The sequence below is a fragment of the Microtus oregoni genome, unplaced genomic scaffold, assembly GCF_018167655.1.
Source record: "Microtus oregoni isolate MIOR12 unplaced genomic scaffold, Mior012 000056F_ref0000123, whole genome shotgun sequence".
Taxonomy (NCBI): domain Eukaryota; kingdom Metazoa; phylum Chordata; class Mammalia; order Rodentia; family Cricetidae; genus Microtus; species Microtus oregoni.
Genome location: NW_024543832.1, coordinates 2,462,019 through 2,534,107, shown reverse-complemented (window position 1 = coordinate 2,534,107; position 72,089 = coordinate 2,462,019). Strand labels below are relative to the sequence as shown.

Genomic DNA, 72,089 nt, shown 5'->3' with positions numbered 1-72,089 from the left:
GGATATGTAGTTGATAACAAGTGTCCTTCTCCTCAACAGGCTGAAATTCACACCCTGAGAATCATATTGTAAAAGTGTCTGAAGAGTAAACAGCTAATATCACAGATGTACCATTGTCTCTGTTGAACAGTGATCTGAGTCCAACCACATTCTCCAATGTTCTCTACTGTTGTCTCATGGGGTCAGAGTGGGCTCAATGAACTTTCTCAAAACCACAGATGATTTTTCCTTCACATAATATATGCAGAGGTAACAATCTGGAAAAGGGCATGAAACAGTCTGAATAAGAAAAGTCAAGGGGAGGGGTGTTACGAGTGACACTGTCATCCTGGGAGACCTGTGAAGGTATATGTGTAAGACATGTAGAGTTCAAATGCTAAGTTGTATACTGAAGTTCAGCTTATCAGTCACTCCCTGTTTCTAGTGAACAGATAGGTATTTATTCAGAAAAAAAAGCACAAAATAAAAAATAACACAAGTTTTTCATACTCCCCAGTGCAAATGAAAATGGAAAAAAGTCTCTGCAGGTTCCTTGCTGAACAATTTAATTCAGTCATGTCACATGATCTCAACACAAAAATAGAGTTTCCAAACTCCAGAGGCAACTACACTTACAACTTAGTGCTGTAGCTGACTTGGGTGGTGCCTAGTGCATCAGTGTTGAAGTCAACACAGCATAAGAAAAGGTCTGCAGAGCATGTAGCAAAGCAATGCCTACTGCCATCTATAATATAGGAAATGAATAATTGGACAGAAATTATTCCTAAAATGCATATTTTGTTAGTGATTATTAAATGACATAGATGATACTTAAAGTGTGTGAAAAATAGCTTAGTACTATACAAATATTTTTATAACATTATCTTTATTGCTAGCCTTTCCCACAACATTTACAATCATATTAGAACACACTATCTCTTAAATCCAACAACAGAACTTATATAGCAGGAAGGCATGCAAATAACTCCCATTTCTTCTCATGAAAACTAGATAAATATTGGCTCTGAGTCTCAGACAAAGGAATCAGTGTTGGATGCCCAGGTCTTTCCATTTAGTAATCAGCACGGAAAATAAAACACACAATGGCTCTGGTGATGATTTGGGTTTTCCTTGTTGCTTTTTTAAAAGGTAATTTATGAAGAAGAGATACTGAGTGTGTTAGTGAACATGAACAAGATATATAAAAAATAGAGCTTCTGTAGCAATTTACTAACAACCTTCTCTGTGTTTACAGGTGTCCAGTCTGAGGTGAAACTTGTGGAGTCTGGAGGAGGCTTGGTGAAGCCTGGAGGATCCCTGAGACTATCCTGTGTAGCCACTTTCAGGGACTACTGGATACATTGGGTTCGCCAAGCTCCAGGGAAGGGGCTGGAGGGGGTTGGAGGTATTAATACAGACAGCAGTACTATAAGAAAAGCACCATCTGTGAAGGATCGATACACCATCTCCACAGACAATGCCAAGATCACTCTGTACCTGCAAATGAACAGTCTGAGATCTGAGGACACAGCCATTTATTACTGTGCTAATGACACAGTGATGGAAATTCGGTGTTTATTCAGACATAAACCTCACTGTTAGGCCACTCAGGGCCACCAGGGGGTGCAAAAGACACAGAATACAGGTTCATCCCAGGCATTCATGCAGACATGATTAGATTAAGCACTCCTCTCAGGTGATTGACCTGCATTTCTTTTACACTTTCTCTGGAATTTTCTCCACATGTATGTTGTGAAGGGATCCAATGTCCTCAGCACATTATATATTCTTTTTGTGCTATTTTATCATAGGAGGCATGGTCTCCCATGAAGAAAGTGTAAACTGACAAAAATGGGGACACAAAGTACCCTACATTAGTCTTTGAAATTTCATGAGAAGAAAGTACATGGACATTTCTGAGTATTTTCATATTCTAGGCAGATTTCAGGTTATACTTTTTGATTAGATCAGCATGAATGTTTAAGGGAAAACCAAGCAAAAGATGACACAATGATAATTCATAAAAACATTCTAGCATATTTGCAATCATCTCTTCTCCTTGAGGATAGTGCACTCAGGTTCAAATAAGACACAGGTGTGCTTTTAGTTAATTTGGAAGGGAAGGGATATAGTTATATTTTAATAAAATATTAATTAAGAACATTTCCCAAAGTTTTGTATTCTTAACTTTGCTAATGATTTTTTTTTCCTGTTCAGAAACTTGTGTGCAGAAATTATCTCAGTTATGAATACTGATTTTTGTTTCTATACCTTTGTCTCTCAATAAAATGATTTCCCAAAGCAACATCCATAATTCTGCCATCTATTCATGTCTACAAATATTATAATCCTCTTTGATATGTCTCCGTCATTCATAAGATTTGAGTTTGTGTTCATTAATGTTAAATTATTTTACATGATTTTTTCTGTAGATAAACAGATTCACAACTATGCCTAATGATCAAATTAGCTTTTTTTTATTTTAACGTTTTCTGTGACTTTGTACAAATCAGTTTTCCATCCTTTTCTTCACAACTGAATGTGTTAGATGATATTGTAACACAGCTGAAGTTATGAGGTTTAATATTCCTAGTTAGCTTGACTTAATTTGAGATTGCATATGTCTCTTATTCAACAGATGTAAGAATGTTTTCACAGAAGTGTAATAGAGAAGGGAAGATTCACATTTAACATAGATGGCAAGTGGTAGTGGGCTGCATGTCAGCAATCAGTAGAAGAATAAAAATGGGAAATATTGCCTATCCCAAAATAATTAATCTGTATATTCCCTAATCTATGCACAGGAAAAAAAAGAACATAAATGATAAGAGAATACCATTAAAGATTGCATGTGACATGATGATTACCTAAGGCACATAGGTACTGATGTAGAACAAATATTACTTGTTATAAATTGTGTTGACCATTTTGAAGGGAGTGTTTACTGTGTGGCAATGTATCCTTTTTTTGTTTATTTAATTATTTATTTAAATTGAATTCAAATTTGCTGATTACTCTTAACATTTCATCTTTGGTATTCACAAAAATATTAATGCAGTTAATATTTGGAGTATTCCAGATGCTACAGACAATGATCAATTGGTAAAAGCAATTATTTGAAGAAGATCTGATTTGTTTACAAGCACCCAAGATAACAGTTCATAAGTATATATAACTACTGTTCCATGTGATCCAACAGCCTCTTCTGTCCTACACAACCACCTGTACTCATGTGCACATACACAAAGAAATGCACATGCACACATATGAAAATAACTGTTAAAATTTTGAGGTATCTAAGTAATGAAATAAGAGAATTTTAAATTGCAAGATGTAAGATCCTTTAAAGAACATGTGTGAACTATATAAAGATGAAACCAAGGAGTTTGTTGTCAAGTTGACAAGAAGTAAACATGAAATGACTCAACTTCATGATAAACTAGGCTGTAATTGTGATCAACCTGGAGAGTCTTCTGTACAGCTGTGATCATTATTTCTGATAATTATATTTTCTATTTGGAATGAATATGCATGTGGAATAATGACTTTTGAGCGAGAAACAGAGATGACACACAGAGAGAAACATCATACAATAGGAATGTAACATGAAAAGTGAAAATCCAGAGGCAGATATTGGGGTTCAAGCCGAATCATAAAAGTAAAGCTGTGAACCAGTGGAAAGACCTTTTACCTCCACCAAATCTTCTGACTGAAAAAGTGAGCTCCTGTTTTCATAAATACTCATACTCCACACTCCAGTGAGTTCCTGTCTCTTTACCTTTATATTCTTTTCCCTGCTCAACCATATCACTCCTGTCTCCACGTCCCTACTGCTGAGATTAAATGTGTATGACTTCTAAACACTGAGATTAAAGGCACGAGCCACCACCACCTGGATCTGTTTTGGGATCAATCTTGTGTAGTCCTGGGTAGGCTTGACCTCAAAGAGAATTATTTGTCTGTCTGTCTCTTGAGTCCTGGGGTTAAAGTTGTGATCCTATCCTTGCCCTTTGATGTTTTAGCATTGTACTCCTATCTTAGGTTAAGCTTTATTTTTTTTAATTACAAATAAAATGTCACTATATTTTTCATTTTTGTTTAAAATAGAAAGAAGGCTACACATAAAACAAGAAAATTATATGCAATAATTACAATCACTGTATAAAATATATGCAGGAAACAAATACATCAACAACTTCTGATCCATTTGCATTTGAAAAATTCAGAGACAATATTCCATTTCTATCCTATGTTGGTGAGCCCAAAGATGTATAAATAATTTGTTTTAGATCATAATATGCCTTACCATCTAAAACTATCTTTGAATATCCTTCAACCTTATGCACTTTACATTTATTTGTTGAATTTTTTCTGAGTCTCATAAATAAGTAAAACTATAAATATAACTATCTAATCTTAAAACACTTCAGAAACACAAGAAGAAATAATATTAACTAAGTAAGTTAAAATTTTGAACAAACAACTTCCAAGAATATGTTAGAAATGACAAAAAAAGCTGGCTGTCTGACTAAGTCACTCAAGATATCCCTGCATCATTGGGTCATCCTGCTTCAACCCAAAGTCCTAACATATCCAAAAGACTTTTCTGTGAAGCAAGATATTCTCAAGGTCTGTCCCTCATCTTGGCAGTCTTTGACACATATTTTGTGTCTTACAAGTCTGATTAGAACATCATACTGTCAACAGTCAAGGAAAGAGCAATTTCTTGCACAGTGACTTATATTTGTCATAAATCAAATAATATCTGTGTGGAGCTGATTCAATGTCAGTCATCTTCTTGGATGTAGATTTGTGATCCCAGGAACAGATATGTCTCACTGTCATAACCAAAAACCTATGTTATTAAAACATCCTTAATGCTATATTCTCTAAGTTCTGAATTATAGGAACATGACCAGTCTATCTAAAATTTACCTATGTTTGACCTCCAAACCATACCTATTTTGACTACAAATTCTATTATAATAGGTGATTAACTACTAACCAATATTTTCTTATTATCTCAAACTGTTGCTATGCATTCTTAAATGAGTTGTATAGGTATAGCAGTATAGATATACCTTGAAAAATAGTAGAAATGTATGTACAGCATTTTCTAACAATTTTTTTAAATTTATTTATTTATTAAGGATTTCTGCCTCATCCCCACAACCGCTTCCCATTTCCCTCCCCCTCCCCCGATCAAGTCCCCCTCCCTCATCTGCTCAAAGAGCAATCAGGGTTCCCTGACCTGTGGGAAGCACAAGGACCGCCCACCTCTATCCAGGTCTCCTAAGGTGAGCATTCAAACTGCCTAGGCTCCCACAAAGCCAGTACGTGCAGTAGGATCAATAACCCACTGCAATTGTTCTTGAATTCTCAGTATTCCTCATTGTCCGCTATGTTCAGCTAGTCCGGATTTATCCCATGCTTTTTCAGACCTAGGCCAGCTGGCCTTGGTGAGATCCCAATAGAACATCCCCATTGTCTTAGTGTGTGGGTGCACCCCTCGTGTTCCTGAGTTCCTTGCTCGTGCTCCGTCTCCTTCTGCTCCTGATTTGGACCTTGAGATTTCTGTCCGGTGCTCCCATGTGGGTCTCTGTCTCTGTCTCCTTTCATCGCCTGATGAAAGTTAATATTCATGAGGATGCCTATGTGTTTGTCTTTGGATTCACCTTCTTATTTAGCTTCTCTAGGAACATGAATTATAAGCTCAAAGTCCTTTATTTATGGTTAGAAACCAAATATGAGTGAGTACATCCCATGTTCCTCTTTTTGGTCTGGCTTACCTCACTCAGGATAGTGTTTTCTATTTCCATCCATTTGTTTGCAAAATTCAAGAAGTCCTTGTTTTTTACTGCTGAGTAATACTCTAATATGTATATATTCCATACTTTCTTCATCCATTATTCCGTTGAAGGGCATCTAGGTTGTTTCCAGGTTCTGGCTATTACAAACAATGCTGCCATCAACATAGTTGAGCATATACTTTTGTTGTATGATAGGGCCTCTCTTGGGTATATTCCCAAGAGTGGTATTGCTGGATCCAGGGGTAGGTTGATCCCGAATTTCCTGAGAAACCGAAACACTGCTTTCCAGAGTGGTTGCACAAGTTTGCATTCCCAACAGCAATGGGTGAGTGTACCCCTTTCTCCACAACCTCTCCAGCAAAGGCTATCATTGGTGTTTTTTATTTTAGCCATTCTGAAAGGTGTAAGGTGGTATATTAAAGTTGACTTGATTTGCTTTTCCCTGATCGCTAAGGAAGTTGAGCATGACCTTAAGTGTCTTTTGGCCATTTGAAGTTCTTCTGTTGAGAATTCTCTGTTCAGATCAGTGCCCCATTTTATAATTGGGTTGATTAGCCTTTTACGGTCTAGTTTCTTGAGTTCTTTATATATTTTGGAGATCAAACCTTTGTCAGTTGCAGGGTTGGTGAAGATCTTCTCCCAGTCAGTGGGTTGTCATTTTGTCTTAGTGACAGTGTCCTTTGCTTTACAGAAGCTTCTCAGCCTCAGGAAGTCCCATTTATTCAATGATGCCCTTAGTGTCTGTGCTGCTGGGGTTATACGTAGGAAGTGGTCTCCTATGCCCATGTGCTGTAGAGTACTTCCCACTTTCTCTTCTATCAGGTTCAGGGTGTTCGGACTGATATTGAGGTCTTTAATCCATTTGGATTTGAGTTTTGTGCATGGTGATAGATATGGATCTATTTTCATTCTTCTACAGATTGACATCCAGTTTTGCCAGCACCATTTGTTGAAGATGCTCTCTTTTTTCCATTGTATACTTTTAGCTCCTTTATCGAAGATCAGGTGTTCATAGGTTTGTGGGTTAATGTCAGGGTCTTCTATTCGATTTCATTGGTCGACTTCTCTGTTTTTATTCTAATACCAAGCTGTTTTCAATACTGTAGCTCTGTAATAGTGTTTGAAGTCAGGGATGGTAATGCCTCCAGACAATCCTTTATTGTATAAGATTGTTTTGGCTATCCTGGGTTTTTTGTTTTTCCATATAAAGTTGATTATTTTCTTCTCCAGATCTGTGAAGAATTTTGATGGGATTTTGATGGGGATTGCATTGAATCTATAGATTGCTTTTGGTAGAATTGCCATTTTTACTATGTTGATCCTCCCAATCCAAGAGCAAGGGAGGTCTTTCCATTTTCTGGTGTCTTCTTCAATTTCTTTCTTCAAAGACTTATAGTTCTTGTCAAGTAGATCTTTCACTTCCTTGGTCAGGGTTACCCCAAGATATTTTATGCTATTTGTGGCTATCGTGAAAGGTGATGCTTCTCTGATTTCCCTCTCTGCTTCCTTATCCTTAGTGTATAGGAAGGCAACTGATTTTTTGGAGTTGATCTTGTATCCTGCCACATTACTAAAGGTGTTTATCAGCTGTAGGAATTCTTTGGTAGAATTTTTGGGGTCGCTTATGTACACTATCATATCATCTGCAAATAACGAAAGCTTAACTACTTCCTTTCCAATAAGAATCCCCTTGATCTCCTTATGTTGTCTTATTGCTATTGCTAGAATTTCAAGCACTATATTGAAGAGGTATGGAGAGACTGGACATCCTTGTCGTGTTCCTGATTTTAGTGGGATGGCTTTGAGTTTTTCTCCGTTTAATTTAATGTTAGCTGTTGGCTTGCTGTAAATAGCTTTTATTATATTTAGGTAGGACCCTTGTATCCCTATTCTCTCCAAGACCTTTATCATAAAGGGGTGTTGAATTTTGTCGAATGCTTTTTCAGCATCTAGTGAAATGATCATATGGTTTTTTTCTTTCAGTTTATTTATATGGTGGATTACATTGATAGATTTGCGTATGTTGAACCAGCCCTGCATCTCTGGGATGAAGCCTACTTGATCATAATGGATAATTTTTCTTATGTGTTCTTGGATTCGGTTTGCCAGTATTTTATTGAAAATTTTTGAGTTGATGTTCATGAGTGAGATCGGTCTGTAATTCTCTTTCTTGGTTGGGTCTTTTTGTGGTTTTGGTATCAGGGTAACTGTAGCTTCATAAAAGGAATTTGGCAATGACTCTTCTGTTTCTATATTGTGAAATACATTAAGGAGTATAGGTATTAGTTCTTCTTGGAAGTTCTGGTAGAATTCTGCATTGAAACCATCTGGTCCTGGGCTTTTTTTCGAAGGGAGATTTTTGGTAACCATTTCTAATTCTTCGCAAGAAACCGGTCTATTTAGATCATTCACCTGGTCTTGGTTTAGCTTTGGTATATGGTACTTATTTAAAAACATGTCCATTTCTTTTGTATTTTCCAGTTTTGTGGTATACAGGCTTTTGTAGTAAGATCTAATGATTCTCTGAATTTCCTCTGTGTCTGTGGTTATGTCCCCCTTTTCATTTCTGATCTTATTAATTTGCGTGTTCTCTCTTTGTCATTTAATTAGTTTGGATAGGGGTTTGTCGATCTTGTTGATTTTCTCCAAGAACCAGCTTTTTGTTTCATTGATTCTTTGGACTGTTTTCTGTGTTTCTATTTTGTTGATTTCAGCCCTCAGTTTTATTATTTCCAGTCTTCTACTTCTCCTGGGCGCATCTGCTTCTTCTTTTTTTTTTCTAGAGCTTTCAGGTGTGTTGTTAAGTCCCCAACGTATGCATTCTCCGTTTTCTTTAAGTGGGCACTATGAACGTTCCTCTTAGCACTGCTTTCATTGTGTCCCATAGGTTTGAGTATGTTGTCCCTTTATTTTCATTAAATTCAAGGAAGACTTTAATTTCTTTCTTGATTTCTTCCTTGACCCAGGCGTGGTTCAGTAGTTGACTGTTCAGTTTCCATGAGTTTGTCGGTTTTTTGGGGGCAGTGTGGTTGTTGCCTTCTAACTTTAATCCGTGATGATCTGATAAGACACAGGTGGACACTGATTTTTTTTGTATCTGTGGAGGTTTCCTTTGTTTCCGAGTATGTGGTCAATTTTTGAGAAGGTTCCCTGAGCTGCAGAGAAGAAGGTATATTCTCTCCTATTTGGGTGGAATGTTCTATAGATGTCTGTAAAGTCCATTTGCTTCATTACCTCCAATAATTCTCTTAATTCTCTATTAGGTTTCTGTCTGATTGACCTGTCCCTTGGAGAGAGAGGTGTGTTGAAGTCTCCTACTACTAGTGTGTGTGGTTTGATGTCTGCCTTGAGTTCTAGTAATATTTCTTTTACATGAGTAGGTGCTTTTATATTGGGGGCATATATATTCAGGATTGAGACGTCCTCCTGATTAATTGTTCCTGTTATGAGTATAAAGTGACCGTCTCGGTCTCTTCTGATTGATTTTAGTTTGAAGTCAGTTTTGTTAGAAATTAGTATGGCCACACCTGCTTTTTTCTTAGGATCATTTGCTTGAAACACCTTTTCCCAACCCTTTACTCTGAGTAGGTGCCTGTCTTTGTGGTTGAGATGTGTTTCTTGCAAACAGCAGAATGTTGGATCCTGTTTTCGTATCCAATCTTTTAGCATGTGCCTTTTTATAGGTGAATTGAGCCCATTAATATTAAGTGATATTAATGACCAGTGGTTGTTTACTCCGGTTATTCTTTTTGCTTTTGGTAGTAGAGATTGTGTGTCTCCCTTCTTTGAGGTGTGCTCGTGAAGGGTCATTAGATGCCTGGGTTATTGTAGGCAGTGTTGGCAGTGTTGGATTCCTTGGGTTGCGATTTTCCTTCTATTACTTTCTGTAGGGCTGGATTTGTGGCTACGTATTGTTTAAATTTGTTCTTATCCTGGAATGTCTTGTTTTCTCCATTGATAATGAACGATAGCTTGGCTGGGTATAGTAGTTTGGGTTTGCATCCATGGTCTCTTAGCTTCAGCAGAACCTCTATCCAGGACCTTCTGGCTTTCATAGTTTCCATCGAGAAGTCAGGTGTAAGTCTGATCGGTTTACCTTTATAAGTTACTTGGCCTTTTTCTTTGGCAGCTCTTAATATTCTTTCTTTAACCTGTATATTTTGTGTTTTGATTATTATATGGCGAGGAGATGTTTTTCTTTGATCCAGTCTGTTTGGTGTTCTGTATGCTTCTTGAATATTTAAATGAATATCTTACTTTAAGTTGGGAAAGTTTTCTTCTATAATTTTCTTGAAAATATTTTCTGGGCCTTTGAGCTGTGACTCTTCTCCTTCTTCTATTCCTATTATTCTTAGGTTTGGTTTTTTATTGTGTCCCATAGTTCATGAATGTTTTGTGTTGAGAATTTGTTGGCTTTGCTGTTTTCTTTGATCTGTTCGTTTATTTTCTCTATGGTGTCCTCAGCATCTGAGATTCTTTCTTCTAGCTCTTGTATTCTATTGATTATGCTTGTTTCTGTAGACTCTGCTCGTTGGCCTAGATTTTCCATATCCAGCTGGTCCTCAGTTTGTATTTTCTTCTTTGCCTTCATTTCAGTTTTCAATTCTTGAACTGTTTCCATTACCTGTTTGATGGTTTTTTCTTGGTTTCCCAGTGTATCATGTACGTATTTACTCATTTCTTCAAACTTTTTGTTATACTTCTCATCCATTTCTATAAGGGCATTTTTACATGTTGTTTAAGGGACTCTATTATCTTCATAAAGTCAATTTTTTCCACTTCTTCTGTGTTAGGTTGTTCAAATACTTCTGTTGTAAGATCATTGGGTTCTGGTGTTTTCATGTTGTTTTTCGGATTATTGGGTGAATTCTTGACTTGGCACCTGCCCATCTCCTCCTATTGATCCTATCCAATGGGTCCTTTAAAAACCGGATCAGGTTTCCCTGCTGGCCAAGGGCTCCGCTTACAAAATGCCCTCACTCTCTTTCGTGGTTCCTGCTGCAGGCCAAGAACCCTCTCACCCCTCCGAAGGATCTTCAGGACAGGACCAGGCTCCCCTTGTGCCAGTGACCTGGCCAACCAAAGGCCTACCTCTTTGATTCAATTGTAGTAGGGCGATCTGCTCTCCTTATTGCATGCCTGTCCCCGCTGCTTGTGTCTGCCGCTGTGCTGGTCCCCGAAAGCCTCTTCCTGTATGCGGTGTTGCTCCGCCACGTCTGGCCGCCGCTCCGCCTCTGTGCGTCTGGCCGTGCCACCGCTCCCTGTTCTAACAAAATTAATCTCAAACTTACATCAATATCAAAATTTATAGATAACATACAGAAATCAAATCCAATGTTAAACAATTAAACTAGTAGTTACTTTTTAAAAGTAGATTCAATAATCTACTCATTTATCTTACCATAACTAATCCTTCCTTTTTACTTTTAAGAGTATATTCAATAATTTACACTTCTACTCTGTCATGTCAGTATCCTTTTTGAAAAAAAAAAAAACAAGAATTCTAAATCTCATCTCCATCTTTCTGAGTGTTAACAATAACAACTATAACCAACCCCATTAAAGATGACAAATATCCATAACCCATTAAACTGCCCTAAAGCAGCCACTTCAACTTTTGAGAATATGGGTGTCATTATTTAATAAAATAATGATCATATTTCATTTTACACAATAATCCTAGTTCCTACTCCATCCCCTCTTTTCAATCCCTCCACTTATCCTACACGCTGCCCCCTTTCATTACTGAGAGAAGGTAAGACACGTTGCTTTGGAGAAGATCCAAGACCCTTCATAGTATATCAAGGCTGAGTTAGGTATCCTTCCAAAAAGAATAGGTTCTCAAAGAGCCAGTAAAAGAAGTAGGGATAAATTTTGGTGCCGCTTCCAGTGGCCCCACAATCTGCCCCAGCCATGCAACTGTTACTCACATCCAGATGGTTCAGTTTGGTCCTATGCTGGTTCGTTTCCTGTCTGACTAGAGTTAGTGAGCATCAATAAGCTCAGCTAAACTGTTGCAGTGATGTCCCCATTGTGGTCTTAACCTCTTTTCTCCCTGGACTTTGGGAGCTCAGCCATCACTCTGCTGTAGGTCTCTGACTTGTTTCCATCAGTTGCTGGATGAAGCTTTTATGGTGACATTTATTATATTCATCAATATGAATATAGGGCAAGACCAATTCTGGTAGTGTTTCCTCTATTGCTTAGGGTCTTAGCTGAAGTCATCATTGTGGATTCTTTGGAATTTCTGTAGTTCCGGATGTCTATGCTCAATGGTATCTTTAGGGGAAGCTGAAAAGAAAAACTTTAAATATCAAGCCCTGATAAAGGTGGCTATATCATATTTAGTCTAATTTTAGTAATTGGAAGTATAGTGCTTATCTGAAGTCCTGGCTAGAGTAGTTTATTAGGGTGAATCATCACACCTAGTCACCTCAGAATTGTTCAAAGCAAGTTTGAAATTCATAACTGATCTTGAAGTGGTGTTTTTCACCTTAGTGGTGTTGTGGGACTATGTCTTCTTTTTGTTTACTTTAAAGGTTGCTGTCAGACCTGCTTATGGTTCTTGGCTGAAAATCAATAGAGACTCAAACCCCAAATCATGTACAAGAAGCTAAATAAAGCCTTTTTCTAGAAATAGTTATTTCTCTATATTTACTATTAATATCATGATAAAAAGCTTAATATGTTTTAATATTATAAAATGCATAACTTAAAAAAGCAGTTAAGGTTCAATATAAAAGCAAAGTGTTATGAGCCTAGTTGCAAGAAAGTAGTACTTAAATATCTGATTTTCTTCTGTCCCAAGTCAGATGGCTCCCTGACATAGACAGAGACTTTCAATTTTCCTTTAATAATCATGTTTGTGTTTAGGGAAGGAGAGAACCACATTCCAACTCCAAAGCTCTCTTAATTTTTAACAGGTTGGAACAACATAAATACCATTCAAATTATGTGTCTGTAGAAAATAATAAAAAATGTTATTTGGGAAATTTTATGAAATTTTGTCCTCTTGAAAATGTGATATACCAATAAGATGATTTACTTTTTCTTGAGACATTTTTTTCTAGATGATTTTTTATTTTTTTTCAATTATCTGGTAAGAGCATAACCTTTAAAGTGGGTCAATAATTTTGATTCATAGTGTTTTAATTTGTTAATGTTCTATATTCTAAATATAGCCGGCATTTTTTTTTCTTTCTTCATGGGCTTTCTTTTTATTCAATTGATTATGTCATCTTTTGGATGGAGCAATTTAGATTTATTATGTCTCATAAATTTGTCCATTATTTGTCCTTAACTTTTTGTGTAGTTGTGTCCGTAAGATTTTTTCCTACAATTACAACTTGTTGAGTAATGCCTGTGTTTCTTCCAACAGTTCAATATTTCAGGTATAATATTCATTTCTCTTATCAATTTTCTATGATGGATAATAAACACAAGTGCAATTTCATTCGTCTCTATTTGTACTAAGTATTTCAAGTACCATTTATTGAAGATGATATCTTTTTATAATGTGTAAACTTAGAGTCTTTGTCAAGTATCAGGTGGCTATAGTTAACAGACATTCATGTTTGTATTTTCCAGTTTGTTTGGTTTTTTTATCTACATCAGTTTTTGTGCCAGTACCAGTTTACTTTTATTAGCATAAGAATTTATTATGTTGTGAAATATGATACAGTAATCCCTCCTACATTCTTTTTATTCCAGATTGCTTTTGCTATCTTGGTTCCTTTGTGATTCCAAACTAACTGTAGCACGATGAAGAGTTAGAATTAAATGATAAACAACGATTTGAATTAAAATTAATACACCTATGAATGGTACAGTGAATATATTTTTATGCTCCCATAGGGAAATATGTAGAAGGAGTTGTGGGCAGCTTCCCAACATCCAGCTCCCAGCCCTCTGGCTAGCTTATGCCCTGAAATAACAACACACAAATTGTATTCATTTAAACACTGCTTGGCCCATTAGCTCTAGCTTCTTACTGGCTATCTCTCACATATTGCTTTAACCAATACCTAATAATCTGTAGCACCACAAGGTGGTGGCTTACCGAGAAGATTCTAACATATGTCCATCTTGGGCCTGAGCTTCATCATGTCTGACCCAGAGAGGAGAGGCATGGCAATTGCCTCACTTCCTCCCAGCATTCTGTTCTGTCTATTCCACCCAACTAAGGGCTGGCATATCAAATGGGCAAAGGCAGTTTCTTTATTAACCAATGACTTTCCTCCATCAGAAATATGCATGTAGTTCTGAACAAGGCTACAGTGAGATAGTTTGAAGGAAGAGGATATCAGAATAGAAATATCCTGTCTCTCGTTCTGGGTGAGATATGAAGAGACACACCTAACACAAAGATTCTAAGCTATCTCACTGATTGTGCAACATCTGTGTCCACTCAGTCCATAAAACAATTAACATCACATAGAATTTAAGTCATCTATCACAAGAGAGCTCAATATCTGGTAAGGGCTACATCTAAATGCTTTTGGTAGACCAACTGTTTCACTTGTCAGAAGTCATCCATTCTTATATAATCCACATGTCAATAACAGAAGAAAACATGACTTCAAAGCTTAATCATAAATTATTGGAAAATTATGTAATTCTGACATCATATATTCTCCAAGTACAAGTCATTGAGTGCCTATTAGACTTGACTTTATCCCTGACACAGTGTATATGGAGCCATTATGACGCTCTGACCACCAGAGTGAGAACATCATATTGCAAAGAGACAGAGTATAACATCAGGCTATGCTAAAATTCTCTGGTTCCAAGTGTGTCCTTTGAGTCAAGTGCATAAAAGCACAAAAAGGACTTCCAGTAAGCCCAGGACTTTTATTCCTGCCCAATGTGCTGAATAAACTGCAGTACCTTGAAACCGACATTTATTGACTTCCTTTGACAGATAGTATTTGTGCTACAAGAATATTGATAGTTCAAAGTCCACTCTGTGTTCACAGCAATATTTTATTCATTTTTTATACTCTGTCACTGACCCACAGTTTTTGCTTTGTAGCCTGTGGTAATTGCTTTTCCTCATTCCTCATTCTTAGCATAGATTTGTATCCAAATCCAAAATAAATGAAATAATTTTAAACAACTTTAAGTCAGATGAAAGACATCTCTCATATTTGTCCCCCATGCCTGTTTTTCATAACTCTATTTCTGATGATTCTCTAAGCTGTGTTTGCATCTCTCAATGTATTGCTGTCCTTTTAATATCTTTAAAAGCATCAAATGTGGAAGTAGGTAGAATCAGATTCCTGTAATGATGTTCAGTCTTGTTAAGTTTGAATAATAAAATAACAGAAATCAGATTCATAAAAGCAAAGGTTTTTATGATATTTCAAATTATCCAAAATGAATGGTATATGCTGGAATTTCTTCACATTTGAACACAGATATATTATATTGTATTATATTATATTATATATATTATAATTAAAATATTCTTTGTTTTCAAACTTATATTCTTCTAATTGTGTGTTTTTTTCTTTGTGAGGGTATGAGAACATGATTGTAAGTACCCAAGGTGGTCAAAGGCTTTGCCACTCATTGGAGCCAGAATTATAAGTGGTGGTATATACATGACATTTGTGAAAAAAATCAAAGCTTGGTCTTCTGGATTTAAAGAAATATGTATAACCACTGATCCATCTCACCAGATATATAACCACTGTTTATTAAAAACTTTCCTTCAACATTTTATTATAATATATCTTTAAATTATATATTAATGTAAGTATATAATTTATTTCAAACCTCACCATTAACCACTTGCTCTTTTACAAATTTATAACTTTAAATACATGATTTATATAAAGGGAGAACACATATTTTATCATTTTAAGTTAAAATGTATTTTATTTCTGTTTCATCAAGAATGCTAGACACTGAATGGGAATGCAAATGATCCTAAGAGTTCAAGAATAGCACTTATTTAGGAGCATTATGCAGGGAAGGACTGATGACCAAATACCAGTGTGCAGAGGTACTAACCACTGGAAAGAAAAGGTCACTGATTCTGAGCACACAATATGACAGACATGTGAGGAATGGAAGTCTTAGATCACATTTGCTCTGTTACGTAGGATAAAACAGTGGGACTATGAGATGCATAAGAGAGGAGACCGTGTGCAGACCCAGCTCAAGCTGTGTCTTTGAGGGAAAAAACAAGCAGCATGAAGCCATGGAAAACAGCCCAGCAAAGTGACTTGTTGACCCACCTGAAGTCATCATGGATCTTTGTATAATACATCGCATATCCAGGTTTGTTCACTACCTGGTCATATGCAATTTTGACATATACAAAGTTTTCAGAATAGAAATCTGAGGCTCATCTCCCTCAACCAGCATGAGAGTGCCTAATTAGAATGAAGGAACTAGAGTGCCCAGTCTCATTCCACATGGAGTGGTTGTAGAGGGCCCTTTTCCAGAGGCCAGAGCTTCACAGTAAACTGCAACACAGATACAATTATCTTGTACACACACGTGTGTGTGTGTGTGTGTGTGTGTGTGTGTGTGTGAGTCTAGTTGTGTCTAGATTCTTTGTATGAGGTGAAATTGGGTTATGTTATGTGTGTGTGAAAGTGTGTTTGAGTCTGGCTGTGTCTAGATTCTTTATGTGAGGTGAATTGCGTTATCATCCGATTTTTGTGACTTCAGTTACTCTTTAATATCTTTTGCTTTTTTGTTTGTTATATTTTATGTTTTAAATACAAATTCCTGCTCTCTCTTCATACTCACCTACCACTCCCTAATATTTTACACTCTATATCCATCCATTTCCTACAAATGTTTAATTCCATTATTCACTGGATGTGAACAATAGTTTCCTATTTTATGTACCACATATACAATATTTTCTGGTATGTTTATGAATAACTTGATTAATTTTAATATTTCTCTGAAGTAAAAAAACAGCAACAAACATAGGGCTGTAAATATAAATACATAAGATATGGGATACTCTGAGTATTTTTCCAATACAGAGACACGAGGATCATATGTTAGTTCTAGTTTTAGTTTTAATGAGAAATCTCCTATCAGATTTCTACAATGGTTGAACTAATTTTTGTCACCACCACTGTATATGAGGACTGCTTTCTCTCAGGATCTCAAAAATTTTTCAGACTTTTGAGAGCAGCCACTTCTACTTGGGAAAGCTTGTATTTCATAATGGTTTTAATTTGAATTAGCATGATGTCTGTGAATATTGAACACTATTAAAAATATTTATTGATGATTGTATGTCTTTTTTATGTCATCTCTCTGTGTGCCTCTTGACACATATTTCTCTGACATTTAATTTATGCAATGCCATGTTATTGGATCTTATGCCTTGTGTGATGTGTAGCTGTTAAAACCCTGCTCCCATTCTGCTTTCCATCCATTTCATTAGTTGCTTAATACTATTGATATTTTTTAGCAATCCTTGTTTTCCTGGTGTTCTCTTTCGTTTGAGACATGGTTTCTCAGTGTAACCTTGGCTGTCCTGGAACACTCCTGCAACATGCTCTATAGATCAGCTTGATATAGATCTCACAAAGACCTGCCTACTTTGGGTTCCCAAGTGCTTGGGTTAAAGGCAATTAGTGCCCAGATTCCCTAGTGTTCCTTTACTCCTCTTTAGACTCTTACATTCTTTCTGTCACCTGTTCTATAGAGTTCCCATTTAGAATTGACTATTGTATTGTGTCTCACTCCTTGCACATTGTCTGGCAATGGATTTCTATACTTATAACTATCTTATGAAGCAGAAAATATGTCTGATTATATCTAAGGTAGCCACTGATCTATGAATATTGTAGAATGTCATCAGGAATAAATTGTTGCTATGTTTTTTTTTAGAATAATACTAGTATTTGACTTTGCCATAGGTCCCTGATCTATCTCTTCTCTTATTCTTAGATATAAGGGCAGTGTCATAGATGTTCTTTATCTCATAGGGTGATCCTTAAATGAAGTCAGACATTTGTTGATTATTCCCCAGAGTTTTGTGCCAGTATTATGCTAACACCTACTTCATTCAGGTGTATGCTACAGCAATAGCTTGATTGGAAATTATCTTTCTACTCTGGTAGCATCCATAATACCTTCCAGTTCATGTGAATACTAATCACTAGGGGTGAAGACTCTAGGTAGGCAATGGCTCAAGTTATCTATTTTCAATGATTTTTATAAGTATTGTCTTTGTCAATATTACCTTACCTATGTAGACACCAAGTAATATATTTATCAGTAGACTGGGCTGCTTGGTTATTTCATGGGAATTGCTTGGCCAATAATCCAATTAGATAAAACCTATTCCTAGACTTGGAGGACTCATTTGATTATGAGAAATAACTGTCTACATCTTTAACTTCCCTGTTATATGGAATTTTATTTAGAATGCCTTCATATATGTATGCAATTTAAGCACCTTCTATTTCAATGTTTTCCTTATGAACCTCAATTGGCCTTTAGTTTTACTTTTCCCTCTCAATAAAACCTCTATTCTTCCCTCTTCTAACTCCCTTACACTTTGATCCTACTCCATTGCACAACATCCCAGTCTATAACTCTGCATTCCATTTCAACTTCCTCAATAGATTTAACCTGACTGCCTAGTTCCATAATTTAAACCTAACATATGTGGTTATGTGGCGTAAAGCATACTTACATAAACCTCAAGAGCAAACATCTTCATGTAAGTGCATGTATACCAAGTTTGTATTTTATGGTCTGGGTTACCTCACTCATTATGCCTTTTCCCCTAGATCCAGTCCTCTGTCTTCAAATTTCATGACTTTGAAATTTAAACATTTGAATAATATTCCATATTGTTAATGAACCATATTTTCTTTATCCATCCATCCACTGAAGGACATCTAGGCAGAAATAAATAAGTTTGAGAAAGTGTCGTCATCTTAGGCTGCAAAATCCTATAGATATATGAATAAGCTAAATGTTGTGGTAGATCTCCTTGCACTCCTGAGGAACCTCTACTATGATTTCTATAATGGCTGTACAAATTTTTATTCTCACCATCGATGAGTTCTCCTTACTCTACTTGACCAAATAATGAGCTGTCATTTGTTTTATTGACCTACGACACTCTGAATTATTGTATATTTAGGTCTCAGAGCACTTTTGACTTGCTTTTCCTTTATGGTGGTGAATTTTGAATATTTCTTTTCATCCTTCTCAACCTTTATGAGACTTCTCACTTTAAATCTATCCCATTTTAATTGGTTTGCTTGTGTTCTTGTTACCCTGTTTTTGTGGGTTCTTTAGATATTCAAGAAATTATCCTCAGAATAGATGAGAAGTTGGGAAAAAATATTTTTCATTTTGTAGTCTGATCTATGTGTGTCTGGGGGAGAGTGTAATATATTTTTTTTTACATTCTTCTACATGAATCCAAACAATTTTGCCTGCTTTATTTGTTGAGGATGATTCCCTTTTATTTCTAGTCGGACTTTTGGCTTTTTTCGGAAAAAAAAAAAAAGCCAAGTGTCCGTAGGTGTTTGGAGTTATGTAAGTGATTCCATTTTTTTCCATTGGTCAACATGCCAGGTTTATGCCAAGACCATGCTATTTTTATTACTCCCGCTCTATAGTATGATGTGATGTCAGAGATGGTAATACCTTCAACAGTTCTTGTATTAATTAGGATTATTTTAACTTCCTGAATTCCTGTTGTTGTTGTTTTCAGATGAATCTAAACATTGTCCTTCCAATTATGAATATTTGTGGTTCAATTTTGCTGAAGCTTGTACTTAATCTGTAGATTGCTATTTATAAAATGAGAATTTTAGCTGTATTAATCCTACTAATTCATTTCTGAGGGAGATCTTCCCATCTATATTAGCTTTTTCAATTTTTCTTCAATATTTTAAAGTTTTTATCATACAAATATTTTACTTGATTAAAGTTACCACAAGATATTTTGAGGCTCTTGTGAATGTACTGTTTCCTTGTCAAGTTCTATCTCAATTTCATTATCATGTGTATATAGAAAAGTCACTGATCTTTGTGCATTTATATCATGTCCTGATATTTAATAATCACATTTCTTAGTTGTAGGAGTTTTCAGAGGGCATATTAGGGTTAGTTGTATATTCAATCATATCATCTACAAAGATACATACTTTGAGTTCCTCCCTTCCTAATTTTGTCCACTTTATCTCCTTAGTTATATTAATGTTCTAGATAAGACTTCAAGTACTATTTTGAATTGGTATATAGAGAGTGGATAACCTTGTTCCTCATTTTGGTGGAAATGCTTATAAACTCTTTTAATTTCAGTTGATGTTTGTTGAGAGATTCCAGTGTATTGCATTTATTTTGGTGAAGTATATTCCTTTTGTCCCTAGAATCTCATGTCAAGAGTCCCTAGAATCTCACAGCATTTATCATGAAGAGATATAAGATTTTGTTAAACTAATTTTTCAGTCCTATGATGTGATCATATGGATTTTGTCTTTTAGTCTGATTGTGTTATGGATTACATTTGTAACTTTACATATGAAAAACTTTACTTCATCACTGGAATGAGTCTTACTTGCTCATGGTAGATGATATTTTTCATTTATTATTATATTAAATTTACATATTTTATTATAAATTTACACACAGAAATCCCCTTTTGTTATCAGAATCCTAGAGTCTTTAATGCTAGACTTCCCCAGAACATTTACAAGCTTATTAGAGCATGCTATCTCTTAGCTCCAACAACAGAACTTATATAGCAGGAAGATATGCAAATGAGGCCCATCTGTTCTCATGAAAAGCAGATAAACCCTGACTCCGAAGCTCAGACATAAGAATCTTTCCTGAATGCCCAGGTCTTCACATTCAGTGATCAGCACAGAAAACAAAACACACAATGAATTTGGTGCTTATTTGGGTTTTCCTTGTTGCTTTTTTAAAAGGTAATTTATGAAGAAGAGGTACTGAGTGTTAGTGAACATGAACAAGATATATAAAAGATAAATCTTCTGTGGTAATTTACTAACAACATTCTCTGTGTTTACAGGTGTCCAGTCTGAGGTGAAGCTTGTGGAGTCTGGGGGAGGCCTCGTGAAGCCTGGAGGATCCCTGAGACTATCCTGTGTAGCCTCTGGATTCACTTTCAGTGATTACTGGATGCACTGGTTTCGCCAAGCTCCAGAGAAGGGGCTGGAGTGGGTTGGAAATATTAATAAAGACAGCAGTACTATAAGATATGCACCATCTGTGAAGGATCGATTCACCATCTCTAGAGACAATGCCAAGAACACTCTGTACCTGCAAATGAAAAGTGTGAGATCAGAGGACACAGCCACTTATTACTGTTCTGGAGACACAGTGATGGGACTTCACTGTTAACTCAGACATAAACCTAACTGTTAAGCCACTCAGGGCCACCAGGGGGTGCAAACGACACAGAATACAAGTTCATCCCAGGAGTTTATGCAGACATAATTAGATTAAGCTCTCCTCTCAGGTGTTTGACCTGCATTTCTTTTACACTTTCTCTGGAATTTTCTCCACATGTATGTTCTGAAGGGATCCAATGTCTTCAACACATTATATGTTCTTCTTGTGCTATTTTATCATATGAGGCACAGTCTTCAATGAACAAAGTGAAAACTGACAACTACAAAGTATCCTACTTTAGTCATTGAAATTTCATGAGAAGAAAATACATGGACATTTTAAGTATTTTTCATATTTTAGGCAGAGGTCATGTCATTTTTTGTTATTATAGCAGCATTAATATTTGAAGGAAAACCAAAAGGAAAATGGCACCATGATAATTACATTAAAAATTCCTAGCACTTTTGGATGTCCTCTCTTCTCCTTGAGGATTGTGCACTCAGGTTAAAATAAGAACCAGGGGCCGGGCGGTGGTGGCGCACGCCTTTAATCCCAGCACTCGGGAGGCAGAGGCAGGCGGATCTCTGTGAGTTCGAGGCCAGCCTGGTCTACAAGAGCTAGTTCCAGGACAGGAACCAAAAGCTACAGAGAAACCCTGTCTCGAAAAATCAAAAAAAAAATGAGAACCAGGTGTGTTTCTAGTTCATTCGGTTATTCCATGACTTTCATCTTGGTTCATAATAGAAATTTGTATAAATAGATCCTGTCAAGAAAACTTTATGAGAAGTGAGATCTCCCTACTTAGACAATCAAAAACACAATTTGCCTTTGTTATGTGAATCTATCATAGGTCACATTAGGTCTTTGAGGTAAAATCTGATCACTGGCAGAACAAGTTCATTTCTCTTAGATTCCCAGAATTCTTGACCATAGTGCAACACAATATGAATATTTGCCTTTGTTATTTTTCTACTGCTATGAAAATATACTAAGATAAAGGCAACATAAAATGAACACATTTATTATGTTTAAAATTTCAGAATATTCGAGTGGACTATGACTGAGTCAAGGCTTGGTGGCTGGATCAGCAGCTGAGTGTCTCAGTTCAATCTGAAACAAGAAGCAGACATCTCTGAAATAGCATGAGTCTTTAATATAATCTAACTTTTCAAAATGACACACCTCCTACAAGATAAAATCTCTTAATATTTACCAAACATTTTCTCAAATGAGACTTCAGTATTTAAAAGTATGAGTCTATGTGAGGCTTTCTTAATCAAACTTACATATCCAATGAAGGGATGACAGTTTGGGCCTCATGTATGAGAAATATAGAGGTTGGAAAAGAAGGGGATTGTTCTCAGGATCAACGTTCTCAACCTTCCTAAATTCAGTTAGCATTATTTTTCATGTCTTGCTGTCCCTGAGAAGAACAGTCTCCTTCTTTTCCAGTCTCTATATAAACAATTTTCATAGCATACAGAAAGACATTCCACATGATTTCCTTTTCTATCTAATCAAAAAGGAAGGCTTTAACTTCATTATTGTAAAATTACATACACTAAACAGTAATTAAGCAAGGATTTCACTTCCGAGATTTAGTGTATTTGTAATTGACAAAATTAAATAAAATATTCTACCATCCATTTTATTTTTAAGAGTCTGAAGTTTCATATCTAATTTATTATTTTTCCTAAATAAGGAAAACAATAATTACAACTATCTACTCTTCAACTACATCAAAAATCCCAGAAATATACAGCGTTATGTAATTAAAAAGGAAATTTATTGTAAATAAATGACTAACCTCTAGAACTGAGAGAGACATTAGGCTGCCTGGATAGTCACCCAAAGCTCTTAAGTAATGTTGGGGCATCCATTTTCAACTTATAGACTGACATTATCTGGTAGGTTTCTCAGTGATGCAGAGAATCTGAAGTACTATCTTTCCTATTTTGGTAACATTAGTCTGTCAATTTCTCTGGTTTATTGAAGAATGTCTGACAGATTCTTCCTTGAAGCAGGATCTTTAACGTACTATCTCACCTTTTTTGGCAAGTCCCAATTATCATTTAATGGGTCCTGCATTCAAGATTATACAAAATTTTGTAAAACTGTCCAGGAAACAAAACATTCTCGACAAAATGGCTAGCCTTGCCATTTTGAAGGCTTCTTTAATGCCCATTATGCTCTTGAATTAACTGTTGCTGCCAGAAGCAGACATTTCATGTCCAAAGAATTCTCTGTTATTAAAACATTTTTAAAGTCATATTCTAGAGACCCCTGATGTGTTTGAAGATTACCTGTTCTTATGAAATGTACTTTTGTATAGTTAGACAAATTAATAAGTCTATATGTTTCACTATTATAGATGACTATTGATTTGGGTTCTACACTATATCGCATTTTAATGAGCTGCATAAATATAATGCTTTAAACAAGAATAGAAATATACATATAATATAAAATTTGTCCATAAATTTGTATCAAACAAACAAAATCTATACCCATGTAATGTATTTTGAGATTAATAGTTGGTTTTGGATTAAAATCGATTTAATAATCTACATTTTTATTGTTTTACATCACAGTCACCTTTTCTCTTTAGAAAGAGATTGACTATGACCACTCACCATTTATAACCGACCTCCTTTAAATAAAAATAAACCTTTATTTATTTAAAATTTGTATATTGGAAATTTAGGTGTAGTTTTATTTTGGGGGAATGTAGTTTTCTATACTACTTCCTGTTGATTGAAGGTACTGGTAGTCTTACACTGATTCTGAGAAAATATAGAATTATGGCTAAATATTTGCAGTAGTATTCTGTGTGGATCGAATGTCTAAGTCAGTTGCCTTTAAGCTGTTTTGGATGTTAAATCACCTGGGCTATTGCTCCCATGGAGATATCTCAGGTGTCTTAACGTGATCAAACCATATTAACCTAGAGGAACCCACAGTTCCTCATTTTAGCAACATATCCTTAGACACAAATTATGAAGTCAAGATACCTTTATGTTGGTGTATCTAGGCAGCCCTCACAATCAAATGTCTCTCTGTAGCTCGCTCATTAATAGTCAAAAATTTAAAGAAAACACAATAGTATATGTAATTCAGACTCTCTGGGTATTCTTCATCTTTATGTGGCTCATTATAATATTTTGCTCTATTTTATTTTATGAAACTCATTTTTGTTTTAATTATATTTTATTAATATCATCTTTATTGAGCTCTGCATATTTCTCTGCTATCCTCCTTATCTTTCCTTTCCTGTCTTCCACCTCCCAAGATCCCCATGCTCCCAATTTATTCAGGAGATCATGTCTTTTTCTACTTCTTAGGTAGCTTATATCTATTTATGTCTTTCTTGGGGTCCTCATTATTGTCTAGGTTCTCTGGGATTGTGACTTGTGGGCTGGTTTTCTTTGATTTATGTTTAAAAACCACTTATGAGTGAGTACATATGCTAATTGTCTTTCTGTCTCTGGGTTACCTCACTCAAAATGATGTTTCCTAGCTCCATCCATTTTTCCTGCAAAATTCAAGATGTCATTTTTTTCTGCTGTGTAGTACTCCATTGTGTAATTATTTCACTCTGAGATTCCATCTTACACTTGTAAGAATGGCCAAAATCAAAAACACTGATGACAACTTATGCTGGAGTGTTTATGGGGTAAAGGGAACACTCCTTCATTTCTGGTGGGAATGCAAGCTGGTACAGCCTTTTGGATATCAGTTCAGTGTGGCTGTGGCTATTTCTCAGAAAATTAGTAAATAACCTTCCTCAAAACCCAGAAATACCACTTTTGGATATATATTCAAATGATGCTCAATCATACTATAAGACATTTACTCAACTATGTTCATAAGAGCATTGTTTGTTATAGCCAGAAACTGGAAATAACCTAAATGTACTTTTAATCTATGACTCTATCTTGCATCCCCTATCTCCCAAGACTGCATATTTATCAAACACATTCTGACCGTTTTAGATGCTATTTTATGAATCTCTCTTACTGCATATCTGTAATCTTTTCTTATTTTACCTGAAAAGTTTTTAGAACATTAAGATGCTGTGGCTAGGAAAAAAGTTGAGACTTTGGCTGTTGACTTTGACCCATTTGGCTTTCTAACGTGGTGGAGCTATGTTCACCACAAGCTTCTGGATCCATGTTTACTGCCCCAACTCTAGGAAGCAGTAGTAAACATATTGTAGCTATGCTATGCTTTTCACCCTTCAACTGTGCTCTCAAGCCCACAGGCAGCTGATGGGATCCTCTTTACTGTATCACATCTAAGAGACTGAAGGAATCTACCATGTGTTCCAGCCCATGACAATAGGATGCCAGTACATCTCTCAGGCAGTTGTCTGGACATGTGTCTATGTGAAATGGCCAGCATTGAGAGATTAGGGTGCCCAATGTGACTCCTTTTATTTTTGCACTTAGAATCTTTAGAAAGCTTTTAAAAGTCTTATGTGGATCCATTAACGAGGTTGGGTGCCATTTGTAGCTGGGGGTTTCTCATCCCTTCTGGTCCTGTGCCTGCTTTTAAAATAACCACTCGCATGTTTAATATTAATTATAATTGTTTGACCCATGACTTGGGTATAGCTATGCCCAGGTTTTATGTTTAAATTAGCACATTTCTATTAGTTTATGTTTAACCATGAGGTTCATGACTTGTTACCACACTTCTTGCATATCTGGTGGCTATTGGCATCTCCCTAACGCTGGTCTTTTTCTCCCAGTAAGCCTGCCTGGATTTCCCACCTGGCTTCTTTATTCTGCCTGCCTGTGGGCCAAATCAGTTTGTTTATTAACCAATGGTAATAAAATATATTCACAGTATACAGAGAGAATCCCATATTACATGTCAGGAATTATGTTCATGTATCGTATTCAAGTATAATCCTGAGAAAATACAGTAGAAATCAACAATGACTTTCCACACTATCACCTGTGTAGATGGAACCAATATCTGAGAATAGGTACTATAGGAAACTACAGTAAAGATAAATAACACTCTTTTAAAAAATAAGATTATATTAAAATGACTCCCTATAACCCTTTGCTACATGTAAAGATCAGTGCCTTGCTCAGCCATAAGCTGGGAAACTTCCTGCTGTAACAGACTGGAATAAATAGAGAGAACTAAAGGCTGATAATATTCTGAGAGTGAGAGACCTTGCGACATTCAGTACAATACAAGATGTCTTCATCAAATCCATAGTGTGAAGAGTTCTCAGCTGCTTCTCTCAGAATGTGCTTACATTCCACAAAATGAATAGATTAAGAATTAGGTGTGGTCCCTATAAAACAACTATATGTGAATAGTCAAATTTTAAAAGAAAGTTGGAAACTTTTGGGCAGACTTTTCTTTCTCCAGTCTGCTTGTAAACAAAGAACATATACTGAGAATTAATAAAAAAAATTAAATTTTGGGGCAATTTCACTGGATTGTTACTTTTATTTACATTAAAACATTTCTAGGATTCTATATGTTTCCACATAGCTCTTGTCTTTACCTCTCCTCCTTCCTGTACCTTCTGCATCTTCTGGTGACCTCTTCTAACTCTGCCTTACATCTACTCAGAATTCTCCTAGTCTTATTCTCCTGTACTATCTTTCCTATCCAGGTGTATACTATCAGTGTTTTAGTAACCAGTGAGAATAATGCATATTTAAAGTGTGCAAAAAATGTTACACGTCAGAATCCCATCTCATGGTTGAGAAAAGAGAATGACATTAGTAGCAGTGTGGGCAAACTAATCAAAAATCAAGAACTCAGGAAATGTAGTGTGAACAGATGGTTGGCACTGAGTTGTGACCTAGAAATACAGAAACAGTAGAATTTGATGGAGAGGTTGGGCTTGGAAATGGATGCAGGTTCATGCCAAGATGTGTTTACTATGAAGAGTGTAGTACCCAAGCTCTCTTATTCCAGACTCTATCTGTATGAAGTCAGAGACACTGTTGACCAAATTGTAATAACCCAGTAGGGTAGTCTCCATCTCCAGTTTATAAAGTCTAGCTTGACATCCCTCATGCAAATGTATCTTCTAGCTCTGTGTTAAATCCCCTCCTGTACTGAGGGAGCTCACATCTCTCACAGGAGGCCGACCTCTGAAGAAAAGGAGGTGTATCCTAGAAGATGAAACTGTTTGATCTTCTTTACCTGGTGACAGCCCTTCCTGGTGAGTGTTCCCACTTCACACATGTGTCCATGTGAGGTTCTGACAACATGTGATTGACAGAATTCTTTTTTTTTTGTCTGAAGGAATTCTGTCCCAGATTCAACTTCAGGAGTCAGGACCTGGCCTGGTGAAGCCATCACAATCACTGTCCCTCACCTGCTCTGTCACCGGTTACTCCATTACCAATAATTACTACTGGAGCTGGATCAGGCAGTCCCCAGAGAAGAAGTTGGAATGGATAGGGTACATAAGATATACTGGTAGTACTAATTACAACCCGTCATTGAAGAGCCGCATCTCCATCACTAGAGACACATCCAAGAACCAGTTCTTCTTGCAGTTGAACTCTCTGACCACTGAGGACACAGCCACATATTACTGTGCAAGGGACACAGTGAGGGAACTTCAGCATTAGCCCAGACACAAACCTCCCTGTACAGGACCTCTGGACCAGCAGGGGGAGCTCAGCCCTGACTGATCTCAGGAACTTTAAAACTTCTGGCAGAAAAAGAAAAACACTTGGTTTTCGCTGGCTTTTCTTCTAACTGCCTAAGAACAGAGAAGATAGAGCTTCATTCCTCTATCTGATCATGAAATATTTTGTTTGCTTGAAGCCACATTTTTTATTATAACTGTGTCACTGAAGACAGGGTACAAGGCAGTATTTCATGTCATTTTGAATGCAGATGAAGCCTTTACCAACAGAGTCATATTTCTGGTTGTAGGAATATGTTTTAATGATAGTAATTCTTTGAAACTCATCAGGTTTCACATGACAGTAATTTTCCTGTAACAATTGTGATGCCACTTTTGATTGTTTATACACTCCTGTATGTTGGAGTACATCCTATTCTGTTCACACAAAATAGTTGCTGGAATGCCTATAGAATGATACATATTTTGTTTGGGCTCCACATATCACCACTGCTGTATTACCAACTGTGTAATGCATAGCAGGGTATGCACTGTTGTCAAGTGTGTAGCAGGGAATGTATATAACTCTGTTGTCAATATTAACTCTCTTGCAAAGATAAAATATTTTGTATAAGAAAATATATCAATTGGTAGTAGAATTTAAAACATCATATCAAATAAATAATCATGGTTACACTGATTATTAATATATTTAAATATGTCAGAGAAGGATCCACCTCTGACATAGAAGAGAATTGAAAAGTTTGTGTTTAGATACACTTGGAACTTTACCTTGAAAGATTGTTCATTGATTTGTGATTTTATTCCAATATTACTAGAGAAATGTAATTCTAAACCAATTATAGACCCTGAAACCCAATGCCTCACTTATGTAACTAAAACAAAATCAACAGTGTAAATGGAATCTTATCATACTCCTACTTAAGTGAATAACCACTCCATTCGGTTAACAAGACTTATATTAAATTCTGGGATATTTCTTGTCCAACTTTCTCTGAACATTAGAAAAATTTGAACAAACCAAGTATGGTAAATATTATCTGAAATTAGTATTCCCAAAACTATCATAATTTTACCAACAAGGTGGGACAGCATGCAGAGTTGTTGTAGTCCCTCAGAACCTGCTCTGAACATCTGCCTCTCCTTTGAATATATCTGTCACCATCATGGAAAACACAGCCTAAAGATCATCCAGAAAGAATTAATGAGTCAAATATAATATTTCTAGGAATGAAGAACTGGATGGACATCCAGTCAGGCCAACCAAGTCCTACAGACTATCCTCAGTTTTAAGGATGGCCTTGTGAAAAAAGTAGTGGGATTCCAAGCTGAGATTGAATGTAAGAGGAGGGGTTCTGTTCTCAGCACAGAGAACAGAATGGGTTGTGTTTATTCTCCACATTTCGGAAGCTGGATTGTGTCTTTCACTACTTTCACATGGACATCAACAAGAACAGTGAAAATCAGTTTTATATTTTGGAGGTGTTTTAGAGGGCGGTTTTCTTCTTTTTACTTTGATTTTAAGTAGCAAGTTTTGTTTGCAAAGATTGTAGAAATGGGCATTTTTCTCCAATACAAACACACACTTTTGAAACACATAGGGAAACACAAGGATACTGACATAATCTGAGTCTTATGTTCCTCTGTGCCAATATTTTGCCATTCTTTTATCAAATCAGTAATACTATGAGAAGTATTAGAACCTACAGTATGGAGCTTCTTATAATTAAAAGAAACAAGAAGGAACCACCTTCTTTACTTTCCTTCTTCCTGAATAACACTTGTTGTATAAAATCAAGAGAGTCTCAGGGAACCCTGATTGCTCTTCGAGCAGATGAGGGGGGGGGAATTGATCGGGGGAGGGGGAGGGAAATGGGAAGCGGTTGTGGGGACGAGGCAGAAATCCTTAATAAATAAATAAACTAAAAAAAAAATCAAGAGAGTCATTAAGGGCCCTAAAGTTTCTGTCTATAATCAGAACATTGCCAGTTGAAGTATTATTATTATTAGAAACTTTATTCCAAGCTTTTAATATCAGTTTGGGTTCTTTGGCCATTAACAGTATTTTGACTGGCAAACTATTGGGGAACTGTTTAGAAGTCTCCTGACCCTAGAATTTGATAATAAGTAGTTCCTAGAGGAATCCTTGCATTTGGTTAGAAGCTGCATTGGATGGGAATTTGTTGATGTTGTACTTAAGTCACAGATTAAACTGATGGTTGGTGAGATTTTTCGTAGAGTTTGCCACTAAAGGGGATCCATTCATGCATACTTCTTTTTTCTAATTGCCATGTAGATTAGATCTATGTATGTCACTCTTAGTGTATTCATTTTTGTCTAAGTTCTCTGGGATTGTGATTTGTAAGGCGTTTTTTGCTTTATGTTTATAAATCACTTAGGAGAGAGTGCAGCTGTGTCTGGGTTACCTCACTCAAAACAATGTTTTCTAGCTCCATCCATTTTCCTGAAAAATTCAAGATGTCATTATTTTTTTCTGCCATGTAGTACTCCATTGTGTAAATGTATCACATTTTTCTCATCCATTCTTTAGTGAAGAGACATTCAGGTGGTTTCCAGGATTTGGCCATAACAAACAATGCAGCTACAAACATAGTTGAGCACATGTCCTTGTGGCATGATTGAGCATCCTTTGGCTATTTACCCAAAAGTGGTATTACTTGGTCTTGAAGAAGGATATTTCCTAATTTTCTGAGAAATCTCCACACTGACATCCAAAGGGGCTGTACCAGCTTGCATTCCTACCAGCAATGAAGAAGTGTTTCTTTACCCCACAACCTCTCCAGCATAAGTTGTCTTCAGTGTTTTTGATCTTGGCCATTCTTATAGGTGTAAGATGGAATCTCACAGGCATTTTGATTTGCATTTCTCTGATGACTAAGGATGTTGGACATTTATTTAAGCATCTTTTAGCCATTTTGAATTACTCTGTTGAGATTTCTCTATTTATGTCTGTACTCCATTTATTATTGTGCTATTTGTTCTTTTGATGATCAATTGTTTTGATTTCTTTGTATATTTTGAAGATTAGCCCTTTATCTGATATTGTGTTGTTGAAGATTTTTCCCATTCTGTAGGATGTTGTTCTGTCTTGTTGACCATGTTCTTTGAATTACAGAAAAAATTGCAGTTTCGGGAGGTCCCATTTATTAATTGTTTCTCTCAGTGTCTGAGATGTTGGGGTTTTATTTAGGAAGTGGTAACCTGTGCCAATATGTTCAAGTGTATTTCCCACTTTCTCTTCTGTATGGTTTAGTGTGCCTGTCTTAATGTGGAGGTCTATGATCCATTTGAACTTGAGTTTTGAGCATGGTGTCAAAAATCAGGTGTTCAAAGGTGTGTGAATTAATATCTTTGTTTTCTATTCAGTTCCATTAGTTCTCTATTCTGTTCTTATGCCAATGCCAGGCTGTTTTCAGTGCTGTAACACTGTAATGCAGTTTGAAGTCAGGGATTGTGATGTTGAAAATTTCTTTAATGGAAAAAATATTTCTTCCTTTGGAGCTTTTTAAAATTTTCATTGACTACGGATTTCTTAATTTATTACTATTTGGCAGGAAATTATGCAGAAATTATATAAGAAATGCAATAGGAAAACATTTCTGATATTTCTTCTTCCTTTTTTGAGACTGTTTGAAAGTCCCAAGCTGCTTCTTCATTTCCCATCTGCACAAACTCCAAAAATAATCATACAGAATGTATATTATTTAAATCACTGCTTGGCCAATCACTCAAGTATATTTATAGCTAGCGCTTACATCTAGAATTATCCAATTTCCATTATTTTATATTTTACTATGGAGTTTTTGGTCTACCGGCAAGAAGTACCTGACAGCTCATGTCTTTCCTTTCTGGCAGCTACATGGCGTCTCATGACTCTGCCTTGTTTGTTCCAGGATTCCGTTTTGTTTTCCCCTGCCTACCTCTATTGTTCCCTGCACAGGCCCAAGACAGTTTCTTTTTTTAACCAATGGTATTCAGAGCATGAATATTAGAATACAACATCCCCTCCCCTTTTCAGTTTAAATAAAATGGAAAGTTTTAGCTTTAACAAAGTAAAATGGCTAAAGTCAAAAACACCAAGGATAACCTTTGCCGGAGAGGCTGTGGAAGAACGGGTACCCTCATCCATTGCTGGTGGGGAATGCAATCTTGTGCAACCACTGTGGAAGTCAGTGTTTCGGTTTCTCAGGAAATTCGGGATCAACTTACCCCTGGACCCAGCAATACCACTCTTGGGAATATACCCAAGAGATGCTCTATCAAATGACAAAAGCATTTGTTCAACTATGTTCATAGCAGTATTATTTGTAATAGCCAGAACCTGGAAACAACCGAGATGCCCTTCAATGGAAGAATGGATGAAGAAAGTATGGAATATATACACGCTAGAGTACTATGCTGCGGTAAAAAACAATGACTTCTCGAATTTTGCATGCAAATGGATGGAAATAGAACACACTATCCTGAGTGAGGTGTCCCAGACCCAAAAAGATGAATATGGGATGCACTCACTCATAATTGGTTTCTAGCCATAAATAAGGACCACGGAGTCTACAATAGGTGAACCTAAAGAAGCTAAGGAAGAAGGTGAACCCAAGGAAAAACATATAGTTGTCCTCTTGGCTAAGGGAAGTAGACAAAATTTCTGTGGAGAAAATGGGATCTTGGGGGTGGGGTGGGATGGGGGTAAGGGGAGATGAGGAGAGAAAAGGTAGAAGGGAAGGAGGGGGACCTGGGGAAACAGGAGAATTGGGATAAAGGAAAGGTGGATAGGGGATCACGGAACCACAATTCTTAGTTAAGGGAGCCACTTTAGGGTGGGCATGAGACTTGACCCTAGAGGGGCTCCCAAGTGCCCAAGCTGAGGTTCCCAATTAGTTCCTTGGGCAGCTGAGGATTGGGAACCTGAAATGACCCTATCCTAGAGCAACACTGACGAATATCTTGCATATCATCATAGAATCTTCATCTGGTGATGGATAGAGATAGAGACAGAGACCCACACAGGAGCACTGGACTGAGCTCCCAAGTTCCCAATGAGGAGCAGAAGGAGGGAGAACATGAGCAAAGAATTCGGGACCACGAGGCGTGCATCCACCCACTGAGACAGTGGAGCTGATCTACGGGGAGCTCTCCAAGGCCAGCTGGACTTTGACCGAAAAAGCATGGGATAAAACCGGACTCTCTGAACATGGCGAACAATGAGGGCTGATGAGACACCAAGGACAATGGCAGGGGGTTTTGATCCTACTTAATGTTCTGGCTTTGTGGGAGTCTAGCCAGTTTGGATGTTCACCTTCCTACATATGGACGGAGGGGGGAGGACCTAGGACTTACCACAGGGCAGGGAACCCGGACTGCTCTGTGGACTGGAGAGGGAGGGGGAGAGGAGTGGGGGGAGGGGGAGAAGGGTGGGAGGAGGGGGAGAAGGGTGGGAGGAGGGGGAGAAGGGTGGGAGGAGGGGAAGGGAAATGGGAGGCTGGGAGGAGGTGGAAACTTGTTTTTTGTTTATGTTTTTTTTTCTTTTCGCAATAAAAAAAACAAAGTAAAATTACATATAACAAAATAGTTATCAAGCAAGAATTAGAATTACAATATATATATATATTATCTATTTTTTTACAATTTAAGAAAACTATTATTATAATTATCTATTTCTCAACTCCTTAAAAGACTTCAGAAGGATCTAATATTATCTAATTAAACAGCAAGTGCATTGTGAGCAACTTCCAAAACTAGAATTGACAGAGACATCTCACTGCCTGGATAGCTACACAAAGATTTTCAATACTGTTGGGGCATCCATCTTCTTCCTACAGACCCATAGGATCCAGAAGACTTTTCCATGAAGCAGCAAGTTTCAACGACCGTTCTGACAATATTAGCAGTTTGTTATTCACTTTAATGTGTTCTGCAGCATGTCTGGCAGGCTCTTCTATGATGCAGCAATGCCAAAGGACTGCCTCACGTTTCTTTTAATACTTCATCAGTCATGTCTCTGTGGGTCCTTTATGTCTATTTTTTTGCAGCATAGCATCAAGCAGCGTAGGCAAGAGCAGTTTCTTAATCATATGGCTAGCAAACTCCATAAGGATCCTTACAGTGCACATCTTGCTCTTGAAGTTATTGGTGGTGCCAGGAGCAGATGTGTCATACTGACATAAAAAGTCCTGAGTTCTTAAAATATTTTAACACGATATTCTGAAGATCTCTGAAGATTTGAAGAATACCCATCTAACTGAACTATGTCTCTATATATCTTGAAAACCTAACTAACATGACTACAAGTTTGACTATTATAGATGGTTATCTATTAACCTATATTCTTAATTATGCATTACTTTTATAAATTAGCTGGACAAACACAGTACCTTAATCAAGACCAGAAATACATATACACCGTATAACAAAATTCACCTTAAATTTGTATCAATAAACTAAGATGCATACCAATGTAATTCTCTATAGGATATCCCCCTTTAAATAAAAACAAACATTTATAAACAATATTTGGGAATTTTGGCATAGTTCTCTCTAAACTACTTTCTGCTTTCTGTTGGGTGAAGTAATTTTGGGGGGGTTTATGGTGAACTTTTGAGGGTTGTCCATCAACCCATATTAGTATGGAAGTAATCCACATGATCTCATTCTCTGTGGAAACAAAAGAAAATCTGCTTTTCCAAAGTAACATATCATTAGACTCAAACTTTGAAATCAAGATAACTTTAAAGTATATATGTTTGCTTAGCTTACTAGTTTTCAAAACTGTTTTTTTCCAGTCAAGATATTAAAAGAATTCTCAATAGTATACATAATCCAGACTCTCTATGTATATTCCATCTTTTTTTTGACCATGTTCATTTTATTTTTTTTTTAATTTATTTATTTATTAAGGATTTCTGCCTCGTCCCCACAACCGCTTCCCATTTCCCTCCCCCGATCAAGTCCCCTCCCTCATCTGCTCAAAGAGCAATCAGGGTTCCCTGACCTGTGGGAAGCCCAAGGACCGCCCACCTCTATCCAGGTCTCCTAAGGTGAGCATTCAAACTGCCTAGGCTCCCACAAAGCCAGTACGTGCAGTAGGATCAAAAACCCACTGCAATTGTTCTTGAATTCTCAGTATTCCTCATTGTCCGCTATGTTCAGCTAGTCCGGATTTATCCCATGCTTTTTCAGACCTAGGCCAGCTGGCCTTGGTGAGATCCCAATAGAACATCCCCATTGTCTTAGTGTGTGGGTGCACCCCTCGTGGTCCTGAGTTCCTTGCCCGTGCTCCGTCTCCTTCTGCTCCTGATTTGGACCTTGAGATTTCTGTCCGGTGCTCCCATGTGGGTCTCTGTCTCTGTCTCCTTTCATCGCCTGATGAAGGTTAATATTCATGAGGATGCCTATGTGTTTGTCTTTGGATTCACCTTCTTATTTAGCTTCTCCAGGAACATGAATTATAAGCTCAATGTCCTTTATTTATGGCTAGAAACCAAATATGAATGAGTACATCCCATGTTCCTCCTTTTGGGTCTGGCTTACCTCACTCAGGATAGTGTTTTCTATTTCCATCCATTTGTATGCAAAATTCAAGAAGTCCTTGTTTTTTACTGCTGAGTAATACTCTAATATGTATATATTCCATACTTTCTTCATCCATTCTTCCGTTGAAGGGCATCTAGGTTGTTTCCAGGTTCTGGCTATTACAAACAATGCTGCCATCAACATAGTTGAGCATATACTTTTGTTGTATGATAGGGCCTCTCTTGGGTATATTCCCAAGAGTGGTATTGCTGGATCCAGGGGTAGGTTGATCCCGAATTTCCTGAGAAACCGAAACACTGCTTTCCAGAGTGGTTGCACAAGTTTGCATTCCCACCAGCAATGGGTGAGTGTACCCCTTTCTCCACAACCTCTCCAGCAAAGGCTATCATTGGTGTTTTTTATTTTAGCCATTCTGACAGGTGTAAGGTGGTATCTTAAAGTTGTCTTGATTTGCATTTCCCTGATCGCTAAGGAAGTTGAGCATGACCTTAAGTGTCTTTTGGCCATTTGAAGTTCTTCTGTTGAGAATTCTCTGTTCAGATCAGTGCCCCATTTTATAATTGGGTTGATTAGCCTTTTACAGTCTAGTTTCTTGAGTTCTTTATATATTTTGGAGATCAAACCTTTATCAGTTGCAGGGTTGGTGAAGATCTTCTCCCAGTCAGTGGGTTGTCTTTTTGTCTTAGTGACAGTGTCCTTTGCTTTACAGAAGCTTCTCAGCCTCAGGAAGTCCCATTTATTCAATGATGCCCTTAGTGTCTGTGCTGCAGGATGTCCACTCTCTCCATACCTCTTCAATATAGTGCTTGAAATTCTAGCAATAGCAATAAGACAATATAAGGAGATCAAGGGGATTCGTATTTGAAAGGAAGAAGTTAAGCTTTCGTTATTTGCAGATGATATGATAGTGTACATAAGCGACCCCAAAAATTCTACCAAAGAACTCCTACAGCTGATAAACACCTTTAGTAATGTGGCAGGATACAAGATCAACTCCAAAAAATCAGTTGCCTTCCTATACACTAAGGATAAGTAAGCATAGAGGGAAATCAGAGAAGCATCACCTTTCACGATAGCCACAAATAGCATAAAATATCTTGGGGTAACCCTGACCAAGGAAGTGAAAGATCTACTTGACAAGAACTATAAGTCTTTGAAGAAAGAAATTGAAGAAGACACCAGAAAATGGAAAGACCTCCCTTGCTCTTGGATTGGGAGGATCAACATAGTAAAAATGGCAATTCTACCAAAAGCAATCTATAGATTCAATGCAATCCCCATCAAAATCCCATCAAAATTCTTCACAGATCTGGAGAAGACAATAATCAACTTTTTATGGAAAAACAAAAAACCAGGATAGCCAAAACAATCTTATACAATAAAGGATTGTCTGGAGGCATTACCATCCCTGACTTCAAACACTATTACAGAGCTACAGTATTGAAAACAGCTTGGTATTGGCATAAACACAGAGAAGTCGACAATGGAATCGAATAGAAGACCCTGACATTAACCCACAAACCTATGAACACCTGATCTTCGATAAAGGAGCTAAAAGTATACAATGGAAAAAAGAGAGCATCTTCAACAAATGGTGCTGGCAAAACTGGATGTCAATCTGCAGAAGAATGAAAATAGATCCATATCTATCACCATGCACAAAGCTCAAATCCAAATGGATTAAAGACCTCAATATCAGTCCGAACACACTGAACCTGATAGAAGAGAAAGTGGGAAGTACTCTACAGCACATGTATATTCCATCTTTATGGGGCTTATTTTTCTTTAATCTATTCCTGTCTATACTCTTTCGCTTTAAAAACTTTACCTTTAAAAAAACATTTACTTTATTTTATAACTGTCTATATTCTTTTTCTTTTCTCTCCCACGCCTATGTGCATTTATCCAGCACTGTGGCCAATTTAGAGGTCGTTATAAAACTAGGTATGTCTTTATTGTGTAATTTTAATCATTTTCTGTTCAGGAATCCTTCTTAAACTGCTTAGTGCTTCTTAAAATCCTAAGCGGTGCCATTGCTAAGGTAAACAAGGCCCTGCCTGCTTGCTCCACCCAGTCCAACATGATGGAAGTCTGTTCACTGCCTCTAAGACTGCTAGGTTGGAGATGTCCTCACCACCTCAGCTCTGATAACCAGTTGGCCAATAACTGCCAACAAGTAACTTGCATCGTGCTGCCCACAAACTGTATTTAAATGCTTGGCCTGCTGAAAGAGTCAGAGTTTGTGCTGGCATCATGGCCCAGAAAGCCATCATTTCAAAACTGCAGGGCTTTTTTCTGCTACTGCTCAACCAGAAAAACCTCTCTTACAGGACCTGCCACATGCTGACAGAAAAAAATGTGGCTAAACTTTGTTTTTCTATGTCTAGAGTTTCTTTCCAAGCATTCTCAGATCTTATATGGATGTAGTCAGCCTCATGTTGTTGTACCAATTTGTTGTAGGATGCTGCTTGTTTATTTCCCAACTGCTACTGAAATAATCCCACAGAAACCACTTTTTCCTTGTGTTGGAAGTTGAAATAGAATCCAACAGAAACATTTACAGTAAGGGAAACAAGGAAATAAAAGAAGACAGCTTTTAGAGCACAGATCCACATATTTTAGACATGAAAAGTACAAATTTCCCTTTACTGTGGAAAGTCTCTACAGCTCAGAAAGATGAGAGAGGAACCTTTGGAAAATATTTAGAATCTCATAGATTTGATGAAAATTATGACCAAAATCAATATGCTCCACAAAGGATCATCCCATTAAGAGTTCAGTGTATCCTTTACTACCACTGGTGCTCCAAAATATTTCACTAATACATTAAATATTCTCAACCAAATAAGCAGGTTTATTCCATTAATACTTTCTCACACAAATTTCTAAATGTAGAGATTCAAACACACAAATAATAAACACATATTCAGCAAAACTTCTTCCATATCACATTAAGGAAATAAATCAAAAACTTCCCCTTAATGTCATTTAACATAAAGTGAGGCCAAACTTGAACTTTCTACTTTATTCTCCATGTCTACTTTTGTTACTACTTTTCTAATGTATGAGTCTGAATCTCAGTTTCCATTCATCTACCTCTATTTCCCCTTCCTTTCTCTCTCTCTCTCTCTCTCTCTCTCTCTCTCTCTCTCTCTGTGTGTGTGTGTGTGTGTGTGTGTGTGTGTGTGTGTGTGTATGTGTGAGTAAGTGAGTTCATATATTCATGTGTGTATTGAGGGTAAAATCTTAACAAAAATCTTTTTCTCTGTATTTATTGAACAGCACAGAAAACATCTCTTGGAAAAATAGAGGGGTATTTACAGAAATCTTTAACCCAGTTGTACAAGGGTAGTCCCTTATTACTGATTCCAACTGATTCAAGTAATAAATATGATAACAAATATCATCATTTAAAAACCATTATCTGTATGATTTCATCAACAATTTTTGATATTCATTTTAGAAGATATTTTCAAACTTATACATTGTGTTCTTGATAAATGGTTGTCATAACACACACAAAATCATATTCAATAGCCTTTAGTCAAATGAATTGAAGAGCATATAATTTAATATTAGAACTGTGCGTGGGGCCTGAATCAGCAATCTCTGCCAGAACTGGTGCAAGGGGAAACCTCAGTGGGAGCAGGCCTGAGGGAGGGACCTCCACAGGAGCAGGTATGGGATAAAAACTACCAAAAAGCAGGATTGAGACGAAGACCCCTGTGGGACCAGGCCTGAGCCAGTGTACTCCTGCCAGAGCAGTCCTGAGCCAGGAACATCTGCAGTAGCAGACCCAAGCCAGCAACCTTTCACAGAGCAGGGGAGAGACATTGGTTTCCAAAGGACCTGACCAAAACCACTTACCTTGCAGGAACAGGAATGACTGTGTGAGTGCTCAGGGAGCAGACCTGAGCCAGAGGCCTATGTGTGACTGGGTCAGAGCCACCATCCCCTGGCAGGCTCTAGCCAGGGATATCTATGGAAGCAGGCCCCAGTCAGCAACCTACAGCAGAATAGGCCCTAGACAGTGACTTCTGTCTGCTGGTTCAGGCCTACCTAAGCTAGAAACCTGGAGATTACATGACAGATTATTTTTACTTCAAATAATATCATGAGAGGTAACTATCTGGAAAAGGGCATGAAACAGACTGAATAAGAAAGGTAAAGGGAAGGGGTATTACAAGTGAGGTTATCCTCCTGGGAGGCCTGTGAAGGCATATGAGTAGAACACGTAGAGTTCAAATCCTGAGTTGTACACTGAAGTTCAGTTTATCAGTCACTCCCTGTTTCTATTAAGAGATAGGTAGATATTCTGGAAAAAGAGAATAAAATAGAAAAACACAATAAATTTATACTCCTTGGTGCACATGAATGTGGACAAAGTCACTGGAAGTGACCTCCTGCCCAACTGAATTCAGTCATGTCACAACAATCCAGTGATCTCAACACAAAAATAGAGCTTCTAAACTCCAGAGGCAACAACACTTAGAGCTGAAGATGACTCAGGTGGTACCTAGTGAATCAGTGTTGAAGTCAACACAGTATAAGGAAAGATCTCCAGAGTATGTCAGAAAGCAATGCTCACTGACCTCTATAATATAGGACATAAAAAGTGGGCAGAAATTATTCCTAAAATGCATATTTTGATTGTGATTATTAAAAGAAATAGATGATACATAATGTGTCCCAAAAATATCTTAGTATTATTCACAAATTTCCAAACGTTTTCTTTCCTGTTAGACTCCTCCAGACCATTAACAAACATATGAGAACACACCATCTCTTAGCTCCAACAACAGAACATATATACCAGGAAGGTATGCAAATAAGTCCCATCTGTTCTCATGAAAACCAGATAAGCACTGACCCTGAAGCTCAGACAAAGGAATCAGTCCTGGATGCCCAGGACTTTCCATTCAGTGATCAGCACAGAAAACAAAACACACAATGGATTTCATGTTGATTTGGGTTTTCCTTATTGCTTTTTTTTAAAGGTAATTTATGAAGAAGAGATACTGAGTGTGTTAGTGCACATGAACTATTTATATAAAAGATAGAGCTTCTGTGTCATTTTACTAACAACCTTCTCTGTGTTTGCAGGTGTCCAGTCTGTGGTGCAGCTTGTGGAGTCTGGAGGGGGCCTGGTGAAGCCTAGAGGATCCCTGAGACTATCCTGTGTAGCCTCTGGATTCACTTCAGTAGCTACTGGATGGACTGGTTTCGACAAGCTCCAGGAAAGGGGCTGGAAGGGGTTGGAGTTATTAATATAGACAGCAGTACTATAAGATATGCAGCATCTGTGAAGGATCGATTCACCATCTCCAGAGACAATGCCAAGAACACTCTGTACCTGCAAATGAGCAGTGTGAGATCTGAGGACACAGCCACTTATTACTGTGCTAGAGACACAGTGATGGGACTTCAGTGTTAATTCAGGAAGAAACCTCCCTGTTAGGCCACACAGGCCATCAAGTGGTGCAAAAGACACAGAATACAAGTTCATCCCAGGAATTTATGCAGACATGATTCGATTAAGCACTCTTCTTAGACCTGCATTTTTTTTACACTTTTTTTGGAATTCTCCACATGTATGTTCTGAAGGGATCCAATGTCCTCAACACATTATATGTTCTTCTAGTGCTATTTTATCATAGGAGGCACAGTCTCCCATGAACAAAGTGTAAACTGACAACTTCGGGAACACAAAGTACCATACATTAGTCATTGAAATTTTATAAGAAGAAAGTACATGGGCATTTCTAAGTATTTTCATATTTTAGGCAGAGGTTAGGTCATATTTTTTGATTATAGCAGCATTAATATTTAAGGGAAAACTTAGAGAAAATGACACTATGATCATTAGACAAAAATATCCTAGCATATTTGTAATCTCTCTTCTCCTTGGAGACGGTGCACTCAGGTTCAAATAAGATCCAGGTGTGCTATTAGTTCATTCGGTTTATTACTTCATCATGACTTTCAACTTGGTTCATAATAGAAATTTATATAAAGGACATTGAAACTATAATTTGTGATCCTAGAGAAGCTAAATAAGAAGGTGAACACAAAGGAAAACATATAGGCATCCTCCTGAATATTAACCTTCATCAGGCGATGAAAGGAGACAGAGACCCACATTGGAGAACCGGACTGAAATCTCAAGGTCCAAATCAGGATCAGAAGGAGAGAGAGCATGAGCAAGGAACTCAGGACCGCGACGGGTGCACCCACACACTGAGACAATGGGGATGTTCTATCGGGAACTCACCAAGGCCAGCTGGCCAGGGTCTGAAAAAGCATGGGATAAAACCGGACTTGCTGATTATAGAGGACAATGAGGACTGCTGAGAAGTCAAGAACAATGGCACTGGGTTTTGATTCCACTGCACATACTGGCTTTGTGGGAGCGTAGGCAGTTTGGATGCTCACCTTACTAGACCTGGATGGAGGTGAGTGTTCCTTGGACTTCCCACCGGGCAGGGAACCCTGATTGCTCTTCAAGCTGACAAGGGAGGGGGACTTGATCGGGGGAGAGGGAGGGAAATGGGAGGCGGTGGTGGGGAGGAGGCAGAAATCTTTAATAGATAAATAATAAAAAAAGAAATTTATATAAACACATGCCATCAAGAAAACTTCATGAGAAGTGAGATCTACCTACATAGAAAATCAAAAACACACAATTTGCCATTGTTATGTGAATCTGCCATAGGTACATTGAGTGTTTGAGGTAAAATCTCATCATTGGCAGAGCAAGATCATTTTTATTTAGATCCACAGAAATATTCACCATAATGTGCAAAACACTAAGGATATTTATCTTGGTTATTTTTCTATTGCTATGATAATACAACATGTGAATGTAATATAAAATGAACACATTTATTATGCTTACAGCTTCTGAATCTTAGAGTGGATTATGACTGAGTCAACACTTGGTGGTTGGAGCAGCGGCTGAGTGTCCTATGTTTGATTTGCGAGCCTGAAGCAAAAGTCTCTGAAATAGCTTGATTCTTTAGAAAAATCTAAGTTTTCTAAATAGCACACCCTCTCCTACAAGATCACACATCCTAATCTTTCCAAAACATTTTCTCCAATTGAGACTTGAGTATTTAAACTTATGAGTCTGTATGAGGCTTTCTAATTCAAAATTATATATCCAATGAAGGGACTACAGTTTGAATCTCATGTACGAGAAAAATAGAGGCTGCAAAAGAAGAGCACTGTTTTTCTCAGCATAACCTTCTTCAACCTTCCTATAGTCATTTAACATTATTCCTCAAACAGCATCCATAATTCTTCCACCTGTCCATGTCTCCACACATTCCAATCTTAATTGAAGTGTCTCAGTTATTTACAAGCCTTGGGTTTCTGTTCATTAATGTCATATTATTGTATATGAATCTCCCTAGGGATGAAGAGATTCACAACTATTCCTACAGATGAAAATAGCTTTTGTTCACTTTAGTATCTTCTGTGACTTTGTACAAAATCAGCTGTCCATTGTGTTTGTTCAAAACTGAAGATCTTAGATACTATTGTAATGAGCTTAAACTGTGAGGTTTAATATTGCTAGTAGGCTTGTCTTAATATGAATTCACATAATACCCTTACTTAAAGAGTTGTAATAAAGATGGCAAGATTCACGTTTACCATAGATGGCAAGTTTTAGTGGGCTGCATGTCAGCAGTCAGTAGAATAATAAAAATGAGAATAAAGCCTATCCCCAGTTAACTCATCTGTATAATTCCTGATCTATGCACAAGTAAGAAAATAACATAAATGATAAAAGAATACAATATAATTTGGATGTGACATGATGATCACCTAAGACACATAGACACTGCTGTGTTCCTTGTAATAAATTTTCTGGACCATATTGAAGGGAATGTTTACTCTGTGACTGTTGGAGAGAGGTTGCTTGTATGTTCCCAGCCACCCAGCTAGCTTAGTCCAAAAATAATCACTCAGAAACTGCATTAATTAAGTCTTTGCTTTGTCTATTAGCTCTAGATTCTTATTGGCTAACTCTTATATTAATTTAATCCATTTTTATTAATCTGTATATCACCATGTGGCTATGGCTTACCAGGTAAAGTTCCTAGCATTTGTCTTTAGTGGCTCCATGGCTTCTCTCCGACTCTTCCCTTCTCTCTCCCAGTATAAAGCCCAGATTTCCCCTCCTAGTTATTTTCCTCCCTGCCATAGGCTCAAAACAGTTCTTTATTCATTAAGAGCAATACATAGACTGAAGGACCTCCTACACCAAGTGACAATGTATATAGAAAGACATATCCATTTCTTATTTTAACGGAATTCCAATTTACTGATTACTCTTAGCTGTTAGATTTTGATACTTACGATAATATTAATAGAGTTAAGATTTGTATTATTTTAGAGACTAGAACTAGTGCTCAATTGAGGTAATCAAATTCTTTTTTTTTAATTTATTTATTTATTAAGGATTTCTGCCTCGTCCCCACAACCGCTTCCCATTTCCCTCCCCCTCCCCCGATCAAGTCCCCCCCCCCTCATCTGCTCGAAGAGCAATCAGGGTTCCCTGACCTGTGGGAAGCCCAAGGACTGCCCACCAATATCCAGGTCTCCTAAGGTGAGCATTCAAACTGCCTAGGCTCCCACAAAGCCAGTACGTGCAGTAGGATCAAAAATCCACTGCAATTGTTCTTGAATTCTCAGTATTCCTCATTGTCCGCTATGTTCAGCTAGTCCGGATTTATCCCATGCTTTTTCAGACCTAGGCCAGCTGGCCTTGGTGAGATCCCAATAGCACATCCCCATTGTCTTAGTGTGTGGGTGCACCCCTCGGTTTCTCAGGAAATTCGGGATCAACCTACCCCTGGATCCAGCAATACCACTCTTGGGAATATACCCAAGAGAGGCCCTATCATACAACAAAAGTATATGCTCAACTATGTTCATGGCAGCATTGTTTGTAATAGCCAGAACCTGGAAACAACCTAGATGCCCTTCAACGGAAGAATGGATGAAGAAAGTATGGAATATATACATATTAGAGTATTACTCAGCAGTAAAAAACAAGGACTTCTTGAATTTTGCATACAAATGGAGGTAATCAAATTCTTGAGGAGGATCTGGTTTAATTCTGAGCACCCAAAATAACAGTTCATGAGCACATATAACTATTGTTGCATGTGATCTGCCACCCTCTTCTGTGCTCCACAGCCACATGCACTCAAGTGCACATCTACAAAGAAATTCACATACACACATATGAAAATAACTATTAAAATTTTGAGGTGTCTAAATTATGAACTAAGAGCAATTTAAATCGTAAGATGTCAGATCATTTGAAGAGCATTGGTGAAATATTTAGAGATGAAACCAAGGAATTCATTATTAAGTTGAGAAGAAGTAAACATGAGATGATTGAACTTCTTGCTAATCCTGTCTATAATTGTGATCAACCAGAAAAGTCTTTTGTGCAGCTATGCTTATTATTGCTGATAACTCTCTTCTCTTTTTTGAATGCAAGTACTTATTGAATAATGAGTTTTAAAGGAGAGACAGAAATGACACATAGAGAGAAACATCATAAAAGAGGAGTGTAACATGAATGATAAAAAAATCCAAGGACAGATATTGGGTCTCAAGCTGAAGATCAGAAAAGCAAAGCAGTGAACTTTTATAGATACCAAATCTTCAGACCAAACAGGCAAGCTCCTGTCTCCATAAATACTCAGACTCCATAATCTAATCAGTTCCTGTCTCTTCCCCTTTATATTCTTCTTACCACTCAGCCATTCCACTCCTGCCTCCACCTCTTTACTACTGGGACTAAATGTGTGTGACTTCTAAACACTAAGATTAAAGATATTAGCCACCACAACCTGAATCTGTTTTGGGATTGATCTGGTCTATGCCTCAGTAGCCTTGACCTCACAGAAATTTGTCTTCCTGTTTCCTGAGTCCTGCGATTAAGGTTATACTCCTGAAGAGCAGGACTGTGCCATTGACCTGGGACAGTGCAGCCCTGAAGGAACAAATTCCACAGAAGCAAGAATGAGCCAGTGACATGGGCCAGAGCAATCAAGAGGCAGTGAAATCCGTAGGAGCAAGACTGAGCCAGTACCCTATGCCAGAGCAGGTCTGAGGCACAAATTCCAAAAGAGCAGGACTGACCCAGCAACCTGGGATGGAATGGGCCTGGGACCTCTGAGCGAGTAGCTCTGACCCAGGACCTCTGTGGGTCTGGGTGTCAGTCAGGTACATCAAAGGAAGATTCAGGAACCAGAAACCTCTGTGGATTCAGGCATGATTTTGGGACCTCTGAGCCAGAGACCTTTGCAGGAGCAATCCCAATCCCAAGGACCCCTGCAGGAGTAGATTCAGAACAGGAACATTTACATAAACAGGACTGAGGCAACTACCTGGGCCAGAGCAGGCCTGAGACAGCAAATTCCATATGAGCAGAAAAAAGTTCTGGAGTGCTGAGACACCTCCAGAAACACAGAGTGACCAATAGGATAACTACAACCATGGTGCAGACTGTACCACAAAGAGAAATCATCTGAGTCTTGGATTCAATGGAACCTAGAAGATTAATAACCAGAATCACAGACAGCACCAATCACACCAATTAGAGGAAAAGATGAGTAAAATGGTAAGAATACACAAAACAACACAAAGAGAAACACAATGCCAGTAAATCTTGATACTCTACAACAGCAAGACTTTAACAAACAAATATAGATGAGACAGAAGAAAATAATCTAAAAAACTTCAGGAGAATATTTAAAACTTTTAAAGAGGAAATGAAAAATTCTCTCAAAGAAATGGAGAAAAAGATAAACAAAAAAATTCAAAGACATCAACAAATCCCTTAAAGAAAACCAAGAAAAAATAATTAAACATATAAAAAAAACTATTCAAGACTAGAAAACTTAAATAAAGACAATAAAGAAAACACAAGCTGAGGGTATTATAGAAACAGAAATCATGAGAAAACAATCAGGAACAACAAATGCAAGTATAAACAGTAAAATGCAAGAGACGAAAGAGAAAATCTCAAGTGCTAAAGATACAATAGAAGAAATAGACTCTGATCAGTTAAAGAAAACTTTAAATCTAACTACAGCTTAACACAAACTATCCAGGAAATATGGGGCAACATGAAAAAAAAAACACATAAGAATAATAGGTATAGAAGATGGAGAACAATTTCAACTCAAATGCAGAGGAAAATATGTTTAAAAAAATCATAGGAGAAAACTTTCTCAGCCTAATGAAAGATATGTCTATGAAGATACAAGAAGTTTACAGAACACCAACAGATTTATTCAAAAAATGTCCCCTTGCCACATAATAATCAAAATACTAAACATACAGAATAAGAAAAGCATATTAAGATGTGCAACAGAAAAAGGCCAAATAATATATAAAGGGAAACATATCAGAATTATACCTGACTTCTCATTAGATGCAATGAAAGTCAGAAGTTAATTGTCAAGCATTATGCAGACATTAAAGGACCATGAATGGCAGTCCAGATATTATACAGAGCAACACTTACAATAACCATAGAAGGACAAAACAAGATATCCCGTGGCAAAAGCAGACTGAACCAATACCTAGCCACAAACGCAGCCTAACACAAAATACTAGAAGGTAAACTCCAACCCAAGGAAGATGGTTATTTCAAAAACAAAACAAAACAAATCAAAATAAAACAAAAACACAGACAGTTGATAGTGTCATTGCAGCAAATCCCAAAGAATGAAAAAATGTACAAAATAACATCACCAACAATGAAATCTAAATTAACAGAAGAGAGCAACCACTGGTTGTTATTATCCATTAATATAATATAAATAAACTCATCTCACCAATAAAAATAAACAGTCTTGCAGATTGGATACTAAGACAGATTGCATCCTTCTTCTGCATACAAGAAAAACACCTCAACCTCAAAGACAGACATTGCCTCAGAGAAAATGGTTGAGAATTTTTCTCCAATTAATTGGACCAAAGAAATAAGCTGGTGTATCTATCCTAATATCTAACAAAATAGACTCCAAACTGAAATCACTCAAATGAGTAAAGAAGGACATTTCTTATTAGAAAAAAAATCTATTAAGAGAAAATCTCAGTAAAAAATATCTATGCCCCAATGACAAGGGCACCTTCATATGTAAAAGAAACACTTCTAAACCTTACACCATACATTAACCCCCCCCACACACACACACACTAATAATAGGATACTTCAGCACTCAGTCTTGCCACTGGACAGGTCAGTCAGACAAAAATTAACAGAGAAATTAAGGGAAGTAACATGATGTTATGACACAAATGGTCTTAACACACATCTATAGATTATCCAACCAAACATAAAAGAATATACTTTCTTCTCAGCACCTCATGTAACCTTCTCAAAAACTGATTACATACTCAGTAACAAAAGAAACCTCAACAAATAAAAAAAAATAGAATGGACTCATGTATCTTATCAGATCACTATCGCTTAAAACTATACTTCAACAGCAATACTAATTCCAGAAATCCCACAAACACATGGAAATTAAGCAATGCTCACCTGAACCATCAATAGTTCAAGGAAGAAATAAAGGGAGAAATGAAATACTTTATAAAATTTAATTAAAATGGCCACATAACATATCCAAATTTATGGGACACAATGAAAGCAGTGTTAAGAGGAAAGTTAATAGCACTAAATAACTACATAAAGCATCTGGGAAAATCCCACACTAGTAAATTAAGAGAACATTTGAAAACTTTAAAACAAAAGGAATCAAACTTACCCAAGAGAACTAGATGGCAGGAAATAATAAAATTGAGAGCTGAAATCAACAAAATCAAAACAAAGGAAACAATACAAAGAATCAATGAGTCAAAGAGTTGGTTCTTCCAAAAATCAACAAAATAGACAAACCTTTATCCAAACTAACCAAAAGGAAGAGAGAGGATATCCAAATTAACAAAATCAGAAATAAAAAGGGGACATAGCATCAGATATGGAGGAAATACAGAGAACCATCAGATTATATCACAAAAACCTGTACTCCACAAATTGGAAAACTTAAAGGAAATGGACAACTTTTGCATAAACATCACTCACCAAAATTAAATAAAGACCAGATAAGCAACTTTAACCCATAACCGCTGAAGAAATAGAAACAGTCATCAAAAGTGTCTCAACCAAAAGAAGCCCAGGACCAAATGGTTTCAGCTTAGAATTCTATAAGATTTTCAAAGAAAAACTAATATCAGTACTCCTCAAAGTGTCCCATACAATAGAAACAGAAGTAACATTGCCAATCTCTTTTTATGAGGCTACAGTTATCCTTATACATAAACCACAAAAAGACATTACTACGAATGAGAATTACAGACCAATCTCACTCATGATCATTGAGGCAAAAATACTGGCAAATTGATCCAAGTGCACATCAGAACCATCATACAACATGATCAAGTTGGCTTCACTCCAGAGATGCAGGGATGGTTCAACATAGGAAAATCTGTCAACGTAATACACCATATAAAAAAAAAAACTAAAAAATAAAAACCACATCATCATCTCATTAAATGCTGAAAAAGATTTTGACAAAATACAGCATCCCTTCATGATAAAGGTCTTGGAGAGGGCAGGGATACAAGGAATATACCTAAACATAATGAAGGAAATATAGAGAAAGCCAACAGACAACATCTAACTTATTGGAGAGAAAATCCCTGGTGACACTACTGAAAGCAGGAACAAGACAAGGTAGTCCACTCCCTACATATAGATTCAATACAGTTGTTGAGGTCCTAGATAGAGCAATAAGACATCAAATGGAGTTCAAAGGGATACAAATAGGAAAAGAAGAAGCCAAATGATCACTATTTGCTGATGAAAATACAGTTTGCATAAGGAACCCCAAAAATTCTACCAAGGAACTTCTACAACAAGTAACACTTTCAGTAACATAGCAGGATACTAGACTAACTAAAAAAAAAAAATCAGCAAACCTCCTGTACATAGATGATAATTGGGCTGAGAAAGAAATCAGTGAAATGTCAACCTTCATAATAGCCTAAAATATCTTGTAGTAACTCTAACCAAACAAGTGGAAGTATTGTAAGACAGAACTTTACGTCTTTGAAGAAAGAAATTAGAGAGGACACCAGAAAGTGGAAATATCTCCCATGCTCTTGGGTTGGTAGAATTAACATAGTAAAAATGTCATATTAGGAACAGCAATCTACAGATTCAATGCAATTCCCCTAAAAAACACAGCAAAATTCTTCACAAAACACAAAAGAATGGCTCTCAACTTCATATGAAAAGCAAAAAATACAGGATACCCAAAACAATCCTGAACAATAAATGAACTTCTGGAGGCATCACAATCCCTGACTTAAAATTCTACTACAGAGGTAGAATAATGAAAACAGCCTGGAATTGCCATAAGAACAGACAGGAGGATCAACGTAACTGATTCAAAGACCCAGATATTAATCCACACATTTTTGAACACCTGATTTTTTACAAAGAAGCAGAAAATATCAAATGTAAAAAGAAAGCATATTTAACAAATGGTGCTGGCAGAACTGGATATCAACATGTAGAAAAATAAAAATCGATCCATATCTATCACCATACACAAAACTCAACTCCAAATGAATTAAAGACCTCAACATAAAACCAGCCATACTGAAACTCATAGAAAATAAACTTAAAAATAAACTTGAATGCATTGACGCAGGACACTACTTCCTAAATATAACCCCTGTAGCAAGACACTGTGAGAAATAATAAATAAATGGGACATCCTGAAACTAAAAAGTTTCTGTAAAGCAAAGAACATGGTCAACATGACAAAATGACAGCCTACATATAATGAGAAAAAATCTTCACCAACCACACATCAGACAAAGGATTGACCTCTGAAATATACAAAGAACTCAAAAATTTGGTCATCCAAAGAACAAAAAGTTCAATAATAAATAGAGTACAGATATAAGCAGAGAACTCTCAACAGAAGAATCTAAAATGGCTGAAAGACATTTAAGGAAATGCTCAACATCTTTAGTCATCTGAAAATTTGAAATCAAAACAATTCTGAGATTCCATCTTATAACTGTAAAAATGGCCACGATCAAAAACACTGATGGCAACTTATGCTTGAGAGGTTGTGGGGTAAAGGGAACACTTCAGCATTGCTTTGGGAATTCAAACTGGTACAGCCCCTTTAGATATTAATGTGGTGATTTCTCAGAAAATTAAGAAACAACCTTTCTCAAGACCTAGTAATACCACTTTTGGGTATATATCCAAATATGCTCACTTGTGCCATAAGGATATGTGCTCAACTATGTTTGTAGCTGTGTTGTTTGTTATGGCCAAATCCTGGAAACCACCTGAATGTCTCTTCACTAAAGAATGGATGAGAAAAATTTGATACATTTACACAATGAAGTATTACACAGCAGAAAAAATAACGATATCTTGAATTTTGCAGGCATATGGGTGGAGCTAGAAAACATAATTTTGAGTGAGGTAACCCAGACACAGAAAGATAATTAGCACCTGTACTGAATCATAAGTGGATTTTAAACATAAAGCAAAGAAAGCCAGCCCACAAATAACAATCTCAGAGAAACTAGACAACAATGAGGACCCTAAGAGAGACATACATTGATCTAATCTGCATGGGAAGTAGATAGAAAATGACAAGATCTCGTGAGTAAACTGGGAAACATTGAGGGCATTTGTATATGGTTGAAGTTGAGGGGAGAGGCAGGGAGAAGCCAACCTGTCTGTTTTTATGCCAATAACACGCTGTTCTATAATGAGCTTGATGGTATGGATGGTGATGCCTCTGCAATTTCATTTGTTGTACAAGATTGTTTAGGCAATTCTTGTTTTTTTTTCATAGGGAGTTGATTGTTGTTGTTTTAAGGTATATGAAAAATTGTGTTGGGATTTTAATGGGAATTGCATTGAATCTATAGATTGCATGTGGTAGGATTGCCATTTTTATTATGCTTATTCTAGCTATCAAAGATCATCAAAATCTTTCCTTTTTCTGGTATCTTCTTCAATTTCTTTCTTCTAAGACTTAAAGTTCATGTAGAAGAGGTATTTTACTTCATGGTTAGTGTTACCCCAAGATACTTTAAGCTTTTGGTGGTTATTGTGAAGGGTGATGTTTCTCTGATTTCTTTCTCAGCTTCTTTTTCATTTATATATAGGATGGCTATTAATATTTTTTGAGTTGATCTTGTATCCTGACACATTACTGAAGGTATTTGTCAACATTAGGAGTTTCATGGTAGAGTTTTCATCACTTATTTGTACAATCATATTACATGAAAATAGCAAAAGTTTGACTTCTTTCTAATTCAAATCCCCTTGGGCTTTGTTTGTTGTCTCATTGCTCGAGCAATAAATTCAAGAACTTTGTTAAATAGATATGGAAAGAGTGGACAGCCTTATCTTGCTTTAAATTTTAGTAGAATAACCTTGAATATCTCTCCATTTAATTTGATGTTGACTATCAGCTTTCTGTATATTGATTTTATTATGTTTAGATAGGTTCCTTATAATCCCTGATCCCTCAAGATCTTTTTCATGAAGGGAACATATCAAAATAGCATAGCATGAATATTTTAAATAATTGATGATATATTGTTTGGGAAATTTCAAACTTCGAGGGTTTTGGTGAATTTGTTAAGTAATAATAGATCATAAATAAGTATGATTACTATGCATAGTATACCCAAAATGTGGTGATTGATTTTGAATTTTATCTGGAGTTCTCCTTATTTTTTGTTTATATTAAATTACCAAGAAGGTTAGTCTTTTTTAATTAAAATTTCCACCTCCTCCACTCCTCCCATTTCTCTCCCCCTCCCCGCCCCAACCTTTCCTGTCCAAAGAGCAGTAGGGTTCCCTGCCCTGTGGGAAATCCAAGGTCCTCCTCCCTCCCTCCTGGTCTAAGAAGGTGAGCATCCAAACAGACTAAGCTCCCACAAAGCCAGTACATGCAGTAGAATCAAAACCCAGTGCCATTGTCCTTGCTTCTCAGTCAGCCCTCATTGTTAGCCACATTCAGAGAGTGCGGTTTGATCACATGCTCCATCAGTCCCAGTCCAGCTGGCCTTGGTGAGCTCCCATTAGATCAGCCCCGCTGTCTCAGTGGGTGAGCACACTACTAGCGGTCCTGACTTCCTTGCTCATGTTTACCATCCTTCTGCTCCTCATTTGGACCTTGGGTGCTCAGTTTAGTCCTCCAATGTAGGTCTCTGTCTCTAGCTTCATCCATCGCCAGATGAAGTTTCTATGGTGATATGCAAGATATTCATCAGTGTGGCTATAGGATAGGTCCAGTTCAGGCACCCTCTCCTCAACTGCCCAAGGAACAAGCTGGGGACATCTCCTTGGATACCTGGGAACCCCTCTAGAGTTAAGTCTCTTGCCAACCTTAAAATGGCTCCCTTAATAAAGATATCTACTTCCCTGCTCCCATTCCTCTATCCCAACCATCCCATTCCCCCAAGCTTTCCAAATACTCCCCTTCTCACATCTCTCTCCCCATTTCCCCATACCTCCAACCTACCCTCAACCCAAACTTCCAATTTTTGTCTGGCAAACTTGTCTACCTCACATATCCAGGAGGATAACTATATGTTTTTCTTTGGGTTCACCTTCTTTTTTAGCTTCTCTATGATCATGAATTATAAGCTCAATGTCCTTTATTTATGGCTAGAATCAACTTATGTGTGAGTATATACCATATGCATATTTTTGGGTCGGTGTTACCTCATTCAAAATAGTGTTTTCTATTGCCATCCATTTGCATGCAAAATTCAAGATGCCATTGTTTTTTTACTGCTGAGTAGTACTCTAATGCATATATATTCCACATTTTCTTTATCCATTCTTCCATTGAGGGGCATCTAGTTTGTTTCCAGGATCTGGCTATTACAAATAATGCTGCTATGAACATAGTTGAACAAATGCTTTTGTAGAAGATAGGGCATCTCTTGGGTATATTCCCAAAAGTGGTATTGCTGGATCTGTGGTAGGTTGATCCCGAATTTCCTTAGAAACCGCTACACTGATTGCCAAAGTGGTTGCATAAGTTTGCATCCCCACCAGCAATGGATGAGTGTTCCCCTTACTCCACATCCTCTCCAGCAAAGGCTATCATTAGTGTTTTTGATTTTAGCCATTCTGACAGTTGAATGTTAGTCTTTTATTTATGAGCATATTAGATGAACAGAAGAGGAAAATGTCATCCATGTAATTAGTGACAAATATCACAGTAAATGTAATCAACACACATTTAATAGCCTTATGCACAAAATATTGACAAATTGTTGCCATTATATTTCGTAAACGTTGGAGCAGGGTTTTACTCTTGTCTTTGCAGGAAAATACTCATCTTCAAAAATTCAAGACACCCTGAACATCTAGATGCCTAAATAGGAAAAGATAATTATCCATATATCACCAAGCAAAGCGAATTACGAATTATGTGAGACCATCATCTAAGGGGAAGAATTACAAAAAAAATGATATTATTTACTATAGTAATAGGCATGAATTACTTAACAATCAAAGCTGGCTTTGGAGTTATACAATACCTTTCTGCTTCATTAAATCCAAGCATGTTGTTAAAAGAAAAATTCAGAGTTTCTGTCTCATGTCAAGAGCCATCTGGCATGAGAGAGAAAGAAGAAAAAAAAATGGTAAAAGTTTTACTTTTACCTTTCTTAATACATACTTATATCTCTATCAATCATTTCATTGAATATATATTTGTATAAATGATGATAAAGGTTTCCTCAATGAAAAATGAATTTTGCTCAGTAATTATTGAAGTTTCCAGGAAGAAGATGGGGCCCCACAACAATGAATTCACCTGGTTGATAGGATGTCATGATACCAATAGCACTACTGTGAGACCTCTTTTGGGTAGCAGCTGCTCAAGATGATTCCAAATTGGTTAGCTGAAATGGTGCACCTTTTTACAACATTCTGGCCAGAACTCCAAATAGCATCCTCAGAACAACCCTACTGAAAACTCAGAAACCATTTGCAATTATACTAGAGAGCAATCTTGAAACTTAAACATCATTTACTTTCACAGGACCCCATAGAAAGAACAATGACCCCATAGAGCTGGAAGTAATTGTAGAAGGTAACATTCCCTCTCCCAACAAAGTTTGTCTTGAGGGTTAGAGACATCAATTAGGGGCTGATTATAATTGGTATAGGATTGCAGGCTCAGGGATCTCTTTCTCTAGAGGCTTCTATTTTTCAAACTGAATCTTTATTGATTGTGATGGTATCCATAAATTTTCTTCTCCTGTGGAAACAAGCACTAAACCCCTTCACCAATGTAGCACATCTACTGTTTTCCAATGTGAGATCAGCACATCCTTAAATACACCAGCTTATATAATTCAGAAGATTTTTCTCTTATCCAATGTCTCTCTGCTGCTGTTGTTCCTTTCTCCTTAGCATTAAAGCATTGCATAATTTATTTCTGAAGGTATTTTCCTTCCCTCTATGCTTGTTTAACATATCCTTTATAGTTCAATTTGATCTTCCTATAACTCCCTTACCTGTGGTATTGTTTGGTATACCTTTAATATGCATTATATTATAGTAAGCGAAAAAAAATGTTGCATTTTCTTAGAGATATATACTGGACCATTATTTATTTTTATTTGTGCAGGTATACACAGGATGGTCATAACTTTTAATAAATTTATGGCTACTGAATCAGCCTTTACTGAGCTTAAAGCAGTTACCCACTGAAAACCTGAATAAGTGCTAATGATGTGACATATATATTTTAATTTTCCAAAATCTGCAAAGTGGAACATATCCATCTGCCAGATTTTATTTTTTGGGTACCCTTTTGGTTACACTCTGCAAGTAGTGGAGTTTGGTTATAGAATAAACAAGTATGACATCTGGCTATAATCTCCTTAGCATGTTGCCATATAGTAGAAAACTCTTTCTATAAACCTTTGCTATTGACATGTTGATTCTTATGAAATTCCATGGCCTTCAGCAAACTTTCAATCAATAACTGATCAAATTTTGCATTACCCTGTGCAGACCTTTATGGAATCAAATGTGTGTTATGTAAATGTGATAAAGACTTTTCCTGATTATATCTTGTACCTGTATGAATAATAAAGTCAATTCTGTATCATCGGGTATAAATTCAGGGGCTTCATTTGCAAGACAATTTTTCCTGCATATTATAAATCAGTAACTATATTGAGAGGTTCTTTAAAATCCCTTAGTACCACGAGAATAGCATAGAATTCTGCCTTTGAACAGAAATATAAGAATTGCTTTCCACCTTACATTAATCTTCTGATTTGAAACCTGCATTTACAGATTTATTTGCATCATTTGTAACTTGCATTTCCAGATTTATTTGCACCAGTATAGAATGTATAAGCTCCATTTACTGGTGTGTTATGTACAATGTCAGAAAATATCCAAGTAGTTCTCTTTATAATGTTAAAGCTATCAAGTTTTAAATAACTGTTCTTAATCTCTCCTAAAAATAGTACAAGCACTTTGAAAAAGGGTCATTGTCTTCCCATATTTTTTTTAATTCCAACAGTAGAAAAAGGCACTGTAATATCTGCTTGGTCTATTCCTGATAGTTGACAACGTTGATTCATTCAGAGAGATTTTTCACATAAGTTTTTAATTTTTTACGTGGTTTATGTGACAAAAATTTCATTCTATTATAATATCTTCCCTTTCCGTTTACATTTCTGTAGGAGAAATTCTGTAAGGCAATATGACTAGCATGCATCTAAGATTTGGTTTCATCCTATCACATGTGCCTTTTGTCATTTTTCTTCAATGACAATCAATTCTTTTTCAACTTCAGCTGTTAATTCCATGAGACCATTTAAGTCTTGTTACCACCTAAAATTTTGTTTAAATGAACTATTGAATCAGGTGTTAAACCAACATCAGGCTGTAGACTTGAGATGTCTCCTAACAATCTTTGTTTTTTGTTTTTTTTTTTTTTGATTTTTCGAGACAGGGTTTCTCCGTAGCTTTTGTTTTGGTTCCTGTCCTGGAACTAGCTCTTGTAGACCAGGCTGGCCTCGAACTCACAGAAATCCGCCTGCCTCTGCCTCCCGAGTGCTGGGATTAAAGGTGTGAGCCACCACCGCTGGGTCAATCTTTGGGTTTTTTTTTTTTTTGGCAGTAAAAATAGTACTTTATTCCTTCCCCACCCCACCCCCACCCCCCGGCAACCCCCAGTACACTTTTCCCCTCTCATCCCCACATCAACGCTACAATCAGAAAAAAAAATAAGTATCTGGGGGGGGGGGCAATAATAGGAGGGGGAGGGGATATGGGTAAAAACAGCCAAATCACAACAGGAATCTCCCCCAAATAGGTTAATTCCCCTTAGTCATCCTTTTCGCCCTCATCTTCAGGTTCTCATTTTCGCTTCTGACTCCTTTCTTCTTCACCAGCATCTTCTTCGTCTTCCTCATCATCCACTTCCCCATCATTGTAGCCTTCTTCATCCTCCTCCTGTTCTCCACTCACGTCCTCTTCCTCCCCTTCCTCCTGCTCATCTTCTTCCTCCTCATCTTCCACTAGCTGGGCATACTCATCGTATTCCTCCTCATCCTCATCTTCCTCGTCGTCATCCTCCACGTAGCCCTCAACATCAGAGTCAGGGGCCTCCTTGTTGTTTCTGTCATAGCCATCAAGGTACGTGACCCGGGGCAGGAGCTTGAACTCGTTTTCTCGGTAGTCAATCAGGTAGGTCACCTCACAGTTAAACAGGTCTAGGCTCTTGAGATTCTTTCTTCTTCATCAGCTCTATTGTGCTGAGGTCTTTTATTTTGTTGCCACTTAAATTTAGATACTTAAGATTCGGACATTTTTCTGCCAATACCTCCAGGTCCCCTGAGATTCGAGCACCGAGCAGAGCTGGTTGAGCCTTCAAAGTCCTAAAACGCGCGGCCGTGGTTTCAGGGTTTATTGATTGAATTCCGCTGGCGCAGGATCCTCTGCAGAGAGAGCGAGATAGAGTGCGAGAGATGGATATGGACAAACGGATTCATTTAGAGCTGCAGAACAGGACGCCCTCTGATGTGAAAGAACTCGTCCTGGACAACTGTCGGTCAATTGAAGGCAAAATCAAAGGCTTCACAGATGAGTTTGAAGAACTGGAATTCTTAAGTACAATCAACGTAGGCCTTACTTCCATTGCGAACTTACCAAAGTTAAACAAACTCAAGACGCTTGAACTAAGTTATACCAGGATCCTAACAATCTTTGAACATGATTAAATGTATGCAATAGGTCTCTCCTAATTTTTGCTTTTGTTTTCTAATTTTCTGTAAATCTATTTTATCACCTAGGTAAATTAAAGGATGTCTTCTCTGCAATTTTTCAGGAGCAACTTCTAATGCCTATGTAGGCAAAGTATTTGTACTTCTTCATAAATTCTTTCTAAAGAATCCACATTTGATTCAGACAGGAAAATGTCATCTATGTAATGGTAAAAAATGGATTTAGGAAATTGTTTACATATTATTTCTAACAGCTGACTTACAAAGTATTGGTACAGAGTGAGGCTATTGAGCATTCCCTGGTGGAAGATTGTCCACTGGTATCTCCTAGTAGGCTGAAAATTATTATAAGTACCCACTGTGTAGGCATTTTTTTCTCTGTCCTTTTCTAGTAAATGAATAGTTAAGAAACAAATTTTTAAATCAAAATCTATAAGAAGTCATTCTTTCAGTAATAGAGAAGGCAGAGGAATTCCAGATCATAGAGCCCATAGGTTCAATTTCCTTGTTGATAGCTCAAAGATTTGTCACCATTATCCATTTACCAGACTTTCTTTTGACAAAAATAGAGGAAAATTGTGTGAGCTGGTTGTTTATTCAATATGGTGATCATCTAGCTGATTCTGTGCCAGCTGTTCTAGAGCTTGCAGTTTCTCTTCTGTTAAAGGCCATTGTTTAAGTCATACTGGTTTGTAAGATAACCATTTTAAAGGTAATGCGATTGATACCTCTAAAAGTTTGCTAGTTGCCTTGTGTTCTTGTACAGCTTAAGTAGCTGTTGACCTTTGTGAATAATACTTTAAAATATCCTTCGCAGATAAGAAAGAAATAAGAGTTCCTGGGACTGCAGGAATATTAATCTAGGTATTCCATTGCTGAAGCAGGTCAGGACTACATGCATTTATTGTCATATTAGCCAATTATGTCCTCAGCTTTCCTCTCTGTACTCCTGGCCTGATGCATTTAACCTATCTCGTGTTTTGTTTCACTTGTAATAGGGTTCCATTTCCTAGGAATTGAAGATATTTCTCGTGAAAAGGCTAATTTGGTTGCCAAAATTCTGGAATAATGATACTCACTTTTGCTCTCATGTCTATCAAACCCACAATTAAAATGCAATTTTAGGCATTCTGGATTTTGGTCTTTTATCAATTATAGAAGTCTGCCAGAATATATGTATCCTCTTTTCTACTGGAATTTTTGATTTATTCTCCATGTTTATACCATCATCCATAAGAATCTGGATTTTACAACAGGAACTGGATATTTTAATCTTCCTAGTTAGAGATGTTCTCTACAATGACAGGGAATGTCTTGACCACTCTTAACTTGGGGGCCTGTGAGAAACACCCTAGGGAGTTTCCCAATGGTATTGGGATGCCTTGTCTCTCTTTTATTGATCTGTATTTATTGGATCTGCCTTTGCCACACCCACATAATCCAGAAGTGTGATACCTGTTACTTTTGCCATTATCAGAGGAGACACTATATCTGAAAATTCTATGTTGACAGTCCCTTTTAAGTTGTCCTACCACAATTAAAATACTTGGCATTTTGATATCTCCTTATAGCTTTGGAAATTGCTTTTCCTACCCTAGTTTCAGTATTATAGTCAGATGCCTCAATGTTCATTGTATGCAGGATTCATTCATTCATTGGGGATGGTATAATCTTTAAAGGCCCAAGTATCCTTTTGCATTATAAGTTGGCATTTTCAAAAGTAAGATTCAATAAGTACTTGTCTAGCTTTAGGGTCTTTTACTCCTATTTGTAGAGCCTTAGTTAATCTTTGTAAAAAGTCACTGAAGGATTCTCTCTGGCCCTGTTTAACTCTGGTACACACTTCGTTTTCTCAGTTCTTGAATCCATAGGCTGATTTGTGGCATAGAGACAAGATATGTTCATTGTAAAAAGCTTGAACCTGTGGGTCAACATAAGTCCCCTTACAAAGAATTTGACCTTGAGAAGTCTCAAGATCTTTTAATTTTCCCTGTCCTAAAAGTTTTGCCTCTTTCCCAAAATAACTTTCCCACAGTAGTTGTGGCCTATAATCCAGGATGGCTGGAACTAATTGAAGCCAGTCATGGTGGGCAGCCTTATTGCTAGAAACCCATGTCTTTACCCTCTCCCTAACAAATTCTGAACGCAAGCTATAAAATACTACTGATTGTTTATTTTCTTTTAAGCCATTCATTTCTATAGGTAGCCATCAACATTCTTTGGATCCTTATGGGCATTTAGAACTTGATGATTTTTCAGAGTTGATTACTGGGTAGGAAGCTCAAATCGTGGGTAGTCATCTCTGCCAGGTATTGGTAATTTTAAATAATATCATTGTACCTTCTTTCTCTGCTCATCAGCTCCAATAATTTCAAATCTTTTTACTACTATCTTTTGTAAAGCCTAAATATCTTTGTCTATATATATTTCTAGTGATTTCATTGAGGCACCTAGCCTCTGGTCCTCATTCTGCACATGTCCTTCCAAGGCATGAAGTTTTCTTTTAAAAATAATATCTCTTTTTTGGACTTTATTTGGATAGCATGAATATTGCCTTCCTGTATTGATACTAGCATATCTGATAACATATCATACTTTTTATAGAGTTTGATTATCAAAGTTAACAGTATGAATTCTTTCAGATAATTTCTCAGTACCCTTTTGCATGGCAAATTTTGTCTGGCAAGTAAATATTACATTTTTCAGTAGTATTAATTATTTTAGGTAATTTTTGATTTTTGATGATATTAATCTTGTCATCTAGCTTTTCATTATTAGTCTGTAAAGATTTTACTTTTTTCTAAAAGTGTCTCATTCTTGACTCAATTATCAAATATTTTTCTTAAAGATTTAATATAAAGAAGAAAAATGAGTCCTAATATCCAATAAATGGATGTATCACAATAACCATACAAGCCTTGCAATATGCAATCCATAGTATCAGTAAAAAGGTTCTTAAATTCCTGGATGATTATAATGTCTGCCATTTTTAACTTTCAAGTTTATTGATTCATTTATTAATCAAATAGTTACCTGTCCTATAAGAATTCAGTAAACTGTTTTTGGTATAATATCTTTATTTTCTAGCAGGTTTGTGGTTGCAGCTGTGGGGCAAAGTGTCGCCAACCAGTGGCTGTGCAACCAGTGGTGGCATGAGTATTCCTGTGCCTCTTTGATTTTCTACCTTTGTGCCTAGTTAAATACTGAGAAATATGCTTTGCTTGACAAATTAAAGCAATTAAATTGCTTTTATACATGGAGCAAGGAGGTGAGAATTCATGAGCAGAGAATACAAATCAGAAACTGCACAAGTTGTAGCGTGGCAGTGGGGAGGGATAATGTGTGTAATGCTGAGAAATTTCCAAGTCACTGTGCTTAGCTCCAATTTGGTGGGGATTTACAAAAAAAAAATGCTTAGTATGTAAAAGCAAGCCAGTCAGTTTGGGGCCTATTTATTTGAACAGAAAAGGGGAGATGATGTGGGATTCCCCTTTGTATGCTGTGAATATACACAAGCACACTTACCTGTGTACACAAATACACACACTTATAATACTTAAAAACACCACACGCACAAAGAGAGACAGAGAGAGAGAAAAAGACAGAGACAGAGAGAAAGAATGAGAGAGGATACTAAGCGAGTTTGTATATATAGGCTCAATACCCAAAATGAAGAGTTAGCATTTGTGATTCATCAATTTGCCTCATTGTGGTATATAATAAAATACCAAAGTTTGGAATTCCTATAAGAATTTTTACACAGATGGTAATCATCTTAAAATATATTTTACTCTACATCAGGAACTGTTAACTGTTGAACGATTTTACATGTCAACTATGTCCACAAACTTTCATGCTGTTTTCTCAACACTTAGCATGGATGCCTTGATTTCTATCCTACAGTGTGGGTGAATCTGGAGGAGAGTAAAAGTTAAAGAAAACATAGACAACTATTTCATACATCACATTTCCAACTGCATGAGACTCAAGGCCAGATATTTCCATAGAGGCTATGATGAGAAAGTCCTGGGAATATCGGATGCAAATAAAGATGTATGGTTTTCCTTGAGTGTGAAGTGATATTAGGAAGTAGAGAGCTAGGTTAACCCCAGCACTGTGAATACTGTAACTTTCGAGGTTTCTGCTTACTTTAATATTTGCTCATTTGAATTTCACATGAAACTTGACCATGATAAACAGATAAAGGAATAACGATAATTTGAGTAGAAATTAATATACCTATCAATGGCATGGGGAATATATGTGTATATTCCCCTGAAGAGAATATACATGTGATTCTAAATGAGGCACTGACATGATACCACAGTGAGACAGTATGAAGCACATACAAGACAACCATTCTAAGCTATGTCACTGGTTGTGACACATATATGTCCACCCAGAACAACAACAAAAAACACAAAAGAAATTAAGTTGTCTGTCATAGGAGGAGTTTTGTCTCACACAAAGCCATGCCTGCCTTCCTGCATCAATATCTGATAAGGAGGACTTCTAAATGCCCCTGTAGACCAACTGTTTCACTTGCCACAAAAAATCACCCATGCTTATGTGACCCACCTACCAATAGCAGAAGAAAATAAACACAGGATTTTCAGTTATAATCTGAAATTAATCAGATTTTTTTATGTATCTGCAATCTCTTATTCCTCAACTCCAAATCATGGAGAAGCTTTGTGACAGGAAGTTATTCCTGACAAAGTATGTACAGGGAGCATTCATGGTGCTCTGACCATAGGAATAAGACCATTATACTGCAGGAAGCCAGTCATACATCAGGGGGCACCAAATCTCCATGGTTTCAATTGTATCCTCGAGCCAGGTGCACAGAAGACCAGAATATACATTTCATCAGTCCTGACTTCCTCTCCCTGCCCAGTATAAAGAACAAAGTGCAGGATCATGAAGCTGGCAATTATTGACTTAGTTTGCAAATAACATTTATGCTACCAGAATATGGATGGTGAAAAGCACAAAAGCTTGTTCTTTGTGCATAGCAGTCTTGTATTTATTTCTTAAATTATCTGTCATAATCAACCTTTTATTTTTCTACTGTGCCCAGTTATATTGTCTATCCTTCATCCACACTATCAGCACACACTACTGTCCATATTCAGACAATACTACTTTTTTAAGTTAGATGCAATTCATCCCTAGATATCCCTACTATCTTTCTTCCCAGCCTTCTCATAACTTTGTTTGTTTTTTTTTTTTCGAGACAGGGTTTCTCTGTGGTTTTGGAGCCTGTCCTGCTGTCCTGGAACTAGCTCTTGTAGTCCAGGCTGGTCTCGAACTCACAGAGATCCGCCTGCCTCTGCCTCCTGAGTGCTGGGATTAAAGGCGTGCACCACCACCGCCCGGCTTCTCATAACTTTGTTTCTGATGATGGCCGGAACTGTACATTCCTATGAGCCAACTTTTTTTTTTCAAATTTATATCTCCTCCGAAGTATTAAATGTGTAAATTTTGTAGAATCAGATTTCTACAATGATGTGCAGTCTTGTTAAGTTTGGATTATAAAAGAGCATAAAAGAGATTAAAATGAGAAAAAAGTTCTTCAGGAGATTTCAAAATATCAACATGGATCATCTGCACTGAAACATTTACAAAACCATAAGACATATACCCAGATTTCCTATTTTAGTGTAAGACTTTTCACTTAAGTTTATTTCTGATTAAACTATTCTTTGTTTTTAAATTCTTATAATTGTAATTTTTTTGTCTCGGTCTTTTTGTAGGTATATGAACAGAAGTGCCAAAATAAGCTGACAGGGTTTGTTGCTCATGTACTGAGAATTGTAGGTTGTTGTGCACTTCCTAATATGGGTGCCAGGAATAAAATTCAAGTGTTTTGGAAAGAAGTACATGTATATAACCACTGATCTATCTTGCCAAATTTATACACTTCCTCATAAGAAAGTCTGCTTCACCATTTTATTACAGTAATTTTAAATATTTATATTAATATAAGTGCATCATTTTTCTAAACTTTAGCATGTACCTCCTTACTCTTTTTCAAATCTATTACTTTTATTCCATGACTTATGTAAAGAGAGACCATCCATTTCATAATTTGGAATAGAAATGTATTTTTTATTTCTATGCTTCATCAAGAATGGTTTGACCCTGATTCAGGAGTACGGAGAACCTAAAGAATTCAAGTACAACACCTAATTAGAAGCAACAGGCAAGGAAAAACTGATGCAAATGTCTCAGTTTGTAGAGGACAGTCTACACAGGAAATGATAAAGGCACTTAGACAGGCACATGATGAATGGGAGGCAAAGACCATTGCTGCCCCCATTAAACAGGATCAGGCAGCTGAGTCCTTGAGGGACAACACAACCAACATGAAGACATGAACACCAGACACTGGGGATTGGCTTACTCACTTGGAATCCTGTATTCTTGTATATTAGAACTAATTCTGGGTTTGTTCACTACCCAGTCATATGCAAATCTGCCATATGCAAATCCTTTAGAATAAAAATCTGAGCCTGTCCTCTCTTACCTAGCAAGGGAGTGCCTGATTAGTCTCAAGAAACAGCTCTGCCCCAATCTCATACCACATGGAGTGGGTGTGGAGGCTCCTTTTCCTGCTGGCAGGTGTCCAAAGTAAGTCACCAAATCCAGAGCTCCAGAGTAAACTGAGGCAGTTGCATGTGTCCTTACTTCCCCATGTTCTCTCCACAGGTGTTCAAGCAGAGGTCCTACTTGTACAGTCTGGATCTGAACTGAAGCAGCCTGGGCAGTCAGTGAAGATCTCCTGCAAGGCTTCAGGGTATACCTTCACAAACTATGCAATGACCTGGGTGAAGCAGGAACCAGGACAGCACCTAAAGTGGATGGGGTACATTAATACAAACACTGGGAACCCAAACTATGCTGATGACTTCAAGGGACGATTTGTCTTCTCTTTGGACACCTCTGTCAGCACTGCATATCTACAGATTAATAGCCTCACGAAAGAAGACACAGCCATATATTACTGTGCTAGATACACAGTGTGAAAACCACATCCTGAGGGTGTCAGAAACCCTGAGGGAAGCTGGTTCTTATGTGCCCAGACAGAAACAGAATGAAATACCCTGCCTTTGGCCTTTGAATAAAGTTATGAGATTACTCACTAGACACATAGAAAACAGATCCCTGTACAAAAAGTCTCTCTAATTGCTGGCTCCTTTAATTTCTGCTCTTTTAGCATTTACTCTGTTATCCAATTCCAGATATTTTTTATTAAGACCAATTAGAATTTGTCCTATAATATAATTTTTCTTTGTAGCTTTCTTGTTCAGGCAATTATAATATATTGCAAAACCCCATCTTGAAGTGTTATATTTTGTGATTTTCTTTTAACTTCAAATATCTAAGTTACAAGTTTAGTATTTGCTCCAGAGAAGATTTACAGTAGTATATTAATTTATTTAACCCATAATCTTAAATTCCTTTTTTATAATTGATCTTCTCTGTATTTTATTATTTTGTTACAGGAAAGTTCTGAAACATTGAAATAGAAACCTGACATTTCATTTTAAAATTACCCATGTTTCTACATTGAAATTGGTTAAAGTGTTTATGTAGATACCTGTAGATGGATTTTTCTGAGTCACCAGCTACCCAAAAAGCAACATGAAAACTTATAATTAATTATGAAAACTCCTATAGATTAGGCTTATTCCATTAGCATTTATAACTTAATTTAACCAATTTGTAGTATTGTACATTTTACCTTGTGGTTTTTTTTTTTACCTTTATTCCACTTTGTACCTCATGTGTTCTAGCTATGGAATAATTTCCTCCTTTTTAGTATTAAAACTAACATTATTATTATGAAATAGACAATACAACCTAAGAAGAAATCATCTTCATTTAATCCATAGGTAAACGCACCCAGTAGAACATGATGTATCTATGAGATAAACGCACTACATTACAGGCACTGAGATTCTCTGCATACACATTCATACCATACCACATGTCAGAGAAAGATGGCGGTGCAAACATGTGAAGGCACAGTAGAATCGAAAGACACGTTAAGATCTGTGGTCCTGGGGTCTTTTATATCCAATATTTATCCATTAGTGATTCACCTCCTGGTGGGCTGGCACCCTGAAGTTAGTTGTAATCTGCTGGTCCTTTCACGTGGCCACTGGAATCTTTCCCCCCTTTGTTTGCTAAATGTTGCATGTGAATCTCTCTTTGGGCAGAGCATATCATGGATTCTAAAGGTCTGAAGGCAACTTTTCTATAGAGCACGTTTTCAGCCTAGAATGACTAATGGCACTAATTAGAGAAACATTCATATTTATAGCAATCTGAGAACAATTCCAAGTAACTTATAAGTGTAGCTGCACTTGCTCCTAGGAAGTTTCTGAAATATTGTTACACAGAAGAGTAACATGAGTCTACTTATTGTGAACATTATACAAGATGGTTAAGTATGTCTTAATATGTTGAATCTGAGTCACCATGTAAAGAATTTCTTCTAAAGCATTAATTGTATATATTAATTCTCCATCATTTTTAATGAGCAATCAATTCTTATAAAATATTTCTCGATAAATAGTCCACACAATTATCAGTGTGCACCTGCTGAAAAAAGTTGTAGGTATAGTTGAAACTGACAGAGCTCTCAAATTGACATAAAATCAATCAATAAACCAATTTGGCTATGAGGGGGCAGTAACATCCAGTTTCAAACATACTCAGAAAGTTTCTCAAACTGAATTAATTGGCTGAAGAACATATGGAGATTATCATATATATTTACAATATATATATAATATTATACATACATGCATGCATATATATATATATATATATATATATATATATATATATATATATGATAAGGAGGGTGGGAATAATATATACAATTAGTAATAGAATATTTTTAATAGAGTACATCTTCAAGGCTGGAGCATTCATGGTATAAGATGGGGTATGTGTGAGATAACCTCTAGCAAGTGGGGACTGAGGGAAATTGGAATAACCTGGGTTTCAGAACCAGCTCTGCTGTGACAAATGGGGACCAGAGTCATATTACCTGGGTTTGAAACTTAACATCTCAGTCTTTTTTTTTCTTATAACAAATGAGTGAAAAGTTGTGCTGAAATCATCCATGACTAATCACCGCTGACACTGGAGCATATCTGGGGAATTATAAGATTGAATGCTGACTATATCTGAGAAGATTAGACTGCTATTTTTTTCAAGAGCAGACTGTTATAGGACCATCTGAGGCTAATAACATTCAGGCAGCAGTTGTAGCAGTTTTTCGTCTCTAATTGATTAGAAATATGCTGTAATAAGGTATATTAATGGGCAGAAAATGAGCTAATTTTATGGCGAAATTTTTCTCTTAGGTGTACATCAGAAATTTCTAGTTTCATAGTACTGGCAGGTGGGAGAGGGATTTCTCAAACCAGAGAAAGGAGATGTCCCACCCTTGGAGGAATAGATAGGTGGGAAAACAGACAATATTTTGGCATTAGTTATATGGAGTTCATTTATCCTATGGGAAATGATGTATCCAAGTTGATTTCCTGAAACTTATAAGAAACTTTTTAAGGGGCAAAATTTCCAAAGGTCTTAGTATCATGTTATTATTGTAGTGTGTTTTCAAGTCCATATTGTACTTGTATCCACTGATAAATAACTAGGTATGAAAACTATGTAACATTTAAAATTTATGCTCTAAGGATTAAGAAAGGTTTTCAGATAGGAAGGGGTGTTTTAATTTATATCAAAACAAATCCGGTAGAGAGGGCACATACCTTTAAACCCTGCACTGTGGAGGTCGAGGCAAGAAGAACGTTGTGATTTTGAGGACAGCCAAGTCTACAAGATGCGTTCCAATACAGCCAGGATGGTTACACAGAAGATAAATTATACAGAGAACAGACAATAGATTAAAGCCATTGAGTCACAGTAATTTTGGAAACCTAAAAGTGATTTTGCTTTAAATCATTAACATGCTTTTCCTCATCTTGAAGAATCGGTCTATATTGATTAGGAAGATAATTTTTCCAAAATGAGAAATATTTTTAACTCTCTACTTAGAAAACAACGACAGGGACTTTGTAAAATCAGTTTTTATCAGTTCTAGATTAGTACCTTATCACAGTTCTATAGATTAATGTCAAAACCATCAACATTTGAAGTCTCAAATTATCAATAGCAGAGAGAGAAGAGATTTTAATCATTTTTTTTATTTTTATGTATCTTAAATCATTTTTATCATAGCTTAAGCTTTTTTATCCTGAAATTTTATATAAACTTGTTTCTCTGTTTAATAGTTCTTTTTTTTATTTTTTTGCTGTTTTTTTAATGAGAAAAGAAAAAAAAACAGATTTCCTCCTCCTCCCAGCCTCCCATTTCCCTCCCCCTCCTCCCACCCTTCTCCCCCTCCTCCCACCCTTTTCCCCTTCCCCCCACTCCTCTCCCCCTCCCTCTCCAGCCCAAGAGCAGTCAGATTTCCCTGCCCTGTGGTAAGTCCTAGGTCCTCCCCCCTCCGTCCATTTCTAGGAATGTGAACATCCAAACTGGCTAGGCTCCCACAAACCCAGCATATTACGTAGGTTCAAAACCACATGCCATTGTCCTTGGGTTCTCATCAGCCCTCATTGTTCGCCATGCTCAGAGAGTCCAGTTTTATCCCATGTTTTTTCAGTCACAGTTCAGCTGGCCTTGGTGAGCTCCCAATAGATCAGTTCCACTGTCTCAGTGGGTGGGTGCTCCCCTTGTGGTCCTGACTTCTTTGCTCATGTTCTCCCTCCTTCTGCTCCTCATCAGGTCCTTGGGAGCTCAGTCCAGTGCTCCAGTGTGGGTCTCTATCTCTGTCTCCATCCATCACCAGATGAAGGTTCTATGATGATATGCAAGATATTCGTCAGTATTGCTATAGGATAGGGTCATTTCAGGTTCCCCATCCTCAGCTGCCCAAGGAACTAACTGGGGACCTCGGCTTGGGCATCTGGGAGCCACTCTAGGTTCAAGTCTCTTGCCAACCCTAAGGTGGCTCCCTTAACTAAGAACCGTGCTTCCGTGCTCCCCCATCCAACCTTCCTTCATCCCAATCCTCCCCCTTCCCCAAGCTCCCCCCATTCTCCCCCTATCCCCCCTCTCTCCCCTTACCCCCATCCCACCCCACCCCCAAGATCCCAATTTTCTCCCTGGCAATTTTGTCTACTTCCCATAGCCAAGAGGACAACTATATGCTTTTCCTTTGGTTCACCTTCTTACTTAGCTTCTTTGGGATCACCAATTGTAACTCACCTTGTAGGCTAGGCTGGCCTCAAAGTCACAGAATTCCACTTGCCTCTACCTCCCCAGTGCAGGGATTAGAGTTATGCTCCCCCATGCCCAGCTTGTTTCTTGTATAACTTCAAAGACTTTTTTATGTATAAAAGGCCTTTTTACTCTTTAGAGCACAAACTTTAAACTTTGTATTTTTCTCAAACGCAGTTATTTATCAGTGAACACAAATATTTAGTTACTGAAGAACTCATTATAAAACAAGTTCCTATAAACCAAGGAACACTAAGAAATTTACTATGAAGCCTGTTGGGTGAGTTTCTTTCTAATTGGGTAACTAATAGCAAGGAAAATTGTTTTAGTCTTCACACTAGCTGTTGATCGAATTCAGAAGTTTGTTCCATTATCCTTTCTGCTTCTGTGTTCCTTTCTCATTAACGTTAAGAAAATCCAAGGTTAATAAAGCATTATGCAATCTATTTCTGGAGGTATTTTCCATTCTTTTCTGTTTGTTCAGCATATCCTTTATAGTATGATTTGACCTTTCTGCAACTGACTGATTTTTAGGATTATTTGGCATAGCTCTAATGTGCTTTATATTATAATAAGCAAAAAAAAAAACATTTAATTTTCTTAGATACATATGCTGGACCATTGTCTGTATGTTTTTTTGTGCAGATATACCCATGATGGCCAATATTTCTAGTAAATGTGTGATTGTTGCATCAGCCTTTTTTGAGCTCAAGGCAGTTGCCTATTGAAAACCTGAATATGTGTCTATGGTGTGGTATACATATTTAAGTTATCAAATTTTGTAAAGTGGGATTGGGCTACCGGTGGCCCTGTTTAGTTGCTGAGGAATTCCATCTGGACAGGTGAGTGTGTGCTATCCAGTAACTGTCCCGGAAGAGAGCACAAACCCCCTCCCCCAGCTCCTTCTGCAGGGCTGTCTTTCTTTTGCACAACCGAGCACCCCAGCCCCCCTTCCCAACCCTGCCCTGCTGTATGCTAGGAACAGTGCTCAACTACAGTCTTAAGCTTCTACACTAAGGCTACCCACCCAGAGCGGTGAGTGCCTGCCTACCAGGCAGGCCTCAGGGTCCCCTGTAAGGGAGCCCTGGCATCTTCAGCTCCTGCGCCAGGCTTCCAGTACTCTTCTGGATCTCGCCCCCCCCATCCCAAGCCCCTTTCATCCTTTTGCCCCCGGATCATTGGGCTACCTAGCAGCCCTGTTTAGTTGCTGAGGAATCCCATCTATACGGGAATGGTTCCTGCTTCTACACTGAAGAGATACACCCAGAGAGTCAATCACAGGAGAGACTGGACCAAGACACCAGGCCTCTCCTGGCTCCATTTGAAGGAAGAGATGGGAAGGCGCCAAGGCAAGAATTCCTGCTACAACATGAAAGGCAACATGACACCACCAGAATCCAGGGATCCCGAAATAAGAAGAATTGTACACCCTACTCCAGAAGAAATAGAAGAAATCGACTCAAAAGTGAACTATATGAAAATAATAGAGGACCTTAAACAGGAGGTGAAAAACTGCCATAAACAATTAGAGATTACAAACAAAAAGTTAGAGGAAATGAATAAATCGCACAAAGGCACGCAAGAAAACCAAGAGAAACAAGTAAAAGCAATCAAACAGGTTAGGGAAGCGGTTCAATACTTGAAGAATGAGATGGAAGCAATGAAGAAAACACAAACCGAGGGAAGAATGGAGACGGAAAAACTGGGTAAACGAACAGGAATGACAGAGACAAGTACTAACAACAGATTACAAGAGATAGAAGAAAGAATGTCAGACACTGAAGATACCATAGAGGAAATAAACACACTGATCAAAGAAAAGAGCAAAACCAAAAATCCTCATCACAAAACATTCAGGATATCTGGGACACAATAAAAAGACCAAACCTAAGAATAATTGGGATAGAAGTAGGAGAAGAAGTACAGCTCAACGGTCCAGAAAATATATTTAATAAAATTATAGAAGAAAACTTTCACAACCTAAAGAAAGATATTCCTTTGATGGTTCAAGAAGCATACAGAACACCGAATAGACTGGGCCAAAAAAAAATTCCCCTCGTCATTTAATAATCAAAACACAAAACATACAGAATAAAGAAAGAATATTAAGAGCTGCAAAGGGAAAGGGTCAAGTTACTTATAAGGGTAAACCTATCAGACTTACACATGACTTCTCAATGGAAACTATGAAAGCCAGAAGGTCCTGGATAGATGTACTGCAAAAACTAAGAGACCATGGATGCAAACCCAGACTACTATACCCAGCCAAGCTTTCATTCACTATAAATGGAGAAATCAAAATTTTCCAGGATAAAAACAAATTTAAACAATACGTAGCCACAAATCCAGCCTTACAGAAATAGAAGGAAAATCACAAACCAAGGAGTCCAACAATGACCACAATAACTCAAACATCTAGAAACCCTTCACCAGAACAACTCAAAGAAGGGAAACACACAAAATCTACTACTAAAAAAGTGACCGGAATTAACAACCACTGGTCATTAATATCACTTAATGTCAATGGACTCAACTCACCTATAAAAAGGCACAGGCTAAAAGATTGGATACGAAAACAGGATCCAACATTCTGCTGTTTACAAAAAACACACCTCAACCACAAAGACAGGTACCTACTCAGAGTAAAGGGCTGGGAAAAGGCTTATCAAGCAAATGGACCCAAGAAACAAGCAGGTGTGGCCATAGTAATTTCTAACAAAGTTGACATCAAACTTAAATCAATCAGAAAAGATAGAGAGGGACATTTTATACTCATCACAGGAACAATCCATCAGGATGAAGTCTCAATCCTGAATATCTATGCCCCTAATATAAAAGCACCCACGTATGTAAAAGAAACATTGCTAAAACTCAAGGCTGCCATCAAACGGCACACACTATTAGTAGGAGACTTCAACACTCCTCTCTCACCAATGGACAGGTCAATCAGACAGAAACCTAACAGAGAAATAAGAGAATTAATGGAGGTAATGAATCAAATGGACTTAACAGACATCTATCTAACATTCCACCCAAATAGGAAAGAATATACCTTCTTCTCTGCAGCTCATGGAACCTTCTCGAAAATTGACCACATACTCGGT

At 37.1% G+C, this 72,089-nt stretch overlaps 2 pseudogenes and 4 gene segments (V, D, J or C); 5 read left to right on the top strand and 1 right to left on the bottom strand.

The window, feature by feature from the left end:
• Nucleotides 1–1,082: 1,082 nt before the first annotated feature.
• Nucleotides 1,083–1,581, top strand: LOC121438524. The segment is given in 2 exon segments: nucleotides 1,083–1,128; nucleotides 1,235–1,581. Coding segments are annotated over 2 exon segments (393 nt in total).
• Nucleotides 1,582–20,673: 19,092 nt separating this feature from the next.
• LOC121438523 lies at nucleotides 20,674–21,155 on the top strand. The segment is given in 2 exon segments: nucleotides 20,674–20,719; nucleotides 20,824–21,155. Coding segments are annotated over 2 exon segments (378 nt in total).
• A 6,105-nt stretch (nucleotides 21,156–27,260) lies between these two features.
• LOC121438522 lies at nucleotides 27,261–27,757 on the top strand. The segment is given in 2 exon segments: nucleotides 27,261–27,342; nucleotides 27,426–27,757. Coding segments are annotated over 2 exon segments (375 nt in total).
• A 7,965-nt stretch (nucleotides 27,758–35,722) lies between these two features.
• Nucleotides 35,723–41,829, top strand: LOC121438592 (annotated as a pseudogene).
• A 14,976-nt stretch (nucleotides 41,830–56,805) lies between these two features.
• LOC121438521 lies at nucleotides 56,806–57,593 on the bottom strand (annotated as a pseudogene).
• Nucleotides 57,594–64,228: 6,635 nt separating this feature from the next.
• LOC121438519 lies at nucleotides 64,229–64,706 on the top strand. The segment is given in 2 exon segments: nucleotides 64,229–64,311; nucleotides 64,390–64,706. Coding segments are annotated over 2 exon segments (363 nt in total).
• Nucleotides 64,707–72,089: the final 7,383 nt, after the last annotated feature.